Source organism: Lygodium microphyllum, chromosome 5, assembly GCF_053477565.2.
Source record: "Lygodium microphyllum isolate KBCC chromosome 5, Lygodium_microphyllum_v1.1.10, whole genome shotgun sequence".
NCBI classification, from domain to species: domain Eukaryota; kingdom Viridiplantae; phylum Streptophyta; class Polypodiopsida; order Schizaeales; family Lygodiaceae; genus Lygodium; species Lygodium microphyllum.
This window is the reverse complement of record NC_141139.1, coordinates 13,192,019-13,264,107: the sequence shown is the minus strand read 5'-3', so window position 1 is coordinate 13,264,107 and position 72,089 is coordinate 13,192,019. Positions and strand designations below refer to the sequence as shown.

Sequence of the window (72,089 nt, the reverse complement as noted above, 5' to 3'; positions counted from 1 at the left end):
GGGGATAGCTAGCGCCATCCTTCCTTAATTATTCCTTTAAGGAATCAATCACAGCTGAAGCACCCAGCTTACAAACAATAACTAAGGAAAACATCCCTTTCATTTCCAATCAAGAAAATATCATTTTCTACATCAAGAAATCACTTTGCTTATAAACCACTTGTCCTTAGTAGGATCTCCTCTTACCAAGGCAACCAGCCAAATTCACTTAGAAATATCCTTTTCAAGACAAACAAGCATAATCCTTGATCAACATTCCATTTGGAGTCAGGTTACTAGCCTAGCTTAAACTAGGAGGGTATCCACTTCCAATAATCCAAGACAAGATCATTAAGAACAACTCACAGCATCTCAAAGGTATTCTTAAGCTAACCTTTCAAGGCATCCATCTCATTATGAGTACTCCTAGCAATTAGTATATCATCCACATAGAGTACCAAAATCATAAGATTGCCATCATGGGCTCTGCTAGGCTATCCTTGTATGCAAAATGCAGGAGTGATAGAAGATTGGGGCAACGGTCTTATATTTTTAGGAAATAGATTGGAGATTCTAAGAGTCAAGATGGATACCAAGAAGACCACACTGGTCAACCTAGATGCTATCTCCATTACCTTGAAAGGAGACTCAAAGGTTAGGAATCCTTATGGGCCACTAACGAAGTATATCCCTTGCCATGAGGATGAGTAGGATTGGATGCATGTGCTAGCCACCATTGACTTGCCGTTCTTAGATGATGAAGAGGATTATAAGTAGGCTGCAAGGACAACCACCACTGAGTCCCATAAAGCCACAATGGCTCAGCTGTGAAAGGGTAATACCTCACCATTGGTACCATTTTTCATGATGCATACGAGCCCTAGTAGACAAAAGTGTTGTAATAGGTTACATGCCATGTGATTTAATGTATGGTCAGAAGCCCATTATTCCCATAGAGGAACTGGTAGCTACATAGAGTGTTTTTCCTTGGGAAGAGGGACCAAGTAGAGAAGAGTTGTTGGGGTTGCATGTCAGGCAATTAGAGAGAATGCTAGAGCACATTGAGGTAATAGTGGTAAAGTTGAGGGCAACAATGCTTAAGAATAAGAAAACTTTTGACAAGAGGCATAGACTCAAACCAAGAGCCATATACAAGGGAGATCGGGTGTTGATTTACAATAGAAGTTTGGAAAATTAGCATATTGCTTTTCAAAAGGTTTCAAAGTGTTGGTTTGGTTCCTTTATGGTAAGGCAAAAATGCTACCTATTCACTCAATGAATTGGATGGAACAACATTGAGATCCTATAGCCAAAAAGTGGATCAGACTCTTTAAGATATGGTAGTCTACTACATATGAGCTACGTGAGCTTGATACAAGTATTACATATGATAGTGTGGAAGAAGAGGAAGAAGAAGACATGTTGATGGATGGTGCATTTCTCTGAATTTGCAAATGATTGAGACTTTGGCATGTGCCAAATGATGTGCAAGTTTGGAATGTGAGGATGTGCAAGGATTTTTTGTCTATACCATGAAAGCATTTGCATGTGGGATAGTACTCATGGGAAAGTTGAAGTAAGAGAAAAACTCAATGGGAGTGGACCCAACAACATCTTGGCAGTTGATTAAAGCTTAGAATTTTTCTCTTAGATAGCTGACACTACTATATAAACAACAAACAACAAGGTGTCTACTACTACAAAGAATTCACAAGGAGATTCTAAGTCTTCCAGGGCATCTCCTTCGTGTATATGATGCTTTCTCATGCTGGATTATTCCTAGAATAAGAATACATAGTTTTTATAAAAATTAGGGGAGCAAAGGCTTGCATTTTCATTGTTTTAATAATAGTGACCAAGAAGGTATTTGTTATAAGAAAGGTTTGTTGGGTCTTCATAGGGTACCTTGGTCCTTCTGGGCTTGGATTTGACAACTGCATCAAGTGGTTGTATTTCAATAAAGTTAGGTTGAATCTCCTTTTTTTGCTAGAGGATATTACAATTAGCCATGTACATATTAGAAAATTCCAATATGATCTTGTCTAATTGCTTTGACTAATCACATCCTAAAACAATATATATGATACCCTTTTCTAGCACAATCAAGTCCACTAGCATTTCATAATTTTTAGCAAGAGATAGCTGAATTTGTCAACACATTTGAGCATTGAGTTCCTCATCTCCATTGGCTACTTTAATCTTTATTGGATGTTGTAATTCTATGGATAGACATTTCAATTGATCCATGGCTGATTTATTGATGACATTGTGGCCATTGCCACTATCCATTAGAATGAAGACATTCTTTCCATGGATAATCCCTTGTATTTCAAATGTACTTGGACTTCTAAAACCAATCCATGCATGAGAAAAGTAATATCACCAGCTAGATCAAATGGTACATGCCCACACACGAGTCAAAGGGAAAGCCATCAAATGGATCATAATGAATACCCTCTTGATAATCTTTAATCTTAGCATAATCCATAATGTTTGGATCCTCATCTTCATCTTCAAAATCCTCAATGGTAACCACTCTATCTAATAATACCTTGGGAATTTGAATTTATGGGCTGAAGTGGAACTCTTTCATTATTTCTTGGCTCAAGTTTTATCTTTATTCTCCCTATCCCTTGTTTGTAATTGCATCTATTGAGCTAATTGTGACGTGATTTGAGTGTTAGACTCCATAGGTTAATCAATAGAGGATTTTGTTTGGGCATTAGACTCTACAAGTTTGTCAATAGAAGATTTAGTTTGCCTATTGTATATCACCATCCATTCCATTTTTAATAGTAATTTGGCATGCTCATGAGAATGCTGTCTTTCATGTTTTCACATGCTGTTATGAAGGGAGCTAATCTCTCCTTCTATTTAAATATATTTAAGGGTTCATTGAGGTGTATTTTCCAACCTTAAGTATCTATTTTTCTATAACCATATATTCAAGAATTTGGAAATTTTCATAAAGTTTTGGAATTCCTAATATGATTAATATTTGGAGATATGGTCAAATATTATCGCCTTGAAGGTGAAATTTTCCCTAGATACTATTTAAGCAATCCACCCAAGTCCCGCTCTCAAATATGGAGTTAAGATTTAGCGACTTGGTCAAATCTTTACTCCTTATTTGAAACTGGAACTTGGGAGATTCCCAATTTCTCTAATATGGTATTCTATGCATACTCATCCTCTACATTAGTTTTGCCTTTATGCTATGTCATATTGGTGCAATCCTATAGTATACCCTATTAGTAAAATTGCTATAACTTGAGCTGGATGACTTTGATTTCAAAGAATTTTGGTTCAAATAGAAGCCCTCAATCCCTCTTCCAGATAAAATAATTCGTCACTATAGAAAATTGAAAATAAAAAACTCAATGAGAAAATCTCTTCACTTGAACTATTGAGTCATACACCTTGTCTATATCTATGAGTGCCCTAGTTTAAGATAAACAATCCCTATTACAACTATTCTAAGCTACCAAAGCCTATGGAGAGTGCAATAGGACCTATGGGTAATTTGCAGCACCTGTATATCATGTCCAATAGTGAATGATGTACCTATAATGCCATATAAAAACCTTACAATGCTACATAAATGCCGTGTTTCACCGAATTTGTCTTTAATAGACTTGAATCCTTGTGAAAGCTTGAATTTTCAATTTTCCATATGCAGTATCTATGTGAGGGATAAACCAGTGAGCAAGGGATCCCTACACAGGTCCTTCCAAGTCATCGTGAGGTATGTAAAATCCCCCCTCCCCCAGGGCAAGTTGTTGTACCCCTTTAGGTTCTTTCATAGTGATGGAGGGTCACCTCTATTTTGTCCCATTATCTCCCCCAACATTGATCTTTTTTCTTGATGAAAACTCTCAAATGGAAATGGCATGCTAGTGTAAGCAGCCAAGAATTTGAAATTTGATTAAAAAGGGAAAGATCAATTAAATAGAGAAAAGATAAGGGATGGAGAGTATCTCCTGGATCAATGACTCATTGTCCATTACAAAATACTTACTCTCTTTTATAAATATTCATCAAGAATGAATCAATCATTATTAGAAATAGTAAACCAAATTTTCAAAAGTGAACTCACTCCAAATTATGGCTTCCTAGTAAGATTCATACCAAATAGCAATGCAACAATGCAAACAAGAGGCTTATAATTCATTAATTTGATCAAGAGACCCATTCTAACAATGATTTGATGTAAAATTTGATGAAGATTCCAATTCTTTAATCTCCCATAGCAAATGGATTAAGCGTATCAAAGGGATTAATGAGAGAGACTAGGAATGGATGGAAAACATCTCTTACAAATGACTTGGAGAAGGCTTGATGAATACTCCTAAATCTTGAAAATGCTTCCTGGAATTACCAATGGTGCTTGAACTACCTTCAACTTTTCTCCTTAGAGGTTTTGGATTGATATTCAACCATTAAAGGTAAGAGATTTAAGCACTAGAAGATTCATCCCAAATATTCAATCCATAAAAGCTCCATTGGTTAAATCTTGCTCAATGTCTTCAATTTCTTCAAAGAAACTTGGAGTACATGAATCCATGGGAAAAAATAGATAATAATCTTCAACTAATTACTAAGAACTTGAAGCTTACAACCAAGCTTTCATGGCTACGATGCCTAAGGTTTGTAACAGTTGGGAGAAGAAGAAGAATGCCACAATGCTAATGATTTCTTGAAGATTCAGCTTGTCAATGATTAGGAGAAACACTATAGAGATTATTGATTGAGGGCTTGCTAAAGATGAGGGCTAGGATCAGCCCAAAAAGAAAGCTTGAAGAAAGGGAAAGAGAACCCCTAACTTTCAAAAGTAGTCACAACTTATAGCACCACTCCTAGTTAGATTTTTTCTCCAAAAGGCTTGTCAAAATGATTGGAAATCGATCCAGGTTGCTATTTCAGTCATGTGATGCCAAACTTGTCCAAGAATACTATTAGAGATTGAAAAATGGGTATTATTTCATGTAGATGACCCATAAGTACTTGCCATGTCTGATATACTTGTTGCTTGGATGTTGTAGAATAAAATAGGGAGAATGGATATGGAAAAATAGAAAAACCAAATGAATCCAATCCTAATCCCTAATATCACTTGTAAGGGAGGAGACTAAGAGGAGAGAGAAATTTTGATTAGTAGAGAGAATTTATGTTTAATGAGAGAGAAAGGCCACAAATAGAGAGAGGAAGAAAGAAAGATGAGAGAAAAAGAAGTGGAAGCCATGGAAGTTGAAAGCAAAAATGTTAGAGATGAAGAAAACTTGTATTACTAAATCAATAATGGAAAAATAGTCCTCTTAAATCTTATACTCATGCCATTGTGGCTAAAATATTCTTTTATATTCTCTATTTAGAAAATAAGTTTTTAATTTCCACTTGATTATGCAAGTCAAATATTGGCTTCTAAATCCTTATGTACTTTGTATTTTTTATAATACAATAGTGTCTATTATTGAATTATTCTCAATTCATCTTTTATATTTGCAATATTTGCATTTTACATTTTCTCATTTTTCTCATACATCCACTTGTATTTTTTCATATTTTGGTTTGATTCATATAAGTAATGATCAATATGTATGCAAAAAGGGGTAAGAAGAAACCAAGGAGCCATTGGTTGTAAAACTATGGCTCAAGCCATAGTTCTAAAACTATTGCATCTTTGGCCCTTTTTTCCTACAAATGCCAAGTTTATTAATGAGTTTATCATTGTTGTGAAAATTGCAAATAGATAGCTCTTAAATTCACATGTAAATGTAAAATCTTCACTTGAAATTTATTTAGATACATGTTATATTTACAATTGTTGCGTTCACAAAAAATACATTGACTTTGACATGGGTTTTCAAATGTGCTTTGAGGTACAATTATCACTTTCTATGGATCAATGCATTTTCTCAAGATTTCCTCAACATACTTAAAAAAATGTATCCTTAAGGACCAAGTTATTATCTATTGTTGTACTAAAGTAGATTGTGCTAAAGATAATACCATTTCTACATGCCCACACATAGTTTGGGTCTAAAGGCATAAGCACATCCACCCCCCTCATGGTCTCTTCATCAAAGGAGCCTAGAGCACACAAGAAGGGCTATCATAATAGATAGAAAATTCTTAGGATTTTCCTCTCCATAGAAACTTTCGTGTTGCATTCCAAATCAGCATTACCAACACAGAACCCCTAAAAGATGGGCTATAATTTCCTTCTTTCTATTGCAAATTGGGCTCATGGGTGAGATAGGTAGCTTGCTAGCCATTCTATTCCTAAAGGAAAACTTTATCCCCAAAACTCTCTGAAAAGTTAGGTGAATTTGAGGAGTTGGAGTTGATCTCCATACCCTATTGAGTCTCCTTTCGGATGTTCTCGAGGAACTCAAAATTCAATTTTTGCTAATAAATTGCATTATATAGCCATCTACAAGGCTAAACCTTTGTAGTTTCTAAAGAAGAGGAGGAGGAGGAGGATAAGATGAAGAAGAGGAGGAGAAGAAAAAAATAAGTAACTTACCTTCTTTTATGTGTTGAAGAAAAAAGGGCAAGAAATAAAGTGTGCATCCTTGATGATAGCTCTCAATTCTGATATCTCTCATATGGGAGCTCTTGGGTCTCATCTCATGTATTCTTTATCAGCCATTCCTTTAGTCAACATTTCTTTAGCCTTGTTTATCTAACAATAAGATTCAAAATGTGTAAAAAGCTGGGAATAAGGATTTAGTGTAAATAATATTGATATTATGCCATGTCACACTGACATTGGTATAAAAGGAGAGGACATGTAATTTTTCATATCTTTTTGACACATTAATACAATTACAGTCCTTCTCTCCCATCTTGCTCACAACTTCTATGGCTTCTCCCTCTTTCCTGTCTTTCTCTCTCCAAATCTAGTCTTTCTCTCTCCTCATCACTCTTCTTCTCTCTCTTCCTACAGTCTTTCTCTCTCTTCTACAGTCTTCTCTTTTCTCTTTCTCTCTCCCTAGTTTACTCTCTGACAAGTGGTATCAGAGCATTGGTCTTTGATCCATTTTCCCCTTCTATTTTCAGTCCTATTTTCCTCCATCAAAATCAGTTTCAGACAAAAATTGTACAAGACAATGACTAGTGGAGTACTGCAGATCATCTATAGTTAGTAAGAGACTACATCTAGAGATATCCAAGGTTAGATATGGCGGAGGATGGTTAAAGTGACAGGTCGTGATCAAATTTCATGCAAAATTGGAGACAATTAGGGTAAAGGAGAGTTAGCTGGGCTTAGTTTGGGAACAAACTGTGGTTACTTTGAAAAGAGAGAGTTCTCTTTCCCCTTTCTTGGAGTTTCCTGTAGGTTTTATGGAAGTTCATTAGGAAGATGTGCTCATATCTCTCAGACCTCTGATCTTCTTGGCCAAGCACCATCTAGAATAGCTTCCTTGCTTCAATACCTACAGGATGACTACTTACTTGCTTCAGATTGGCTCAGCAATGGAGCCAAGAACAGCCCCAAAAATTGCGACGCAATTTTTGGGCTAATTCTAGCATGTTTCTTGCATCTGATGCTTCATCTCCAGCCCTTGGCACTCTCCCTGATCTTTGGCAAGTGAAAACCATCAGTGAAATTGAAGGGATTGAACTCTATTCAAGATTTTTCAGCCCTCCTCTAAACCCTAGATGAACAGTCCATGGCAGCCATGAAAGCTTCAGCCCAAGCTCTCATTCTTCAACAATTTCTTGAAGATTCTTCATCTTTTCAGCCCGTGGGATCATTTTAGTAAGGATTCTTCAACAAATTGCAAGGATTAAGCACGAATAGTCAAAGATTGAAGCTCAAGAGCTTCCATGGAGCCAAATTTTGGGGAAAACGGGTTTAATGCTTCAATTTTAAGCATTTGAAGCTTCAAGATTGTTATTAAGCACTGAATGCACAAGTCTTGGGAATTATTTTGGCAATATTGGACCACCAAAGCCTTTATCAAGCATATGAAGATTGATCAAGTCATCATCAACCATGTCAAAGGTACTTCTTCAATTCTTAATCTCTCTCATTAATCCATTTGCTGAGCTTAATCCATTTGATTGAGAGATTAAAGAATTGAATAATATCCATGAAATTTCAGCCAACCTTTGCTTGAATCAATCCATTCATGTAATGCAATGCTTGCTCTATGCATACTAGTTCTAATCAATGAATTAGAGTCTTCAATCTGAAATTTACAGCATAACACTTGAATCCAATTGATTGAATCTATTGATTGATGGGTTTGTTCACTCTAATCCATTGATTGGCTGAATTCTTTTACCCAAGCTGAAATATTGTAAAAGGGTAAGTACTAGCAATCAGTGAGTCACTAAATTGCATTGGTAAGACCCTTTCCCTATCCAAACTTTCAAGATTCCATTCAATTGCACCTCATGAAAGGATAAATGAATATTTCAGAAATGCACCTCATGCTGATTAATTAGATTAGCAAGCTACTACCATGTTGATATACCCACCAAGGAAAAATTTGGGTGCCGGGGGAGATAGTGGGACAAAAGAGAGGTGACCCTCCCTCACTATCAAAGATCCTAAAGGGGTGCAACCAACCGACCCGAGGGGAACTTTGCCCACCTCCCGATGATTTGAAGCCCGTGTAGGGAGCCTGTCTTGCTGTTTTATCCCTCACATAGGTACAACGAGTGGATAATTGAATACTGAAGACTTTCCAAAGGCTCAAGTACCGACAGGTTCAAAACAGGGTAAAACAGGGAATTTACAAGGCACTACAGGGCATTTACAAGTGGTTACAAGTACACCCTTCATTACTGAAGTACAGGTGCAGGAACTATAGGGTACCCATAGGTCCTATCCAGCCTTCTAAAAGGTTTGGTAACCATTTTGGATTACTGTCTTGCCTTACAGGGTTAAAACAGGGCACTTACAAGTTTAGACAGGATGCAGGCCTGGACAGTTTATACTCAAAAATTGAGCTATATAATTTTCTATCCTAAATTTGTTATAGCCTGTTATAGCTCATCTTAAAGAGGGTGTTCTTGGCTTTGATTTGAACTTAAAAAATTTGAAATTGGAGCTCCCTAGAAAAAGTTATAGCCATTTTTCTGACAGGGGGTACTAGAGGACTGCACTATTATGGCAAGACATAAGGCTAAAAATAAGGTCCAGGAAGATTATGCTCAGCAAATCAGGGATTCCATGTTGGACAATACACCTCAATAGATCTTTGTAGAGCCTCAAAAATAAGGGGAAGTTAGTATACTCAATAATACCTTGTGCGTCCATGGAACAAAGACATAGGGAATGATATGAGACCATATTATCAAGAATGGAGCAAATGGTTTTGTCTACTGATCAAACGAAGTCTTCCATTGAGAAGTTGGTGGGTTCAATAACTCAAACAAAGGCTTCTATTGATAAGTTGGTGGAATCTAATGCTCAACTTATGGCACAATTTCCCCAATGGATGCAAATGCAAATGGGATCAAAAGAAGCTAAGGAGAAAGCTTATTCAAACAGTGAGCCTTCAGTCCCATTTGAGCCATCTAACCAAAATGGTAATGGACATGGGATTATTGGAAGAAGAGGCATCCCAAATAGCTAGTATGAAGTAGGAGAGACTTCACAATGGCATGATGACTATTTGGGCAGTTTGAATGGAGCTAATTCTCAAGCTTTTGGGATGAATACTCAAATTCCTAGGGGTTCTCTACCAACAGGAAGATTACATGGTGGTTCTCAGCCACCTGTTGGGAGATTTCTGTCTCAATTTGGGGGTTCCATACATGGTATTCATGATCAGCCTATTTTGGGACAGCAACCATTTCATGAAAGAGAGCTAAAGGACAAGATTTTTCTAGCTAAATTTAATGGTCAGTCATCTTCACCATCTGATTTAGAGGAGTGGACCTCTAAGATGGAATCCTACTTTGACATATTCCCTAAAACTAATGACATGAAGATTCATTTTTCTTACTTGGATTTGGAGGGATTTGCCCATACTTGGTGGAGGTATATAAAAAAAGAAAACATACTTGTAGAGAATTGGGAAGCTTTCAAGGCACTTACGGCCAAAGTATTTGTCTCCCCTCTTGAAAAAGAGAAATTAGCACACGGAGATGGTATGGTTTGGAACAAAGAGGCCTAAGTGTAAGAGAGTACACTAACCAATTCCTCAACCTAACCATGTATGTGGAAAGCATCAGCGATGAGGCTAAGCTCCACAAGTATATGTATGGTTTAGAGCCATCTTTATTAGCTGATGTCATGGCACAAAATCCTACTTCCCTCTTTAAGGCTATTGAGCTTGCGGAGTGCTATGGAAGAAAGTATAGAAGAGAATCTTCATTTCAGCCTGGTTTTGGACAACCAAGGACTGTTTTTAAGCAAGGGCAATTTGGTAACACTTATGGCAGCAATCATGTGCCAAATGGGAGCTTACGGGTACCAACTTATCCTCCATTCAATGCTTCTAGACCTCAAAGTAATTTCAGGATAGCAAACAGTCCAAGAGTTGACTTCAAACAAGGGGACACAAGCCTAAATCCATTTCAGCCAATACAAATCCCAAATCTATTCCTATGGATCTTTGTAAAGAATGAAAGGAGAAAGGCTTATGTTTCAAGTGTGGGGAAAAGTATACTCCTGATCATGCCTCAAAGTGTGTATACAAAAATGTCAAACCCAAGCTTCAGAGTTTGTTAGTTTTTGAGGATTTTGATAATGATATGGATGAAGCTAATGCAATTGCACTTAATGTTGAAAATGAAGATCTTAAGGAAGAAGTTGGGCAAGAGTATTTCTATGATCTAGCCGACTCTTTTCCTCTTGATCCAGGTGGAAGTGTTCCGTTTGATCCAGGTGGGACTTGTTATGAGCCGCTTGCTACCACTAATTGTTCTATTTCTATGGATGCTTGGACAGGATCTAAGAGCCCTAATACACTCCGTATGAAGGGAAGCAAAGTAATCCATAAACGAATATATCTCCCTACCCGCTAATTGATCCAAAATCTGGTCAATGAATGACAACGGGTAGTAATCCTTAACCGTCTGCTTATTCAGCTCTCTAAAACCCACACATAATCGGATTTGATTATATTTCTTCTTTCTGATCACAACTGGCGAACAACATTCCGTGTGTTGCACAGGAAAAATCAAACCCGCTTTCCGAAGCTTCTGTAACTCTTCAAACAGCCCGTCCCTCAGTTCAAAAGGCATACGCCTTACTTTTTGATGCACAGGACGATTGCCTTCTTTTACAGGAATAGTACAAACAGCCAAGCTGGGAGGAATGCCTCTCAGCTCATCATAACTCCAGGCAAAGATATCGTGGAATTCTTGAATTAGGGACACATAGTCCTCCCTTTCTGCCAAACTGAGCATAGAACCTAATTTGATTGGTCGCGACTCTTTAGGCGTACCAAGGTCTAGCTCGATAACATCTGCATCTCTTATACGATCTTGGGCCTCTATCAGCTCATTCAAAGTGATCTAATAGATGTCTTCCATGGTGGATCGCTCTTTGGACTCATCACTCGATGATGTCAAGATTGTCTCAAAAAACCGACATGTTCCCCTTCTTCCTATTGCTCATCATGCAACAGCCTCATTCTTTCCTAATTTCCAATTTTTCCTCCAATTCATTTCATTTCCCTCTCCCTCTAAAACTTGGAATGGATGTCTTTAAGGACTTCGACATCTAATGGTACAATCCCGCATTGTTGACCACCAAATCACATAGAGTCATTAGATTTATATATAGTTGTGAGTAGAGAAGGTGCGAGGTATCTGTAGAGGGTTCATGCATCAAACCCTTAAAAGAATAAGGGTGTGTCAAATGATCCTCACAATGAGCTCATAGAGTGTAACACTTTGGCTTGGTGGCATGGGCAAGGATACTTTGGATCAGATTTTATCCATAACACCACCTTTCTCCCGTACAAAGGCTTCCTTGTATCGACATCTCCTGCCGCCAGACTACAAAGACACGGCCTCCAAAAACAGCAACAACGAGCACTGCATCTGCATTAAATTAATGGAAAAAGTTGGTAACCATGTGCCAATTGTGTACAATTTTGCTAAAAGTTTTGCGATAGTAGGCATTGTTTCTAGGTGTTGTCATTTCTTCCCCACTTAAATGTGAAGTGTCCTGACAAGCACAACTTCATCACAAACATCCAACATCGCGAACACAACTACCACAAGCACTATGATGTAACCTCAAAAGAAAAATATACTCTCCCTCACTTAATTGTGAAGTGTCCTCATGAGCATAGCTACAAGAATTGTAAAACCACACATAGAAAACTAGTAGACACTGAAAACGATTTCATATTAAACAAATATTTTAGTTAAGTTATATAAAAACTTGTGCATACCAACATTTCCTTACTCACTCTCCCCACTTAAGTGCATAACATAGCTTCATCCAGGGCATAGAATATACCAACTGGGAAGCTTTCTAGAGCCACTAAACAACAATAATCTCTCTAGGCAAAAGAAATGCCACACTATTATCCTGCTTTTATGGAGAGAACCTTGTTATTCAGCTACCCCCACATATCGCTAGAAAAGTGACAAAAAGATAGGGAAAAACTCTAATGGATTCCCAATCAGACTTCCATATAATGAAATTCACTATGTCATGCACACACATCACCCCCGTTCAATCACTCTCTGGTGCTAAAGCCCCATCCCATGTGGGTGGACTCTCATATAGACTGAATTGGTTATATATGTCTTTCGGTGTATTTGTGTCTCAAAAATTGACGTTTGTGTTTCTTATATAGGTATTTAGGTTTGGAAAACTCTAAATGATTTCAATCAAGTTATATTGTTAACATTCCCTTATTTCAAACGAATATAAAGAGATCAATGAGATATGAAACAACCTGTTATGTATATGGATATTGCAATCCTAAGATAATTGCAAAGATAAGCATGTAATGGTTCACAAATTGCAACAATCATCAAACCTACACAAAACTCAACCACTAACTACTAAACCATTAATATGTTAGAGTAATAAAGACTGAAACTCCTTTAAAAATCAACCATCTAGTCAAACTTCCTTGTAATGAGCTCCTAGCACTAAAGGAGTATCCCAACCATGCGTGCAACTAATCACCTAACCATGTGAAGACTAACGAAACTAAAGTGTGCTAAAACCTAAAATGTAAAGGTATCAACCAAATCAAAAGTGTTTTTGTTTTACAAAGTATTATTTTTTAAATTGTATGTTTTTTCAAATATGTAGAATAAAATAAACCCTAAAATACTCAGAAAACAAAGTATCTAAACTAAAATCTTCAAACTCCCTAAGATCTTCTACTACAAACAATAGCCCAAATCCAAAATCATCCACACTATCAGTCAAGCCTATCAACGAAACCATACTCATAAATAGCCTCCAATGTGGACACATTAGAGGTCATAGACCAGCTATCAGGTGCATCGCTAAAAACCTCCATCACATCATGGAGAGGAGCCGCAGCTACATCATCATAATAGGGCATAGGTGCCACTGGTAAAAATCCTAAAGAATAGCCCTCGATCGCATCCATATACCAACATATATAATCCCAACATGGACAATTCACTTGATCATCGAGATATGATGGAGTAAAACAGTAAACAACAACTTGATATCGGGAAAATTATTGCTGCTCTCTACCCACCCTAGACTAAGCAACACCACGCTCAGCGAGAATACACTATCATAATTGTGGCGCTGATAAGTGTAGCCTATAGCATCCTACATGGCAATGATACCATAGTGTTGAAAATACGTGTGACACTACAAACACAAAAGCTGAGCATGCACCGAAAGATGCCTCTAACACTGTCTACAACCAAAAGGTGGATGGTATTGCAAAATAGGATCAGAACTATCAACATCAAGATGAAGGTAAAGTGCATCCATCTACAGAAAAGCCATACTTGCATCCCATTAAAACCCCCAAAAAAGAAAAGAAATCCAAAATATAGATTAGTTAAGGGGTCATTCTAACCACTTATCTAACTATACCTAACTAAACTAAGTCACAAAATGTTTAAGGTGGAGGCCATTAACTCTAAAAGTCTCATTTTCAGCGTTAATGTCTTGCACATCAAGAGAACCATTATCATAAACTTTAACAACCTTAAAAGGTCCTAACCAACGATTTTTTAGCTTCCTAGGAAATTTATAATAGAAACTATCATATAATAAAACTAAATCGTTTTCTTTAAACTCTCATATTTTGAAATTCTGATCATGCCAAGCTTTACGACGTTTCTACATTGCTTCTAAGCTTTGTAAAGCTAACAATCTTTCCTCATCTAACCTCACCAATTGTAAAATTATTTACTTCAATGATTTAGCCTCACCTAATCATAACGAGAGGACAATTCGTAGAGTAGGCAACTCTTGCTCAATTGGAAAAATAGCATTAGTTCCATAAACTAAGTTGAAAGGTGTATTTTGCATTGTAATCTTATAAGTGGTTCTATAGGCCCATAATGCCTCATACAGATGCTCATCCCAATCTCGCCTGTGAGAAGCAACTGTTTTAGTTAAAATCCCACAAATAATGAGATTGGTTAATTATGCTGGCCCGTTACCTTGGAGATAATAAGGCGTTGATTCGTGACGCTTAATTTTGTATATTTCCATTAACTCACTAATAAGACCATTCAAGAAATGGGAACCTCAGACACTTACTAATTCCAGTGGGCAACCAAAATGGGTAATGATATTCTCATACATAAACTTAGCCACATCAATGGCTTTATCTATCTTAAGCACGTTTACTTCTACCCAATTTGTAATATAGTCAGAACAAACCCATATATAATGATTAGATCTATATTTGGTAGGTGAATCAATTAGGCCCACAAAATCAATTCTCCACTTCTCAAAAGGCGCTAGTGCCAATATAATTGTCAAAGTTGTAACAAAACTCTTGGAAGGAAGACCATTTCTTTGACAGACATCACATTTTTTGCAGTAATAATAAGCAGCTTTAAATAGAGTAGGCCAACAATGACCAGCTAATAGAAATTTCCTTGCAGTTAATTCACTGGAAAAATGGCCACCACACAGCTCATCATGCAATGCCTTAAGAACCACTGGAACTTCATCTTCCCTTACACATTGTCGATAAATACCCTCACATGGAAAGAATTTATAAAGGTAACCCCTTAATAATCCATAGGAGCGTGCTTACATTGAAATTTGTCACTTTTGTCGTTTATTAGCACCAGGTGGATAACAAGCTGTACTAAGAAAATTTGCAATATTAGCATACCATGGAACTTATGTCTCCATAGTAAAAAGTGACGCATCCGATAAATCATCCTCCACTCCTTTTTCCTTATCAGATGTTAATAATCGTGAAAGATGATCTGCTAAAACATGAACTATTTGAAAATCAAACTCCTAAAATAACAACATCCAATGAATCACACGTCCTAAAAGTTCTACTTTATTAAGCAAATACTTTAACGCATCATGATCCACATAAACGGTAAATTTATTCCCTAATAAATAATGATGAAATTTATCCACTTCAAATACCATTGATAAGCATTCTTTCTCAGTGGTAGTATAATTTATTTCCACATCACTTAAATTATGGCTTGCATAATAAATTGGATGATCCACCTTATCATCATCTGCTTGGCATAAAACTGCTCCTACATTACAGATAGATGCATCAGCATGAATATGGAATTCTTTCGTCCAATCCGAGGGTGCCAATACTGGTCCTTCAATTAACTTTTGATTAAGAAATTCAAATGCTTCTTGACAAGCAGCAACCCAATTAAAAGGAGTATTCTTTCGTAGCAAATTTGTCAAAGGTGAGGCCACTTTTGCAAAATCAGAAATGAATCGTCGATAATAATTTAGATGCCCCAAAAATCCATGCAATTGCTTAAGGTTTGTTGGAGGTGGAAGTGCAAAAATCTTAGAAATTTTAGCCAGATCCATAGCAATGCCTTCTTTAGAAACAATATGCCCCAACAACGTTCCTTTTGGCACTCCAAAAATGCCGCATTTATCAGGGTTCAAGGAGATACCTACTTCGTCACTATGTTCAAAAACTTGCGCAATTGATCATGCATTTCTTTTGTCATCCCATAAACACAAAAATCATCTTAAAAAACTTCCATCCATTGTCAAAGAAAATCTTGATAGGCCGCAATCATAACTCTTTGAAATGTCACGTGTGCATTACATAAGCCAAAAGGCATTACTTTATAAGCTTATGTACCCCATTCAGTAGTAAAAGTAGTTTTGGATTGATCTCCAGGATGAATCAACACTTGATTGTAGCCACTAAACCCATCCATGAAAGAATATAGCTCATGGCCTGCAACTTTATCAAAAACCTGATCTGTAAATGGCAAATGAAAATTATATTTACGTGTTTTGCTATTCAGCTTTCTATAATCAACACAAATGCGAATCTTCTTATTGTTCTTCTTGGGTACTACTACAATAGGGAAAACCCATTCACTATATGCAACACGATAAATAAATCCCGCATCTAAAAGTTTAGTAATTTCAATTTTGACCAATTCTGCATACACAGGATTTGTTCGTCGTTGGCATTGACATACGGGTTTTGTACCTGGTTCTAGATCAATATAATTCTGACAAAGTTCAACTTTAATACCTTTAAGTTCAATATAATACCAAGCAAATTCCCCAACATGTGCTCGTAATACCTCCTTGAACCTTTCTCGATCTTGGGATTCCAATTGAATGCCTGGATTCAAATATTTCCCTTTTGCCATTTTTATTTTAACTACTTCCACTTCGGGCTCTTCAAGAAACAAAGAGGCTATTTTCCAAGGGTTGATCGTAGATACATCCTCAAATATCCCCATTGATACATTTTCAAGAAAACTATTCCTGGCACTTGATTATGGTTCATCTTTCCTTGCATTCACAGAATGTACCAAAGGTACAGTCATATAAGGAACAATACTGAGATCATTTTGAATACCCTCAGTCATTTCTATCATATGGACATCCAATAGATCTGAAAATAGCTTACTAATATGACTTCCTTGTCCTTTACTCCAACCATGCAAAATAGGACTCAAATTTCTATTATACTTTGTCGTGAACATGGTATTTATAGAACCTATCATCTGAAAAATCTACTCTTGATCACATGGATATTGATCATGTAACTTACGGCGGTATTAATGTAAGATCTTATTGTTCTTTTCTAAACATTTGTGATCATCTAAACTCCAAGACCATTAGTTACCCTTAAGCTTAAGAATTAATGAATGCATATCCTCATTTTCCTTACCTTGAATTTGACAATCCAGATAATGTATGAATTATTTAAGTTTTGCAAAATCCCTAGGTGTCGCAAGTTCAAACTGGCTAAGTTGTGGTTCCTTTCCATCCCCATAGATAGTAAAATCCATCACCCTTTCTTTGGGATGAGGTAATACATCTCTAGCATATTTTGCATATTGATCTTAGCGGATTTAAATTGGACTCATTTGTATACATCTAGTGGTCCCTTAGAACAATGATACATCTTCTGTGTAGTTCCATTGAAGTGCTTAAAGGGATGATACAACCAAGGAGCACTAGTAGGGTTTTTCCCTCAAATTTCTGGTTCAAAAAGACACTTAGACACATCTTTTTCCCAAAACTGATTAGTCTTTTCATATTCGTCCCAATAGTTCTTATCTATATATAAATCTTGTTCCATCTGTAACTCCCCACTACTAAATTTCAATCTCTGCTCCTCTAAACACAACTCTAGAAGTGAAATTTCATCTAGATATCGCCTTTCTCTAAATTGAAATTCTGCCTTTTCCTTTTGTAACTCAGTAATTTTCTTTCTCTTTTCAATATCAAATAAGTGAACTATAAGAGTGTGCAACAAAAGAGGGACTTAACTACCTACTTCCTTCATGGATTTTCTTTAGTTTTCTAATTAATCTAGCATAGTTTAGTTAGACATACAAAAATCAACTTCATTAATTAGTCATTTTAAACAATATTCATTTGCATAATTTAGGCGTAAACATGAATACAAAGAAAAAATATCCTTTTAAAAAGTAAATATTTAGTCAAATTTTGTTGGCCTTATTTCAATAATTGTTCTAGTCCATGTTCAGACCCCACATGAAGGCCAAAATAAACCACCAAGTCTACCCTCAACTAGCATTAGGGCTTTGGGGAGATCCATCCAAGCTCGCAAGGGATATGCTAGTCCTATCATGCCCAAGGAATTTTGGCAAAAGTCCCCCCTAGCTCCTTGGCACCTCCTAGCCTACAATGAGTCCCTACAAAGAGACTCTCGTGTATTGTGTAGGTCTTGGCAATCCATAGTGGTAAACTAGCTCCCTTGGTATAGAGCTAATATACCTATCCTTGGGGGAGGCCTAGTGTGCTCAACCATAAGTTCAACCTACATTTAAGTATTCTTTTTAGAAATCACAAGCAATTCAAATAGTCTTTTGATGCAACAAGCAGTATGACAAATACTTTTTTTGCATAACTGTCCATATAGGCCCTAAGTTCATAAGCATAGGCTTCCAAGTTTCAAGTCATGATTTTCAGGTTTCCTGTTGGCTAACTCACTTTAGGCAGTAGTGATGCATCTATTTAAGCATCAAGAGTTTATCCCTAGATGATCAATCCATATGTCTTAGCCTTACTGAAATACTTATTAACATCTACCCTGTTGAGCCTTAGTGATGCATCTATTTAAGCATCAAGGGCTTATCCCTAGATGATAAGTCCATATGTCTTAGCCTTGGTGAAATACTTGTTAATATTTGTCCTAGTGAAGTTGGACTAATATCTTCCTTAATTCCTTCTATGAGGTGGCTAAGTTATAGATTTGGATTTCTCACAATGAATTCTGTAAACCCCTAGTTCATCACTAATATGAAAACATTGGATTTATTTAAGGATTTCTATATGAGAACTAGGTGCCATCAAAGGAGGGTAAATATAATTGAATTTCCTCCTAAGCATTTGTAGTGTTTTCTCCTTCTACTCAACATCTCGAGTATCCATAAGGATCCTGGTCTATCTAGTAGTTCAATTTTATTGACATTACTTAAATGGATTTTTTTATATCATTCTTTTTAGCAACATCACTTTGAAATACAAAGAAACAACCTAGACTTGGGGTTGTGGGATGGGGGCATCACTTGCATATACTACCTCACATCTAGCTCCAATGTTTATCTGCTTTAGGGCCATCTTGTCAATACGCTCCTTCATTCCTTCTTCTTCAATCTTCTTTAGACTTGTAGCCTCAAACCGAGGTTCATGTTGAAGTAGAAGAACAAGTTTGAAGGAAATATAGGTGGGATTTGATGTAAGAATTTCAGCTTAAGAGAGTAGGCTTACTAGAATTGCAAGAAAATGAGGATATTTTGTTAGAATGGCAAGGTTGAAAGAGGGTTCTTACTTAGCAATGATGGATAGATGGTATACGTGGTAGTTGTGAAGAAGATAGATGTATGGATGTGTTCTAACCTTAGAGTAGGGGAATTTGAGTAGTGGCAAGGGAATTTGCTACAATGGAAACCTCCAAAACCGTGAGCATGAACCAAAAACACAACCCTTGAATGTGAACCAAATACATGACTCTTGATCTCTTACTTCCTTTATGCACACTTTCTCACTCTCTCTCACTATTCCCCTCTCTATCTATATCTTCTTCTTTCTCAATATCTTTCTTTTACATAAACTCTCTCTTTATCTCTTTCTAAGCGTAGGATTTTAAGCTAGATAAAGGGCCAAAAGCATGACAAATTTTGTCATTTTAAAGTGGAAATGTGGGCCCAGTGGAAGTGATAGAGGCAGATCCAGTCATTTTAAGTGTCTGTGAAAGACAGGTTTTAAATTCACATCTAAAGACCAAACCTGGGCACAATTTTAGATTTTTATGATTTTTTTGAGTGGTGGGATCAATAGTTTCTTGAATTTCATGGAAGAAAGGGGAAGGATCCTCAAAGGTTTCTAGAGAAGCTAGAATTTAGTTGTATCAACTAGAGACTTGTAGAACCAATTGTCAAGCTCCAAAATTTGAGATTTCAACTTTTGGATGAGGGTATAAAGTGGTTAGAAACCTATGAGATGCAATTGAGTCAAGAAAACCCTCCAATCTTGTTGGAGTATCAAGAAAGAAAGAAAGCTTTTTTAGATAATTTTTTAGAGTTTAAGATCCCACAAGACCTATGGAAAATGATAGAAGTGACAACACCTAGAAACAATGCCTACTATTGCAAATTTTTTAGCAAATTTGTACACATTTGGCACATTGTTACTAACGTTTTCCATTAATTTAATGCAGATGTGGTGCTCATTGTTGCTGTTTTTGGAGGCCATGTCGTTGTAGTCTGGCAAGAGATGTCAATACAAGGAAGCTTTTGTACGGGAGAAAGGTGGTGTTATGGATAAAATCTAATCCAAAGTATCCTTTCCCGGGCCACCAAGCCAAAGTGTTACACTCTACGAGCTCATTGTGAGGATCATTTGACACACCCTTATTCTTTTAAGGGTTTGATGCATGAACCCTCTATAAATACATCGCACCTAGTCTACTCACAACTACATATAGATCTAATGACTCTATGTGATTTGGTGGTCAACAATGTGGGATTGTACCATTAGATGTCAAAGTCCTTAAAGACGTCCATTCTAAGGTTTAGAGGGAGGGGGAAATGAAATGAATTGGAGGAAAATTTGGAAATTAGGAAAGAATGAGGCTGTTGCATGGTGAACAATAGGAAGAAGGGGAACATGTCATGGTTTTTAAGACAATCTTCTTTAAAGGAAATGTTTTCAAGCAATGATCTATCTGGATTATTTTGCTAAAGCTAATGCATGATTGTTACAATAGATTTGGAGTGGTGAGCTCATTGATCACATACCACATGGGCATGGAGTTGCTAACTACACAAATGGAGACACATTCGAAGATACATATGACATGGAAAAGAAGCAAGGGCATGGTGTCCACAAGTTTGCAAATGGGGCAATTTATGATGGACAATATAGTAGCAATTTTAAGAAAGGTCTTGGAGTTCAAAAATATCCTGACAATAGCTCATATGATGGATCTTGGAAAGCTGGTAAAAAAAGGCTATGGAATTTATACATATGCAAATGGTGATATGTATCAAGGTGATTGGTTTGATAATAAAAGACATGGTGTGGGTACATGTTATTTCAAAGAGAGCATGAGCCAATATTGTGGAACTTGGGCTCTTGGAAATTTTGATCATGGGGAATGGGTACTCAAGGATGAAAACTCTTATGAAGGCCAATTCATATCAAACAGGGAGCCGTTATATGGAAGAGAGAGAGGGAATAATTGCTAATTTTCATATTGCCATTTTCTTTCATCATCAACCTCTTCATGTTCCCTGTCATTTTTAAGGCAACCATTTGAGAGAGAGATCAGAAAATTAGTCAAGGTAGAAGATAGAGAGTCAATTGTAATTCATCACTCAACATTGTCATCAACACAAAACCATTCAATGCAAGAAGGGGGCACCATCTTCTTTGGGAGGAGTAGAACTTTAGATAATTTATTTTAAATAAGGTCATTTCAAAAATGAAGGAGAAATCATGATAGGGAGTTTGTTGAAGTAGGAGGAGTCATGATGAAGAAAGAGGGTGCCATCATAGTGGAAGAAGAAGAGAGGGAGAAGGGGAAAAGGTTAAGCTATTGATGGTGGAAGAGTAGGAAAGGGAGAGGAAGTCCAAAGGGAGGAATTGAAGAGGGACAGAGGGTGCCACTATGCTACAAGGAGGGTGAGAAAGAGAGAGAACGATCTAGATGAAGAACAGGGCGCCATTTTGGAATGCCATTATTGAAGAAGAAAAGAGGCTTTTGAGCCATACGAAAATCGGAAATGGACAAGGAAAAAAGGAAATTGTAGTTGGAGAGGGCAAGAGGAGAGAATTGAAGTTAAGGCCTCTCCCATAACCATCGCCATGACTTCTCCTCGTACTTCAAGTTTTGGAGCTTCAATATACCTGCCTAATCTGAAGTGATAAAGTAGGAGATTTCTTTGTTGCCTTCCAATCGCTCTACTTCTCTCCTGATTCCATGGAAAAATGATGGAGATATTGCATTACTCTCCTCCCCTCTCTTAGTCATCAACATAAAAACCATGGAGGCTAAGCTCTTAAGCTTGAAATTAATCAAGATTAAGTCTTAAAATAGTTACAAGTGGCTATTCTTATGGCAATAATGCAATTGGCCAATGGATATCTCGGGAGAGGAAAAATGATGATCTTTCTACTTGGAATGATTGGATAGACTCCCCTTGGCCAGACTGCAAAGGACATGGCTCCCAAAGACACAATTACAATTCTCGTACTTTACGTAAGCGTCTTAACTCGTTTAACAGAAATAAGTGATTTTACATAAATATTTCTTTGGTTTGGAATTTTTACAAAATGTACTTAAACCTCAATTTCAACTATGAATAGTTTTTAGAATTTATGTAGGTCTTATTTTATATTTTAAAAATAAAAAACTATTAAAAATGGCTTTAAATGGTATAAATAATTTTTATAAAATATTTAGCTAAACAATTATGAGATGTGATATTTTTGTAATGAGATATGTACTGTTGAAAATATTATGAAAATTTTCTAGATTTTTTGGAAGAGGTTTTACTATGTCTTAAAAATGAAAAATAGTTATTTTAGATGAAAATACTGTATTTTTTATAAAAATCATGTTGTTAATTCAAGAAAAATTAGGATCTTCTATAGAAAAACTAAGAATATATTTTTGGATATTTTATGAAATGTTCTTGGGGTTAGAGAAAAAGAAAATTTATTCGATGTTATTACTTTGAACATTATTAATATAAAATATGATCTGTCTAACTTTATGCAAATTAAAAAGTGTTGATAAGGTATTAAGTTCTACCAATATTGAACAAGGAAAATGTTTTTAAAAGAAAATTAGAGTTCATGGGTTTGAGGAATGTTAAGTTGATTTGATAATGAAGAGATAAAAATCCTAGTTTTAGTATTTTAGTATCCATTATAGAGATAGAGACAAAGTGCAAGATTAAGCAAACTTATTGAGTTCTCGATATTAGATTAGTTGGAATATTGCGAATGAGTGTCATAAATATTGAGGAAGGCTAGGATAAATCATAGAAATTAATTATCAATATCACCTATTCAGTGCAACAACTCCTAGGAGTTGGCTTGACAATCTAGTTCAAAGTGGCTTGGTCTTTGGCCAGTCATTTTTTGGTGTGTTTGCCGGGAGCCAAGTGCAGTCGAACGGGTGATCGATCTCCCTAGGATATCAAAATCCTAGGTATTGATGAGTGAATATGAGGTTTCTTTTCTAAGGGACTGTTTTTCGAATTTGCCCCAAAATTGCCAAAGGAGAATAATGGATTTGGCAAGAGACACAGACTTAGTAGAGGGGGGCAAATATTTTGGCCCGAAATTAACTATAGACATAGAACAGTTATTTTCTTGGAGTTGGGGTTATAATGATTGCGCACAAACCATAGTTTTGTTAGCATCGCACTTTGGTCTAATCAATGTATCGTACCACTTTGATTGGTATTATCGTAATGCTTATCAAACTTTTAGAAGAGTGGTATGGGATGATGTGTTACCTCAGATACGTATATCCAGAGGTTTAAAAGTTACTTTTGACACAAAAGATGTTAGAGAGATCGCTGAAACTTTAGGCCTAATTCCAGAGCAAGAAGAAAAGTTGCCTTATGGAGAAATAGACCCAGAGTTACCAACCATTCTAAACCTTCTAAGTGCGCATGTAGGAAAAAATTTAACTCGATAGCTTCAAACAAAACATGCAAAATTTTGGAATATGACAATAATAGCTATTTCATTAGTAGTGGATGAATTCAGAGGAGAGATGGAGACAGCAAAATGAAGCTCGAGATCAAGGAGCTAGAGAACGCGTAGCGCAACAGGAGGCTTGGCTATTAGAAAGGCTTGAGAGGGTGAATGCATTATTGAATCTAGGGATAGATGCTATGTCTACCTCAAACACAAAACCTTTTAGGCCTAGTATATCATTCGATAGAACATAGTCAATAGGAAGTGAAGTAGACTCATATCAATGGGATCGAGTTGCCTCAGGCACCAATAGTGTCATTGGGGAAAGGAGTAGACAAAGTAGCGAAAGGAGAGAGAGTGAAGCTAATGCTACAGTAGGGAGTACTAAACCACACTTTGATTGGGATTTAGAGTCAAATTTTGGATAATACCAACTATTTAAGGAGCCTAAGGAACCTGTGTGGTTGGATATTATCCAGGATTTAGGGTTAGAGATATTATTTAGAGAAACAATGACTCATAATCCAATCAGATTAGCTGACTTTACACAATTTGGGGGATTGTGGGACGAGGATCTAGATGCACATTTGCAAAGATTTAAGGTGACCTGTGTAACCAATGAGATAATAGACAATGACCAAAAGCTTCATATCTTCCCTACAACATTAAAAGATGAGGTAGCAAGGTGGTATGGTGTCGAAGGGGTTTTTGTCGAAAGGTCGTATCCACCAGGGATCAAAGGTAGAAGGAAGTAGAGATAGGAGATGGAAGAGAAAAAAAAAGAATAGACAAGAGGTAAATATGATAAAGATAAAGCACAATGAATTGAATCAATATGAATTGAAAGAACCTAGAGTCCTTGCACTACTCAGAAGCAATCTCCAGGCATTAGATCTCCTGGAGCTTCTTCGTAGAACAAAACGTGCATCAAAATAATAGCTCCTTCTCTACTACTTGGAACCCAAATCTGACGACTCTGTTGGCTTTGGAAGGGGGGTAAAATCCCAGGAAACTTACTCAGGGATCTCCTAGATCACTCCTTCCTCTTCCAGTTCAAAGTGCAGTTTTCAGCCCGTCAACAGCGATCGCGATGCACGCAAATTTTCCCTTTGACTTTTTTACAAAAAATCTCATAACTAACTGAAAAACCAACTTGCTTTTTGCATGCCATCCTAATCTAGAATATTTTCTAGATTTTTTGGATATTTTCAATAAATAATAGGCTAAAATTATCCAAAATTTTAGTAATTTTGGACCATCTATGCCGCGGACACTAGCACTAATGACTCAGATCACATTGACTCTCTACATCAATAAAGAAGTCGGATGATGATGCACTTCAGAGGTTTTTACATTGTGCCAGTGTAGTGGCATGACATCCACCCTCTCTAAACCTACACATCCTCCGGTATGTGCCAAAATCCTAGTTGTCACCAGATTCTAAGTCCTCCTCATCCTCTACAACTATATCCTTTCCTTCTTCATCTTCCATATCTTCCTGGCTAACCCCTATATCATGGCAACTGTTTTCTTCCGATTCTGGCAACTCATAGGCATTAGATTCCCTTCTCTTGAATAATTTTATTCTTTTTCTTGCTACTAGAAGTTTTATGGATGTCCCATCTAGTTCATTTAATGCATAAGTAGCATTATCAAACACCTATCTTACCACATAGGGTCCAAACTATCTTTTGGAAACTTTACGCATGGCACTATGCTGGTTGTCTAAACTGCTATCATAAACCAATACCCAATCTCGATCTTGTATGGTTCTTGGTCTTAGTCTATGCTTTTGTCAAACCATTTCTTGTTTTGTATCCTTGCTGCTCTTAATTTTCAACTACTACCTCTATGTCTTCTAACTTCCTTTCTAACTGTCTAATGCGCAAGGCCAACAACTTCTCTCAATTCAACTCCTCCTCCCAAGGTAGCACACTCCATGTGACTGTCATCTCTTCTATTAGCATGATAGGTTTTTGACCATACATCAATTCTGCAAGCATATATCCTATAATAGCACTATGAGTTGTTATGTCAGCCCACAAAGCATAAGGGAGCAATCGTGGCTACTCTTTTATCTTCTCTCTACATGCTTTTGCCAATTTTTTCACAATAGGTGGATGATCTCTTTCACTTTTGCCATTTCCTTCAGGGTTATAGGCTGAAGTTAATTATTTCCAACCGTGTAAAGAAATCATGAGCTTCATCTACATCTAGCTCACCCCTATCTGCTGTAATTTTTCCCACATAGCCATACCGACAAAACATCTCTTCTAAGGGAAAAATACACATGACATTTTTCGTCTTAGTACGTAGAGCTCTCCCTTCCACTTGATTAGTCAAGTCTTCACGGGCAAGCACAAGATACCTCATTTTCCAAATACCTATAGGCATTGTGACCAAATCCACCACCCACTTAAAATGAAGAGACAATGGATATGTGGGCTACAATCCATCCCGATGTTTCACATATGAATACATTTGACATGTCATACATGTTTCAACAAAGTGAGCAACATCCTTATACATACCCTACCACCAAAATCTTTGTTTGATCTTTGCAAAAGTACCCCAAACACCTCTATGACCAGCCCATAAGCTTTCATGAAATTCTTGCATAACATTTATTTGTGAAGCTCTATCATCCAAAACTCGAAATGGCGTACCTTGTTTCTTTTTAGCATATTTCTATAAGTATCCATCTTTTAAGAAAAACCCATAGGCTTTCCTCTTGATCTTTTTAAACTCCTCATCTGACCATTCATCTCTCTTTGTTAATGTACTGAGGTATTGACCAATTCTCAGCCACTCTCCTACATATTTGTCTTCCAAAAACACTTCGACACAAGATGCAAAACATCTAAAGTGTCTTCTCTTTGTTGTCCAAGATTCTTTTAATGCTGTAGCAACACCTTGCATTGCTAAATTCACTCTTACAACATCATTTTCAACGACAAGAAATTCATCTTCTTTCTCCTCATCCATCATCCCATCTTCATTCTCATAGCATGCTCAAGATAACATGTCTGCCACTGGGTTTATCTCTTCCTGCAATATGCTAAACTTCAGGGTTCAAAGATCTTATGTATGCAATCCACCGGAGCATAGCAATGTCTAGGGTAGCACAACTAGTAATCATACCCAATACCAGCAAACAGTCAGCCTCAATGACTACATGAGTACCCATAAAATACTCCTTATCACATTTAAGGGCTATCACAATTCCCCGTAATTCTCTTTTAACCTGCGGATACCTTCTCTGTTGTTCAGTCAATACTTTAGCACCAAAGCATATTGCATATCTTTGCCCTTTCTCATCATCTTGCCCAATCACCCATCCAATCCCGATTGGGCTTGTATCAACAGTAATAATGATAGGCTTTCCATGTGAATAGTCAGCCTTTCTCAATGTAGGAGCAGATTTTAAGATTTTCTTCAATTCCTTCATTGCTTTCTAATGCTTCCTTTCCCAATGAAATCTCTGACCTTTCCTCAGAAGTTGATATAGAGCATCGGCTACATATGCAAAGTGAGGAATCCACATCAAATAGAACACACATGCACCCAAGAATCTCTGCACCTCTGATACATTCGTGCATACATCTTGCATTCTATCAATCCCGTCTATTTTTGCTGGTGATGGTTTTCACCCATAGGGACCACACATATGTCCAACAATCAAAACCTCTTCAACTCCAATGATTGACTTTTGTCTAGAAAGAGTTGACTGCACCTCTTCTACACGCGTTAAAATCCTCTCACAATCCACAATATGGTCTGTAACAAACTGTCTGCATCCATGAGCATCCATCCCTTCATTCTTTTCATCCATTGTACACCCTTTTATTGGAATATCATCCAAAAAGGGCATTGTCAATTGTGGTATAAAATCCCTCAGTACCCTATTCATAGCATTTGTCATGTGTGCTACACTGAATTTGTTGCACCCTGCGGGAGAGTACACATTCGTACTAACCCCAAGGGAGACTTCATGGTTGTGATATCCTTGCTTTCAATTGCAAGCTAAAACTGATCATACCCCGAGTAAAGATCACCCAAAGAATAGATCGCTCTGCCTACAAAAGCCTCTGCAAATTCATCAACCACAAGACCTGCACCCACATTTCTTATGGTCACTTTATTGATTGTTGCATGTCTTGAATATATCTCAAAGCCCCATTCTTTTTTGGCACAGTAAACCAACGATTCGAGTATGGGGCTAAAGAAGGCTCCAAGATCTTCATGTGAATCTTTTCATTTAGCAAATCCATCAACTTTGGCAAGTAAGCTTTAGGCACTAGAATAGGCCTCAAGTTCCATGGTACATGTGGCACACTAAATATTACCATAGGAGAGACAACATTTGGATCCACACAACCTATTTCAGTTGGCTGAAATGCAAATGCCTTTCCATGCCTAGCCAACATCTGCATTAAACAATCTCTTTCAGCAAGCAAAAGAAACCCTTCTACACCAACTTTCAATTCCTGTAATGTTTCAAATGTAAAATGATGACCTATATCTTTAGGATCCCATAAGCTTGGATGCCTTGACACTTTTTCATATAAACCCTCACTCTCTGGTGGAAGTGGCAAAGCAATTGGTTTCACCTTTTTGTCAATTGTCTTATACTTTGTCTTCACAAGTGCTTCAACCCATTGTAATCCTTCCTATTGAGCAAACAATGCTATGACATCATACACGTCCAAAGAACATACTGACAACACTCTGTTTTCAGCCTCATTTCTTGCATGTATAGTTGCTGAATATTCAGCCATAGTGTCATTAATATTCAGCCCATAAAAGATGCTTGAAATGCCAACATTTTCAGCTAACAACCCCAATGCTCTCAGTTCCTTAGTAGTGTGTTTCATAGATATGCATTCAGCCTTGCACATAGCTTCCATAGGGTTAAACCAACATGAACTGTTTGCTGTAAATTGAGAATAACCAATAGTAAGTACATGCTTCATTTCATCAAGAGGCGAGTACATCCTCCAAACAACACTACTGTAGCCCCACATTACAACAGCGCTTAATGAAAATCTAGGTCTTTGAATTCCCTTGCATTTGGAAGCAAAGGAAACTCTTGAAGCGTATCACGATTTCTAGGATGATTAACACAAACAATAAGAAATTGGACTGCTTTCCTCCTATCCTTGCTTCTGACTCTTGCATAAGCAAAACCATCATCAAGCACCTTTGTTTGCATGCGCACGCATGTAATATAGGGTTGTCCCAAAATCATTGCATATGAGGAATTATCTTGCACAAAGAAGTATTGCTCTTCTTGTACATCACCAATCATCACTTTCACATTAGGACATGTAGCATAAAGTTCTCTCGAAGAATTATTTGCAGCCCTCATACGCCAACCATGATCAGTGTCTCCATGCCATGCACCATTTTCATGCAATCCACTCTCAATGACATTTATCTCAAACCCATGGTCAAGTAAAGCAACACAAGTTTCACGTTACCCTATTTTCATTACCGTTTCAGTGGTAGCCCTGGCCCAATGATTCCTTGTGTAATGACTTCGAGGAATAAATCCTAGAGTCTCTTCCCCATATTGTTGCATCTGCCTTACTCCACCATGCATCTCATTTCTTGTGCATGAAACTTGCCATCTTTCCAAAAGATGAGCTGTTGTGCCAAGGCCTCCTGATAGGCAGCACAATCCTTTCTCTCATGCTGCAAACTATCACACCATATACATCTTTTTCCTCGCTTAGGGGCTGCTGCCCATCCCCTTTCCTCTTGTCCTTTTTCATCCAATTTTGCAACCTTAAATTGAAGATCCCGCATTCCTTTGACCAATTCATATAAGACATCTTCCCTAACAGAGGGAACAATAGCAGGTATAGTCATAGGGTTAGCCACAAAAGTAGGTGGCTTACAAGATACATCAATTGTCTTGCCCGTAACAGTGGGCAAGCTAGAGACATGCAAACTTTCTCCTCTTCTATGCTGCTTCACAATGCAGTAGCAGCTTCCTTGACACGTCTCCACTCTTTTTTCAGACCTATCTCTGTAGTCTGATCCTCTAGCAAATCATCAAGCTTTTCTTGAAGCTCAGGACCAGCTGCCTATAGAAACAATTCAATTTTCTGACTTGCAAGAGCTTGTTGTTCTGCAAGATCCAACTGCTCAAATCGACTTTCAAATTCTCTTAACAATTCTATGGCCATAAGACCCTTATTGGGTTGTAAAACCCACTCCTAAAAAGTCTTGCGCGTAATCAAACTAGTATCTTCAATGTAAAATTCTTCCTTGAGTGTCTTCTTGAAAGCTACCCAATCAGCATCTTGCATGTATAATTCAGTGATTCGCACTTTCAATTCATGTACAGAAACACGTACAAAATACTGGCTCCATGTGAGTTGAGCCACTCCAAAGAATTCCACATTTTGGGCATAGGTATGTACATATGCAGATACATTCCTACCATTGAATAACTTCACCTCACGCTCATCTGCTTACAAAGAATTCATCACAACACTTTTTGTTTGAGCAAAAGCTTGCATCACCTGTTGTTGTTGTTGTACCTACATAAGCATATTCATATTTTGCACCAATTGTTGCAAAACATCATTGGAGATTGTGTTCGAAGGTTCTCCCATCTTTTCTTTCCTTCTTCTAATGACCTTTCACATTGGGTTCACTAATGTCGGAGGGGTTTTTGTTGAAAGGTCGTATCCACCAGGGATCAAAGGTAGAAGGAAGTAGAGATAGGAGATGGAAGAGAAGAAAAAGAATAAACAAGAGGTAAACACAACAAAGACAAAGCACAATGAATTGAATCAATATGTATTGAAAGAACCTAGAATCCTTGCACTACTCAGAAGCAATCTCCAAGCATTAGATCTCTTGGAGCTTCATCGTAGAACAAAACATGCATCAAAATAACAGCTTTTTCTCTGCTACTTGAAACCCAAATCTGATGGCTCCATTGGCTTCAGAAGGGGGTAAAACTGCAGGACACCTACTCAGGGATCTCCCAGATCACTCCTTCTTTCTCTTCCAATTCAAAGTGCAGTTTTCAGCTTGTCAATAGCAATCACGATGCGTGCGTTTTCGCCCATCTGACTTTTTTAGGAAAAATCTCATAACTGGCTAAAAAAAGCTACTTGCTTTTTGCATGCCATCCTGATCTAGAAGCTTTCCTAGCTTTTTTGGATATTTACAATAAATAATAAGCTAAAATTGTCCAAAAATCTAGTAATTTTGGACCATCTATGCCATGGACACTAGCACTAATGACTCAGCTCACATTGACTCTCTACATCAATAAAGAAGTCGAATGATGATGCACGTCAGAGGTTTTCACACTGTGCTCGTGTAGTGGCATGACAACGGGACAAGAACCTAGATGCCCAACATAAAGTGACTTATGTGGCCTTATCAAGTGCGTTCCTGGAAAAATTTCGACGTCAAGGTTTCCAAGATAGACTAACCCTTCAATTGGATTATTTGTCCCGAGGAACAACCAAAAGTGTTGAACATTACATTGAACGTATGGAGACAATTATTCGGAAGATGAATCCATCTCCTGATGAACCTATGCAAAAATGTACATTTATTGATGGGCTTAACCCTGAAGTTCATCAGCATGTTAGCCTACAACGGCCAACTATGTTGACAAATGCTAAAATACATGCTAGATGGTGGGAAGAAGTGCAACTCAGTCAACAACGACGGAGGCACTTATATAAAGAACCTTGAATGGAATATCCAAGCACTTCAAGAGGGATATTTAAGAACGTGTCTTATATGATCGTTCCTTTAAATCCATCGGTAATGGTAAATCCAAATATCTCAAGTGTACCTTTAAATCCGTACACTTCTATTCCAGTCTATATGATGCAAATAGGAATGCGTTCTATGCCACAATCTTAGTCTCCTCTTGATGAAGCAAAAGTAGCTGATATTATTGCAAAATCCCTAGGAAAGTTGAAGGAGGAGATTATGAGTACAGTGCAAGCACCTTTGAAAGAAATTTATTTGATAACAACACAGTCTTCTAGTGCACAACAATCCTCGAGTAGCTCAACTCCAAACCCACCTAGATCCAATATCTGGTGTGGTAAGTGTCATGGGTATGGCCATGTGGCTACAGAGTGTCCCGACGCCTTCAAGACTAATGCATGACCATCCATCGTTCTACACCTTTTGCCTTAAGACAGGGCATCTAGATACAAATTGTTGGCATAAGATCGGTCAAGAGCAACAACAAACTCGTTCGATGCAAATGAATTACAATTACATGGATTGTAATAATACGACTTATGCGATTGAACAACCTAATCAACCTTTTAGGCCAAGAGGATTGCCAACCAAAGGTAGACCCCCAGTACCCCAAAATAAGTACAATAATGATAGAAATAGAGGAAGAGATTCTCATTTTTGGCTGCATTAGAGCAAGTAACTTTGACCATTAACCTCGACAATTGCTAGAAATAATGCCTACATGTCAAAAGCAGCTTTATCATAAATTAGTTCGGCATCGAAGGAAGAGGATTGAAATTAATGTTCCTAGAGTAACCGTAAATTCTTCCAAAAGCAAGGCAATTAAGGAAGTGAAAATAGTAGATTTGTTTGTGGATCCAAGAGCTCCAGTTATAGATACTACTATTAATGGCCACTTGCTGAATGAAGTGTAGTTAGATGGTGGCTCAGCAGTCAATTTGATGACAAAATAAACGATGCAAGAATTAGGGTTGAAGAATCTAGAACCTACCAATATCGTTTTACATGTGGATAATCAAAGGAAAGTGATTTCTTTGGGGTTACTTTGTAATGTGAAATCTGTAATTGCTAGCCTAGAATTTCATGTGAATTACTTGGTAGTTCGCTCATTGTCAAATATCTCTTCATATTCTGTGTTGTTGGGTCGACCTTGGTTATACCAAGCAAAGTGCACTCAGGACTGGTATAAAGTTTCAATTGTAATTGGTCCTCGAAATGATCGAGTTAAAATACAAGTTATCTCGAAAGGATTTTTGAAAGAGTTAGGAGATGAGATGGTTAGTGAAAGGGATGAGAAATCCAACTGTGAGTTTTATGATTCAGAAATAGAGAGGACCGATAATGAAGGGAATTATGCCTGGTTATTTAGAGCACAATGCCTAGAAAAAGCAAAAAAAATGGAGGTAAATATAGTACATCAGTCTCATAAGGTAGAACATATGGGTATTGGTGAATACGCTGTAACATTTTCATCAGACAATGATTCGGATAGTGAGATTACTCACTGGTTGTCTACGATTGAAGAAACAACCCTAGATTGCTCGGATAGTGAGATTACTCACTTGTTGTCTATGATTGAAGAAACAACCCTAGATTGCTTAATGCTCTCTACAGGAAAAGTGGAATACTTTGATGATTCACTTGAAACATATTCTCGATTATCCATGGATTTGGAAGGAATTGATCAAGAAGATGTGTTTTTATGTATAGCAAGGTAGAAGCGGCTTCTATGGATGAATTAGAAGAGGAAGAGATGCATGAGTTAATGACATTTAATGTAGATGACATCTCAACAACCTCTTTGGGAAATATGGACGAATTTGACGTTACTGAGAATATTGGCATACCTGAGAGTAGGGTTTTTATTGTTTCCCCTTATGAGGAAAATGATTTTCCCTTTGGATTTGAACAATTGCCAGATATATCTAAAATAACTTATTGTCACCAGTTAGAAAGAAAGAAAAGACAAAGGAGGAGTAGGAATAGGTGGAAACCGTGACAAAGACCGATATTGCATGATGATGAGGATGACTCGGCTTTGGCCTTGCATAGGTTTGCACAAACATCTAGTGAACATCATGGTAATTATGTTAGGATTATTAGAGAATTAAATGAGGGATTCTGCTTGTAAAGGAAGCATTGAAACCAACTCTAGTTTGGCAAGAGGGGCAAGCTCATGCAATAAGAGCACAAATTCAAGTCAATGGTTAAAGAGAGTTTATTATTTTTCTATATATACCCCAAAAGTTTTTGCCTTAAAACCAAACTGTGGGAACACCTCACCAATACCATTATGTACCTTGGAACTCTCTTGCTAGGGGGTGGAACATCACCACTTATGACACAAACAACTCACATGGTTCTAGTTGTGTGATTAACAAAGAGAATCACATGTGGAAAATATTGATGTAGTACCATCAATTGCACGATGTCATCTCAATGATGGGTAAGGAAGAAATTCCCTATCCATGGCATAATAGATGCTAGTTGACATGCCACTCAACCAAATAGAATCTATGCAATAGGGGGAGGTTGGAGACTCAAGGTGAATGGAAGATTTTGTGTTCTTGTTGAAGAACTGGCATCAGACCACTTTCCTATCATGATGAGCACAAGGACTACATGCGCACCAATAGATCCAATAATGCGCCTCCTATTTTAAGTATAATGTGTCTTTCTTGCAAGACGCATCATTTGTAGCTAAAGAAAAAAGGCTATTGATGGTGGTAGTCTAGATTGTTTCTGACCTTGCCCCAAGGTGGAATATGTGCATGTAGGTAGTAATTGAGCTATCTAAGAAGCATGGTCAATCTTGGAGAAGATAAATTGTTGTAGTGAAAAGGTTTCAAAATTATATTCTTGAGAATCTTAATGTGGATCTTCAATTGATGCTATTCTCTTTTTGCTTCTTCAAAGTTTTCAGGATGCATTGAGTTAGGTTTGTTTTGATGCTTTGAAGGTCAAACATTAGAGTGAGACAATAGTTTAGGATGATCATGGCCTTAATGTCATAGTCTATTAGGGGATGGCTACAATTTCCCAAAAACATCTATTCTCCTTGGTGGTAGCATAACTAGAGCAATTTGTAGAATGGGATAAGAGCCTATGAGTTCTTAGATATTCAAGTGGAAATGGTAGAGGTTGAGGTGAGGCGATTATTAGACAAATCATGATTTGTAGATGAGATTCCCATTGTTATGAGGTTAATGAAAAAGGATAGATTACCAAGCCTTAATGGGTTTTAGATATAATTTGTTTTGGCCTTGCAAGGGCCTTGCAAGAGGTCTACTTAGGGGACTTATGTGATATTCTCAATCACATGTGAAGCGCAAGTTGATCCAAATGTGAATGTGTATTTTGGGTTGGTAAGCAAGCCTCTAAGGAAGAATTCTTCCCATTTGAAACAAATTCCTATGTTGGCAAAAAGGAATGTAGCTCTAGGCGGATATTTAGGATGCAAGGATGTTGTAGTTCATATATCTTGAGAGGATTTCAAGGGAATTTCAACTTAATGCTTAGGATACAAATTGCTTTTTAGCCTATTGGATAAGTTGAGGGATTATTGGCCCATCTCTATTGAGAGCAATGAGGAGAATCCACATCAATATTGGTCAAACCATAAATGGAAGCCACTTAGAAAGATTAAGCACAGTAGAGATTTTCAACCCATAAGGAGGAATGTATTCCCAAAGTGGTAGAACCATGGGAAGAAGTGCTTTCTACTAAAAGATACAATGATGGCATGGAAGAGAAGGATAATAAGGGTTTGGAGATCTACCCCATTAGCAAGACTTAATATGCTAGCATGGTGAATACTTACACAAATAAGCTTACACTTAAATTGAGGCTTAAGCACAAAGTGCTCTCACATATGTCAATCTTTTGCAGTTAGAGGGAAGAAGATCTCATGCACCCTTTTTTATCTTTCTTAGAAGTAAAAGGGGTTTTATGAGAGATATGCAATATGCTTCAAAAGGCCAATTTGGCACATGTGTTTAACTCTAAACAGGTTCTATTTGGTGTGATCAAGGTAGGTTTAATGATGTGGAAGTTTATTGGTAGATCATACGGGAGATTTGGAATCTAAATAATGATATGGTTTTTGGTAAATCCAGAGTCGAGTTAGGTGTTTTGGCATTTTCATCATCCAAATTGTTAAGAAAAGCAATGTAATTTTGGCTCTATGGTTTTGTTGACACTTTGGAACTTTCCTATGAAAGATATCACATTTGATATTTAATATAATCTTTGCATATTATTCACATTAAGGTTGATCACACACCAAATGGCAAATGCCCACTTTGCAAGTGTTAACCAATCAAAGAACATCTTTAGGGGTCGGGCATACGTAGTCCTTTCCACATTGGAGAGGACATGACTTATTGTTTACATGTTGAACAAGTGAAATCCCTATCCACTTTTAGATAGGGAGTCTCTTTTGCCCAGTTTGTAAAGTGACGGATAAGGGTGCACTTTTTACATTTGCAACCAATCAAAAAGATGATAAATATATATTTTTTTATTTTTTTTTGCAAAATGTGTTCTTTTTTATGTGAAAAGGCTTTGTGCCCATGTTCATGTTCAGTTTCAAAATTGCATGCCCACAACAGTGTTTGGGAAAAGGCGGGTTCACTTCAACCTAAGACCTATTCATTTTAAGAGAAAACTCATTCGATTCAATGTGAGGAGCAACTATCTACTTGTGAAAAATACGAGTGAAAAGAATTTGAGCTGGTTCACCTTTATCATAGAAGGAGAATATCCTTCTCATGATTAAAGTAGAAGGATAAGATCCTTCTAAATATATCTTGAAAAGGACTTTAAATAATATATATTAAATTTTAATTTTGAATTAACATTTTAACTTTTCAAGTTTAATCTTTAAACGTTTTGGCTTTAATTACAATTAAAGTTGACTTAGGAGTCACTTGACTCCTAGTAGCTACCAAGACTTAAGTTCCAACAACCTGGAGAGAGAGAGAGACAGAGAGAGACAAAGAGAGAGAGAGAGAGAGAGAGTGTGTGTGTGTGTGTGTGTGTGAAGTTTGAACTCTCGTTTTATCATGCAAGACTCAAGTTAACTCAAGTTTGAGACTTGCATCGCCCTACCTTTCTGATTGTGTGGCTTGTTACATTCTACCCCCCCTCCCCCAAGACTCTAGATTCTAGAGTTGGCCCAAGACACAAAATGATGAATCGATTCCTCTAAAGACTTACACTAGTGCTGATCGAGTCTATTGCACCACTATTTACACCTGGCAGCCTTACAACATGATGTAGTGCTGAGCATCAGCAGCCACACATATTGCACTAGCAAGTGACTAGTAGCACAACCTCATCCCGAGAAGTGGGTGAAATCTCCTCTAGTGGATGCTGGGAGGAATCCCTTGGCTTGTGGCCCTGTAGGTTGCTGCAAGGCACTTCTGGTCCCTGGAGCGTCGACTTGTGGATAGTGGACCCGCGAGCGACGACTTCTAGATAATGCCGATCCGTGACTTTCTGGAGTGTGGATCGGTGACTTTCTAGAGTGCTAATCGGTGATACTGCAATTATTGATAGGGAATCTGCCCTTTGGATCAATAATCTAGCACACACGCACACGCACGCACACGCACACACACACACACACACACACAGAGTCTTGAAGTCTTTGTTTCAAAGGGAATAGATGGACTCTAGACTCTAGAGTTTAAACATAGAGAGAGAGAGAGAGAGCGAGAGAGAGAGAGAGAGAGAGAGAGAGAGAGAGAGAGAGAGAGAGAGAGAGAGAGAGAGAGAGAGAGAGAGAGAGAGAGAGAGAGAGAGAGAGAGAGAGAGAGAGAGTTCATTTGGCATCACTTTGGGAACTCTCTTAGGGGTCAAAAAGCTTCCCCTAAATTGACCCAAAACAAACATCTCTATGGTATAACAGTTTAAGATTGCAACTAATATTCGCCTTTCTGTCTTTGTCATCATGCACTGTTGAACATCACTTCAACATACAAACTAGTTTTCCATTTCATAATCTCATTTTGCAATCCAGATACACTTTAAACCAAGACATGAAACATTGTATAAGACAAATTGAGACACACCAAGATTAATCTGTTCTGTAGATTCCACATCTTCTGCTTAGAAAACATTGATTAAAGAAATTCTTGTTCTCCTGACTCGAACAGACATGCAAAAATCCCATGACTCCTCCTAACTTCCCCAAAGAGACTCGTAATCTACTCATGACTTTTCACATCTGAACAATTACAAAGGCTCAAAACTACACTTAAAGACTACTTAATAGATCCCTAGGTTATGCCCTTACTCATGCCTTTAACAGTGGCACACCCGGTGGTTACTATTTTCCCAAAATAGTAGACATGAACCCACAAAATCCCTTGATTTCATTTCAATCATGAGAATTTCATTCCTACATTCCTAATTGTCAATTATGCTTTGCCTGAATATCAGTTAGAACTGATTAAATTGATTTCTCAATCTTTGCATCACTTTTGCTTTCTTCCTCTCCTCCTAAGTTTTAATTTGCCAGGATGCTTGCCCAATTTAGAGTTATACATCAAGACCAATTTTCCTTGTTTGAATTTCTTCTTCTTCAAGTACTGATTCAGCCATGTAGATCTTCTATTCTAAGTTACAGTAGCCACATAAGCACTGTGAAATCTATCTTCATCCAAAGACATCAACTGCTCCAATCTCTGTTTAAGTGAATCCTCTTGTGTTAGTCTATTTGAAACTGCCACCCTCAAAGATGGTACTATGAACTCCATTGGCACCACAGTTTCCATGCCATAGACCAATCTGAATGGTGTGAGTCCTATACTGACCTTAAAGGCTATTCTAAATCCCCACATTGCTAAATTCAATTTCAGATCCCAATCCTTCCTGTTTTTTGAAATAGCCCTTTTAAGAAATTTAACCAAAATCTTGTTACTGCTCTCAACTAATCCATTGGCTTGTGGATGATATACTAAGGACATTTTATAGCTAATCATATGAGTTTCAGTCTAAACTTTAATCACCTTGTTAAGAAAATGGACTCCTTGATCTGATATAAGTTCCACTGGGCAACCGAATCAGGTCATTATGTTATTATACAGGAAATAGACCACATTCCTTGCCTTATTATCCTTTAATGCAACAACTTCTACCCATTTGGTACAATAATCTATAGCAACCAAAATATATATGTTTCTTGAAAGTTATGTTGTTGGCTTGAATGGACCCATAAAATCCATTCCCCACTTCTCAAAAGGACCCAATGGCAAAACTGGATGCTGCCTCATTTTGTCCTGATTCCTTGGATATCCATCCCTTTGACATTTATCACAGGCCTTAGTGTGAATCTTTGATTACTGTTGGCCACCATAAAACACTCTGAACTTTTTTTCTACTGGTTATGTCACCTGAAAAGTGACCTCTAGAACTTCCTGTATGATCTTCAGTTAACACTCTTGCCTGCTGACTGTCAAGAACACATCTCCTGATAATCTGATCCACTCCTCTCTTATACAGATATCCTCCAGTTACTGAATAGGTTGCACTTCTTAATACCACCTTTCTCCTATGATCTTTGGTCATTCCCTCAGGAAATATACATTCAGTAAGGTAATTAAGCATCTATTCATACGAATCATCTGAGTTGGTTGCCTGAATCTAAAATAAATCTGCATCAGGTAAATCATCTAGTATCCCTTCAAGATGTTCTCCCAACTCCAATCTGCTTAGATAATCAGCCAATCAAGTGTTCTCTTCCAGGTCTATGCAGAATGGAATAATCAAATTCCTGTAATATCAAAATCCATCTAGCCAATCTTCTTGTTGGTTGTGGTTTGTTCACCAAATAGATCAATGTGTGATGATCCACATGAATTATGATTGAATTGCCCAACAAATAATGTCTGAACTTTTTCAATGCAAAGATAACTCCTAGGCACTCCCTTTCTGTAACATAATAATTTATTTCTGCTCTTGTCGTCACCTTGCTTGCATAATATACTGGTCTAAACCAGCCTTTCTATTTTTCCTGCATTAACGCAACTCCCACTGCAATATCAGAGGCATCTCCAAACACATGGAATGGTAAACTCCAATTAACAGGCTGCATTATTGGCGCTACTTGTAACATCTACTTCAATAATCTCAATGCTTTTTCCTGCTCTTCTGTCCAGACATACTTCACATCCTTCTTGATCAACTTGGTCAATGGAACACAGACATGAGAAAAATATTTTAGAAATCTGTTATGCCACTTGATATGTTCAACAAATCTTCTCAATTCCTTCAAGTTTGCTGGTGCCTTGGCCTTTTGAATAGCTGCCACTTTCCTAGGATCACCTGCATTCCTTCTTCTGAAATGATATGCCCAAGTAAAATCCCTCTTTTAACAGCAAAAGCACATTTGGCTGGATTAAGACTCAACCTAGCAATTCTACATCTTTCAAAGCATAATCTAAGTTGATTAAGGTGATCTCCACAGCCTTTCCAAACACCCTAAAATCATCTAGAAAGACTCTCATGAATGTTGTCAAGTATAGAGCAAACACTTCCTGTACCCATTTCTGAAATGTAGGTGGAGCATTTTTCAAGCCAAATGCCATTACATTATTGGCATATACTCCCCACTTTGTAACAAAAGAAATCTTCTCTCTATCGTCTTCTACCATCAATATCTGATTATTTCCACTAAATCCATCCAAGAAACTATACATCTTATGACCTACAACTGCATCCAACAAAGTATCCTAAAATGGTAATGGGAAAGGATCAGTTATAGTGGCTGTATTTAGTTTCCTGTAGTCAACACACATTCTTTGTTTTCCATTCTTCTTTGCACTACTACTATAGGTGATAACCATGTCACCTTCTCCAAAGGATAAATAAATCCCACTTTTAGAAGTTTATCCAACTCCTCCTTGACAGACTTTGCATAATTTGGATTCAGCCTGTATCTTTGTGAAATAACAAGAACTGCATCTTTTTTTAGGTTGATCCTGTGCATACAAAACCTAGGATCCACTCCTTTCAAATTAGTGTAAGTCCATGCAAAAATATCTTTAAATTCTTGTAATTTGAACTGGCCTTCCACATGAACACTGACTTTGACCATCTGAGGATCCTTTTCAGAACCTAAATTAAGATCCTCTAAATCATCTTCTTGGACTCTTGCTATTTTAGCCATCTACTCCTCAAAAACCTTTTCAACCTAAATAATTTGCTAAATATGCATCTTCTTGTCCTATTTAGACAACTTCTATTTATGTCTTCCTCTTCTAAATCGTCATGTTTACTTTCACTTTGTTGTTGTGAAGCTTCAGGTTTCTTCTGCCCCTTATAATGTTTCAAAATTATGACCACATCTAAATCAAAAATAGGTACAATTGATTCATTGACTTTAAGGAAAGCATCTTCATCATCATCATCAACTTCCTTCACCATGTTAATACCCTGTGCATACAAGGCTTTGGCTTCTCTGGGAAAAGTTGCATTTGGCACCATGTTCATGTGCACTTTCTTCTTTCCCTTTCTGATTGTAATTTTAGTAGCTCCCCAATCCTGTTTGACCTTTGCTTATTTGAACCAAGGCCTTCCCAACAAAATTGGATAAGGACTATCTCCTTCATCCATTTTCAAAACCACAAAATTCACTGGAAAGGTAAGTCTTGAAACACTAATCTGTTGATTTTTGAGAATTCCTAGAGGCTGAATCCTTCTCTTATGTGCCATCTTCAGTTGAAAAGGAGCTTCTTCTAGCTCAACTAGTTTTAATATGGTATACAGGAACTCAGGCAAAATATTCACACCTGAACCTCCATCGAGGAATGCTCCCTAAATCTCTTGTTCCTGAAAATTAACAGTGATTTTGGGTACTTTGTAATCCACATCTTCAGCTTCAATCTGACAGGCTTCATGTTCATCCACCTATTCTTCCTCCTCACTCAAATTTCTGAGTACCTATATTTTGAACTCAAGAACCAAACTTAAAATATGATCCATTGTAACAGTGGTACTCCTCAAAACTTCAGCTATCAACTATGCCTCCCTTATCTCTTGATGCTGGATATTTTCATGAATACTTAACTATATATCAGGTATTTGCTGCTGCAATTTCTGTTTACCATAGTCAGTTTTCTGACTCTTAAGAATTTCCTTTAAACATCCATGTCTCATCTATCTTTGATTCTCCCAATATTGAGGGTGTTTCATCTCCTTATGGGATATAACAGGATTAGCCACCTGATCTTTGTTGAGATGACAAGCTCAACACAAGCGGACATTAATGATGGACCGCCTGGTTAGATGGGTCCACACGTCTACACTTAGCACGTCGGTGGTTGTTATGACTCTCACATGGCCACTGACTCATTACTTATTATATTCAGGTTGTTACACCTATTTACAGCTGGCATAGTTATAGTGCTAGTCGACTAGTGTAGTCAGTTATACATTATTTGACTTAGTAGGTAACTTTCCTTTATGTTGTATCTTATCTATACTTTTTGTACATTGTAAAGTGTGTGGAAGAATAAGAAGAAACCAACAAGAAAACGTTTTGGCCTCCATCTCTCTTCTTGTCTCTTGAGTGAGCTTCTCCTTGTGTATTCTGTGTGTTCGTCGCAGCATCTTGAGCAAGTCCCCCCACCACGTGATTCGTGATATGGTATCAGAGCTACACCACTCATTGAGGCTGGTTTTGAAGGCTAAAGTGAAGGAGAGGAGCCAAGGATTCGAGCAAGCAAGCAACGGGTAAGAAGATCTTCCATTCTCTACTTCTTCTCTTGGGCAATGCCTATGGAGGCACCGGAAGCAGGGCAGAGCAAAAATCTCAAATCGCAGTGAGATTTGGTGTGTGCGAAGGGCTTTCCCGTTGCTATTTTGGCCCTTCGTGTAGTCATTTCAGGCCTCGTTTTAGACTCGCAAGGTTGCGGACAGTAGTTCGAGGTATCCTGCAATTTCAGCTGTGTCTGCCATATATAGGTGCACAGGTTACAGATTTTAGATCTGTAAGTTCAAAGGTGTTTACAGTGAATAAACACAAGGTTTATCTGCAAACTGGTTGCAGATTGCATGTATTGTTGAGTAGACAGTGAAAAAGGCTATCTGGTGTATTGCTGTGCACTACAGGTCAAGGGTTGTAGAAGATTTGCTTGTTGTTTGATATTAGTTTTGTGATAATGGCAGAGAACAGTGGAAACCCCATTATTGAGAAGCTCGACAAGAACAACTAGCCTTCATGGAAGTTCTATGTCATGAACTTCCTTATTGGAAAAGGCCTCTACGAGTTTGTTTCAGGTGAAGAAAAGGAGCCGGAGGTGAGTGATCCTCCAACTGTAGAAGAGACAAAGGCACGGAAGGAATGGAATGCAAAAGACAAAAAAGGTCATGTATTGGCTGTCTACAGTAATTGAAAATAATATGCTGGGACATATTAGAAATGCAGAGAATTCATATGCAGCTTGGACCATACTTGAAAGTATGTTTTCCGTAAATACAAAGGCACGAAAGATTCAACTCAAGCAAGAGTTGAATACATTGAAGAAAGGGAAGGTGTCTATCAATGAGTATGCACTGAAGGTAAGGAGCATTGCAGATGCCTTGGCAATGATTGATGCAATGCCCGATGATGATGATTTGGTGTCGTCTACCTTGGGTGGACTTAACAATGAAAAGGCTTGGAAGTCTTTTGTAACTTCCGTATATGTCAGAAAGCCATTTCCAGATTTCGATGAGTTGGTCTCCCTTATGATCACTGAAGAGATCAACATACAGAGTGAGACATCTGAAAAAAGTGGTGAACAGGTCCAAGCTTTCTACTCCAGTTCAAGAAGGGGACATGGTAGGTCCTCTTCAAGAGGCCGTGGTACAAGACGTGGTAGTGACAACTAGCAAAACAGATTGAATCAGCAATTCGACAATATGTAGGTTTCAGGAGGTCGTGGTAACTTTAGAGGCCGGGGGAGCTTTAGAGAAAGAGGTGGATGGCAAAACAGAGGTTCTAACAACTCTGGTATTATGTGTCACTACTGAGGCAAAACAGGTCATATTGCAGCCCAATGTTATGCTAAGAAAGATGATATTCGCAGTGGTAAGTTGCAGCAAGGAAACTATGCATTGTCTTCATGATAGAATGAAGACAAAATGAACGTCTATTTGTTATGCAACATATGCTGAATGTTGTTACAGGAAAGGGAACACATGATGATGTTTGGTATGTTGATTCAGGTGCATCCAATCATATGACCAGCCATGCAGAATGGTTTGGAGAGATGCAGGATTTGCAAAATACAGGTTATGTGCAGACGGGTGATGATTCATGCCACCCAATTTCACACATTGGAAAAGTTTCCTTGTCCTTGCATGATGGTAAGACAAAGAGTCTTTCATATGTATTACATGTGCCATCTATTACAAAGAACTTGGTGTCAGCCGGTCAGATGGTAGAGCAAGGGCTGCAAGTCACATTTAATGCAAAGGGTTGCTTTGTAGAAGACTTCAATGACAAGTGCAGGTTGGTTGCAAAAGGGAAGTAGAGTTGGACGTATGTTTACTCTGGATGTTGGAATTCCTACCATGAATGCTGCTATGTATGCTAAAGAAAAAGGTGTTGTTGCAAATATTGAAATTTGGCACAAACGCATTGGACATGCAAATGTACAAAGGTTGAAATTAATGCAATCCAAAGGGTTGGTTACAGGTTTGCCTACATTTAGAATTGCAGAATTTCATAAGGTATGCGAAGCATGTCAATTTGGTAAGCAGGTAAGACAACCCTTTTCACATGACATAGATGTAAGCAGAAATATCCTTGATGTTGTACAAATATTTAGGGGCCTACACAAAATGTATCTCTTGGAGGCAGTTCATACTTTGTCACATTCATTGATGATTGTTCTAGAAAGCTGTGGGTATATTTTATGAAGGAAAAGAGTGAAGCGTTTGAGCACTTTAAAACTTTCAAGGCTACAGTTGAAAGAGAAACAAGCTTGAAAGTAAAGTGCTTGAAGTCAGATGGAGGGGGAGAGTACCTCTCGATTTTTTGAGGTCTCATGGGATAAAGAAACAGTTCACATGCAGGTATATTCCAAAGCAAAATGGGGTTGCATAAAGGAAAAATAGGCATATCGGAAATGTTGCACGTGCCTTGATGGTGGCTGAAAAGAATATGCCTAAGCATTTTTAGTCTGAGGCTATTCATACTGCTATTTATATTATGAGCAGAACTCCCACAGCTGCAGTTCATGGTATGACCCCCGAAGAATGTTTTACATGTAAGAAGCCTGATGTCTCACACTTGAAAGTGTTTGGCTGTATTGCATATGTTCATGTGCCAGATGAGTTGCAGAAGAAACTGGATCCAATGGCTGAAAAGTGTGTCTTTGTTGGATACTCTTTAGAGCAAAAAGGGTATCGTTGTTATAACCCTGTCACATGTAAGTTCAGAGTGAGCAGGGATGTCATCTTTGATGAAATGAGCAGTTGGTATGTATCTAGTGGTGATGAATTGGATGATGATGATGATCATGACACTCATGTGCAGGCTGAAAAGCAAGAATCACAAACTCTTAGTGGCCCAGAGACATCATCTGGCAGTCCTTGGTCTGGGAGACTAAGGAGTATCTCTACATCTTTAGGTGCATCTAGTAGCACTACAGGTAAAGACAAAGGAAAGAATAAAGTGTCAGATGGCATTGATGCAGTTCTTGATGGAGACTCCAGTGGCTCAGAGAGCTTGGATGATGAGCTTGGCATTCCTTCAGTGAGGACTCCAGGTGTGTAGAGAGCACACGTCAATGCAAAGACTCCATTGAGTGATCCAGTGGTACGCAGGTCTAGCAGGGTGAGATACCCCGTTAACAAATTTGGTTTTGAAGGTTATGCAGCTCACCATTATGCTTATATGGTGAAAGTGATTGAGGATGTTGAGCCCACATGCTTTGAGGAGGTTGTTGGTCATGCTCATTGGGATGCAGCAATGGATGAGGAGATGGCTACATTAGAGGCCAATAAGACTTGGGATATAGTATCATTGCCGAAGGGCAAGAAAGCTATTGGATGTAAGTGGGTTTATAAGATTAAGCACAATGCAGATGGTTCTATTAGTAGGTACAAAGTTAGGCTGGTTGCAAAAGGCTATGCCCAGATATATGGCATAGATTATGAAGAAACCTTCAGTCCAATTGCTAGGATGGCAACTATCAGATGTGTGATTGCTTTGGCAGCAACAACAGCCAAAGGTTGGAGGTTGCAGCAAATGGATGTGAAGAATGCCTTCTTGCATGGTGATTTGCAGGAAGAAGTGTATATGGATCAGCCAGCAGGTTATGAAGATTTAGAACATCCCACGTATGTGTGCAGGTTGAAGAAGGCGCTCTATGGGCTCAAGCAAGCACCTAGAGCATGGCCTGACAATATCAGAGAGTATCTTGTCAATATTGGCTTTTATGTTTCTGACTGATCACTCACTTTATGTGAGAAAGGGAGATGCAAGTTTGGTCATCATAGTCATCTATGTGGATGACTTGATTATTACAGGTGATAGTGATAGTGGAATTGCTGAAGTCAAGGACTTTTTGAAGAAGAAGTTTGAGATGAAGGATTTAGGTGAGCTAAGGTGCTTCCTTGGCATTGAGGTGATCAGATGTGATGATGGTATATGGCTGTCCCAAAGACAATATGGCTTGGATATATTGTCCAAGTATGGTATGATAGCATGCAAACCACTTTCAGTCCCGTTGGAGCAGAATGTAAAGTTGAGTGATGATGTTGGGGATGAGATAGAAGACCCTACTATGTTCAGGAGGATAGTGGGGAGTTTGATCTACATGACCATTACAAGGCCAAACTTGAGCTACGTTATTGGTCTTGTGAGTCAGTTTATGCAAGTACCTAGAAAGCCACATTTGGATGCAGTCAGACACATATTGAGATATGTGAAGTCCACATTACATTATGGACATTTCTATGAGGCACGTATAGATGTACAGGTGTTTGGATACACATATGCAGATTGGGGTGGTAGTATGTCTAATAGAAGATCTACCAGCGGATACATGTTCTCTCTTGGTAGTGCAACAGTTACTTGGAGCAGCAAAAAGCAATCTACAGTTGCTTTGTCAAGTACAGAGGCTGAGTATAGAGGTTCTGCTATTGCAGCATGTGAGGTAGTATGGTTTGCAAAAGTTATTGGCTGATTTAGATGTGCAGGTGGAAGGTCCAGTTGTCATTTATTGTGACAACATGAGCAGTTGTATACAATTGACTAGGAACCCTGTGTTCCATGCCAGGACAAAACATATTGAGGTACACTACGACTTTGTGAGAGAGAAGGTACTAGTAGGTGAGATTGACTTGGTGTATGCCAGCACACATGATCAGATAGCTGACATCTTCATGAAGGCATTGGGTACAGAGAAGCTTCAAAAGTTTCGAAGCTTACTTGGAGTTGCAGAGATGTAGTTGAGCTTGAGGGGGAGTGTTGAGATGACAAGCTCAACACAAGCGAACATTAATGATGGACCGCCTGGTTAGATGGGTCCACACGTCTACACTTAGCACGTCGGTGGTCATTATGACTCTCACATGGCCACTGACTCATTACTTATTATATTCATGTTGTTACACCTATTTACAGCTGGCATAGTTATAGCGCCAGTCGACTAGTGTAGTCGGTTATGCATTGTTTGACTTAGTAGGCCACTTTCCTTTATGTTGTATCTTATCTATACTTTTTGTACATTGTAAAGTGTGTGGAAGAAGAAGAAGAAACCAACAAGAAAATTTTTTGGCCTCCATCTCTCTTCTTGTCTCTTGAGTGAGCTTCTCCTTGTGCATTCTGTGTGTGTTTGGTGCAGCATCTAGAGACAGTCCCCCCACCATGCGATTCGTGACAATCTTGTAACCACCAAAAGTGATGTTGATTTTTCATGAATCTCCTCCACCTGGATGCAATTTGAACAATCACACTGGACCTGCAACACATTGAGATAGTCCCCTTGTTGTTTCTGCAACATAGGTTCATTAGCTTGCCTGGCTTCCTCCACAATGACTACATTAGCCTATGGTGGCCTATTCTATTGTGCTTGTGCAGGTGGTCTCTGATTGTTATATTTGATAATAGGAATACATCTCTCCTATCTGTGTTTACACCACAATGAACAATTACGACCATGTGATTCATTTCTCCACATTATGTGCATGGGTCATCATTTAGATTACCATTTCCTTGAGGATTAGGTGGTCCCCAATTATTTCTCCCCTGAAATCTTCAAGGTGGACCTTCCATTGCTCTATCTCTGTCTGGTTCTACTACATTTGCAGCTAATGCATTTGCCCTTGGCACTTGCTATCTTGGGTTTGCCCTATTGTTAGGATTATACCAACAAGTAGCATCTGTGTGCCCATGCTTTTAAATATGGTTTGTCCTTCTTTAGAGATGTTGAAATTCCCATACTCTTCAGAGTTGCAGTAATTTGTTTATTTAGGTTCTGAGACTTACTCTTTGTCTTTCCCTTTCCATTTTTTTCCTTCTTTCCCCTAGCTTTACTTCTCTGCTTCTCTTTCCTTTTCTTATTCCTGCTTTTGGATTTCCTCTCCTCATCTTCTGAATCTGAACTTTCATCTTCTGAATATGGACATGAGTTAGATTCTGAATTTGAGTCTGAATCCAAATCTATATCTGAATCTGAATCAGTGCTATACTTCTTCTTCTTCTTCTGTTTGATGGTTCCCAACCTTTTCTCTACTCTCATGGCAGCTACTACCAAACTGATTAAATCCTCCTGCTCCTCTAGGAATATCTATTGTAGTTCTCAAGGATTTCCTCAACCCATTACAGAAATATCCCCCCAACATCTCATTGGTTGGCCTTTCATTGGGTGCAAGTCTTACATTCAAATCTAAAAATTGTTGTGCATAATCCTCCACAAGGAGCCTCTTCTATTTCACTATTTTAAGCTTCTTTAGAATATCAATGGGTGTTTTCCACCTTCTGAATCTTGCCAGAAATGTTGTTTGTAATGCTTGTGTATTAGCAAAATGGCATGTATCATAGTGTATAAATCAATTCATAGCCTTACCCTCTAATGTGGCAGCAAATTGCTGCTTTTTCACATCATCTCCATACAATACTCCTAGTCCACTTGCTTTCCATTTTGTGCTGAATTGAGCTACATGGGCATCACGATCTTCCTTTTTGGACTCACCCTTGAAGTTTACAAATTTGACTTTGAGATTTGCTGGATTAGGGGGTTGTGCCATTGATCCTGGCTATTGTGTTGTTGCAACCTTTCTTCTTCTAGTTTTTTAGGCAATGGTTGAAACCTTAGTTTTCTCCTTGCCTGTCTCTGAATTTGAGACCATGCTAGCAGTCCCACAAATCTATTTCTGTTTCTCTTCTCCTCACCTGGTGTAACCTATAATTGTTGATCAGTAATAACATCTTCTGCTGTATGACTAGGACCTACTTCTTCAATCTATACTTCTTGATCACTCAAATACCCTAAATCTAGGATATCCACTTGACTGCCACTCTTGGACCTCTGTTGTTTTTTCTTCTTCTATTTTTCTTCCTGTTCTAATTTTGCCTGTAGCCTGGTATAATAGGTTCCAAAACCTTTACCCCTATATTTTTCAATAGACATACACCATACACCTGTTTTGTGTTCATCAAATTATTCTACTGTTGAGACCCAGGTGCACAATGTTCACAGTGATGACCTGCACAACCACGCTGATTTTTCCGTCTTCCCTCGACCAATTTAGGTGTATAACTCGGCCCATAAGGTTGCCGAAATTGCCAAAGATCCTAATTATGCCAAATTTTCCTGAACACACTGTGTGTATTCTTCAAGCCAAAAGGAGCAACCTGTTTTGTCTGTTCATTCCACACTACCTCTCTGACCTTTCCAATAATGTCCAAAGGTAAATCAGGAAACTGCATGTTCAAAAATACCTGACTATATGCCTCCAACTCCTCCTGTTCTATTGTCCAATTCTAAAACTCCTATAACAGAGCCTGTGCAAAGGATTCCCATTCCTCCTCTTTAGTAGTCCAATACTGAAATTCCTCAAGCCATGAATCCATTTCTGACTGTATCCTTTAACTCATGAATCTTCTACACCTGTTCCATTTTGAACCATCCCGCTTGATGCCCAAAGACTAATTTGCAGGATCGCCAAGTGTTAGGGGTCAAAAAGCTTCCCCTAAATTAACCCAAAAAACAAACATCTCTCTGGTATAAAACAGTTTAAGATTGCAACTAATATTTGCCTTTCTGTCTTTGTCATCATGCACCATCGAACATCACTTCAACATACAAACCAGTTTTCCATTTCATAATCTCATTTCGCAATCCAGATACACTTTAAACCAAGACACGAAACATTGTAGAAGACAAATTGAGACACATTAAGATTAATATGTTTTGTATATTCCACATCTTCTGCTTAAAAAACATCGATTACAGAAATTCCTATTCACCTGACTCGAACAGACATGCAGAAATCCCATGACTCCTCCTTCTAACTTCCCCAAAGAGACTCATAATCTACTCATGACTTTTCACATGTGAACAATTACAAAGGCCCAAAACTACACTTAAAGACAACTTAATAGACCCCTAGGTTATGCCTTGAATCATGCCTTTAACAAACTCAAGCCTCAAGGAACTTGAAGGTTACATTGCTGCAACACAAATCTACAACACAACTTGCAAGGCTCAAGCACGCTGCTACACAAGGATATGAAGAATATTAGTCTCTCAGGTACATACATACATGCTTCTCTCTCTCTCTCTCTCTCTCTCTCTCTCTCTCTCTCTGAATGGAAAAATTATTAGTGATAGCTTAAGCCTTAAAGACAAAATATTAGTATTGAATTTTTTTTGCTATGTGATTGTTAATAGGTTAAATGTTCATGAGCCATTGCAATTTAAAGATAGAGTTTGGCTTTTAGAGGAGCTTGGATTTTCAAAGGGAACAAACTCATAACAAAAGGTAGCTAATTTCAACGATATTAAAAAACAAGGTAAGATCACAACCACTCTTTTTATCTTTGAGAAATGGCATCTAAATTAAAAGATAAGAAACAAGGAAACCTTCTTACATGGGTTGGGATTGAAAACATAACCAAGCATCCTTTTAAAAAGCTAAATGAAAATATGGATAATATTGGGGACTCAACCTCAATTGATATGTTATCTTTAAATAAATCATTCGATAACATGTCACTTGAAGAAAATGATGAATTTGAAAGGAAAAAAGAAGGGCGCTCACTTTTTCAAGAGGATTGGCTAGACCAATTCAAATGGCTTGTTTATGATAGAAATGAAGTAAAAATCTATTGAAAATTTTGTTTGAAATATCCTCATCCACATAGTACATATTCCAAAAGGGGCTCTATAAATTTTAAACTTAGCAACTTAAAATCCCATGTTCACACATCATGTCATAAGTTTGCTACACAACCTGTTTTTCTCAAAGGAAAATACTCCATTGAAAAGAGTGTTTTAAAAAAAGAGAAGCAAAAGATGAGGCATTACTTTCATTATTTAGAACTGCATATTTGATCGCAAAGCAAAATTTACAATTTTCTGTGTTTTCTGAAATGATAAGCTTATTGCAAGATTGCGATGCACCATATACTACTACTCTTTATAATGATAATAAAGCATGTGCTGAAATGATTTATTGCATGGCATCATATCTTATGAAAAGTACAATAGAAAAGGTTTCAGTTAGTCCATGATTTGGTATTAAATTGATGAGTCCAATGATATCTTCTCACATGGACATATGGTTATTTATTTATCATATTTTGAGGCTGATTATGTTTCTAAAACAAGGTTTTATGGTATCATACGTGTGCATATACGTGTGTATGATGGCACTACAAGATCTTTATTCGAGGCAATTATTAGTGAGCTAAAGAAATGTAAGCTAGATTTGTCTAGATTCAATGGATGTTCCACAAGGGTAAGAAAGGAGAATGGTATGCAAGCCTTATTGAAAAAACACATTAATCCATTTTTAACTTCAATTTATTGTGTTGCCCATCATAGTGCCCTTGCAATATCTAGTGTAGCAAAAGAGATGTCTTATTGCAAAAAGCTAGAAAAACTTATTAATGCTATAGCTTCACATTTTAATGTTAGACGAGGAGATTAGAAGGATTGCAAGCTATGCAATAAAATTTGGCATGTTCCATTTTTTGCCTTGAGTATACTTTTGATGTGAGATGGTTAAGTAGATATAGAGCTATTAGTAGAGTATGCAAGTCTTTAGACGCCAAACTTGAGATCACAAAAAGAGAAGCATTGCATATTTATGAAGAATTGGCCAATTTTGAGTGTGTTTATTGATTTCATTTCTTAGCTAGCATTTTGAGAGGTTTAACATCACTAAGCCAAATGTTTCAAAAAGACTTTGTAGATGTCACAACTATAGATAGTCTTATAAAGAATGAAATTGTATCCATAACACAATATTACATCGATTGTCATTCTCCTGATATGAATGCATTAATTGTTGGAATATATGGATATGACATCCTTCCAGACTATGGACTTGAAAAATGGTATTTATATACATTCAGAGGTGCTTTGCATGGGAATAAATTTTGTGAGCACGATTTAAAACATAAAATTAATGGAGAACACTTTAACAGAGCCTAAGAATTTCAAGTTTCTTTTGCCAAGTTAGTGGTAAGTAACTTGAATTCTTAATTTCAAGATAAATTTATACTTAATTGTTAAAAAATAATTGTGCTTGCACATCATCCAATACATGAGAAGGCCTTAAAAAACTATGGAACCCAATAGATAGATCAATTAACTTCATATTATGGTTTCCCTAAAAAGCTAAATATAGAAGAATTCCTTGCAATGGTAGAAGTTGATAAGTTTAAGAAAGATTTTAGAAATTTTAAGCATCAAGCCTCCAGAGATTGGATATGATTCACATTGTGAGAGGTAGCTTTAGCACTTGCTTGCAATAGTATGTGGAGGGCTACTTATTCGAATGTTCTTACTCTTTGTCAAGTAGCTCTTGTCTAATGTTCGAGTATTGCTATTTGTGAGATAAGTTTTAGTTCTTGAACTATGATAAAGAGTAAACTATGTAATCATTTGGAGATTAAGAGTTTAGATGCATTAATGAAAATCTTTATTGAAGGGCCTTCTAAGTTTTGTGATATGGAGTTCATTAAGAGTATGGACTTATGGGCTAAGAAAACACATTACCATTTATACATAGCACAAGGAATTTGCTCATTGGTTTTGCAATAAATTTACATATCCATAAGAGCAATTGATAATTTTTAAATGGCCTACTATGATGTTGAAGTCACTATCACTATATGTATTATTTGTACTTTTGTTGTCTCGATTATTTTACCTCTTTTCTATATTAAACTTATTTTTCTCTTGGTTGCTTCTATCTTTTGAGTAGAAACCTTTCACATTTGTTTTTAGATCATGCTTGCTTTTAATAAGATATGCTTAACTTTTTAAAATTTTTTTTGTTTATAATTTTGGTTATATATCATTTTGTTATCTTTCATGTTAGTTTTGTTTTTACATTTTTGTATCATGGTTGCTTTCAATAAAATGTGCTTGACTTTTTTAGAAATTTTTCGTTTTTAATTTTGCCTGTATTTTATAATGTTCTCTTTTAGGTTAGTTTTGTTTTTTTCTTTTTGTTTCCTCTATGCTTTAACTTATTCTCTTTTGGGTTTTTATTTTATACTTGTACTTTATCTTTGTGCTTATGATGTATATACTTCTATGAGGCCATAGACCCATTAATAGGCATAAAAACCACTTTTATACATTTGTTCTTTACTATTAAAATTTTAGATAAGTAATGTAGATCAAGTTGCTCAATAATAATAAGGGTTTTCATTTCTAAGGTGTAAGAGATAAGTAATTGAACGAATTCTAGAGAAAACTTTAAAATATAGATCCTTTTAAATAATGAAAAAAAGGTGATTATCTTTTCATTATAGATTTAAAAGGGAATTGCGCGAATTCAATTTGCAAGATCAAGAGAATTGGGCCATATCAATTTGGAATGTAAAAGTTTTGGATGGTTTAAATTTTATAGAACTGCCTTAGGCTAGGACAAGAAGGATCTATGTCAAGTTCACAATTGTTTTTTTCCTTGAACATTAGCCCACACTTCGGGTAGGGGTTGGGCGTATGTCATTTGGTGTGTAAGCAACCTAAAAAACTATACACTTGCTGAATAAATTGTCCACTTGCCAGACTCCAGTAATGTTCACTGTTCACAAAGATCGACATTTTGATGTTATTTTTGAAAAAGTACATGCCGGCGAAGGTAAATTTTTTGCATGCGCGCAAGGAATGTTGAATATCCAAGTTATTTAAGCGAGTATCACATGTGTACATTCTTGACTAGAATAACTTAAATCCGCCACTTTGGAAAAGCTTTTGCATGATTGTTGAAAAGTTTGAAAGGAAACCACGCGCAGCAAACAGAATATGTGAAAGTGAAAGTGAAAGTATACAGGGAAAAGTAGAAATATATAGAGAGAGAGAGAGAAGCTGTAAATATTATATTGCCATGAGAAAAGTAGAATTATATTAAAAAAATTCAAAAAAAGTGAATAACTGGGTTCCAGAGAAAAAGCGCACAGATCCACAGAATGAAAGGAAAAAGAAAAAAGAAATGCACTGGCATGCAAACACACACACACACACACACACACACACACAAATAAAAGAACCATTTGGTGTCAGAGGCATCTCTCTCTCTCTCTCTCTCTCTCTCCCCCTTGAGGCCTCCCCTCCCCCAAACATTCATTCATTGTCTGTCTCCCTACAGCCCTGCCCGTTTCCCCCGAACCCCCACCCGTTTCCCCTCCTTTCCTTATTCCAGCCATGAAGAAGCACAGCCATACAAGCAACAGCCGGCGCAGTCTTTCTTCTTCTTTCTTCCCAATTTTCCTCTAGGATCCGCCTGATTTTCTTCCGCCATGGCTCTCTGTCTCGAGATCCCGATCGGATTCAAAATGGCCAAACAAGTAATGCATCCTACGCACTACCAAGCGATCCTCCACAGGCACTGCGGCTCCTCTGCTCCGGATCGTTAACGAGAGCTCGATCATTGTGTCGATATCAAAATCTCCGTAGTTGACAACAATTTTCCTCAAAGAAGAAGAAGAAACAGAAGAAGAAGTAGAAGAAGAAGCAGGAGAAACGAATAAGGAGAAGGAAAAGAAGCAGTTTTGATCGCTTCCTCCTAACGACTGACATTCTTGTGGACAGGACGGATTTTCCTGTCTCGAGGTATTAAACTAGGGCATGGCTTGGCATGATTCTACGCTTGTCTCTGCGGCAGTGCCTGCTGCAGACCAGCAAGTTGATCTGAACATGGACCAAGAACCTCGGCTCAAACTTCCTCCGCAAAGCAAAGGTCAAAGGCTGCTATGTCTTGTGTTTAGTCTTTCTGTGTGAAGACTCTTGTTTGCTTTGTTTAACTCGTGCTCTTTGACCTTTAATTTGATTTTACTGTAATCAGTTGGTAGATTGGGCAGATTCAGCTGGATATGCTTTTCCAGAGTTTTGATCTGGGAAGCAGAGAATGATTTCGTACCTCTAGTTTCATAAACAGTAAATGAGTTTGGATCACTCGATGGTAATATCTGTAGAAAAAACACTTGCAGTTTATCTCACTCCATCACTGAACGATAGTATCTTTAGAGAAAAGACGATGCATGCTGGCCTTACTTTCAATCTTTAGGCATCTGCTTCGGATCAGTATTAGGTGCAATAGAACTGAAGATGTCTGAGAATCTCTTTGTTGCTCTGGCAGGTCGAGTTATCAAATTGAAAGGCATCAAACGGCCATACAATGCCATGACTGTTGATGGAGATGATGAAGAAGAGGATTCAAACCATGTAGCGGAGGAAGAAGAGGAAGAGGACACATCAGCACATCCAACAGGAGCTGGGGTAAAAAGAAGAGTGAGGAAAGGCAGGCTGAGCGCTGAGCAGTTGAACTTTCTGGAGATGAGCTTTGAGGAGGAGAACAAGCTCGAGCCACACAGGAAAGCACTCATAGCTAAGCATCTCGGTCTTGTGCCCAGGCAAGTGGCCATTTGGTTTCAAAACAGAAGGGCAAGATGGAAGAACAAGCAGCTGGAGCAAGCCTATCTTGACTTGAGCGCCAGACATGATTCTGCCTTAAAGGATAAGGAGGACTTGATAAAAAGGAATAATGAAGTTCTGCAGGAGAACAAGAGGCTTCAAGAAGAGGTAAGCTCTTTCCTTCTTTCCGAATTCCGATGACTTTGGCAATAAGTATTGTCGTAGTGCATTTTTCTCCTTGATATTCAATGATTCTGGACAATGACATTTAGATGTAGATTTGGAATGAATAGCATGAGACATTTAAGCCCTGCGAAACCTACCCTTTAGAAGTTTAGTCTATGGTCTACCATTGCAATGTTACTAGTAGCAGAAAGGATACACCCCCTTTTTATCTGGTTCTTGTGGTTCACGTACATTGGATTGTTTTGGTTACGTGTGAATTTTTTTTATTAACAATAAGCCAGCTGCACAGGTCCGGCAGTAAGGGGTTATTGTATTATGCACACGCTGGCTGTGAATGTACCAACTTAGGACCGAATTCCATATCATGGCAAAATAAATATGCACATAGAGCTTCTTTAAAATGAACACGTGGCTGTCTAACTAGGTAAAATAGAATTTGATGACATGCATTTTGCAAGAATACCTTGTCGACTCAATTATTTTTGCTAGAATTTGATGACACGCATTTTGCAAGAATACCTTGTCGACTAAATTCTTTTCGCTATAGAGGGTAATTTCCTGGTAACAAGGCCTAGGCATTCAGAAGTCTCTGGTTTTGGCTCCATTATTTGGCTTTCAAGTCATTGTTACTTTGCAAAACCAATTTTTTGTTGAAGAGGTGGAGGTGGTTTAGATCGATTAAGTCACTCATGATAGGCAAAATCCACATATGTTCAATTCATGAATAAAAATTACCCCATGGTCACACACCAAAACGATTCAAGAAGACATGCCTTTCCATGATCATAGCCGAAGTTGAAAGCAAAGGGCATAAGTCGACCAACTAGGTCATGCACAGTACAAAACGGCCACCTGTTTGCTATCTTGTAGTTCACACCATTTATTTGGTTTCTCTTATCTGATATTCTAGGGGGGACTGGTTTCTACCCATTGAATACCCTTGTGACTGGACCTGGCCTAGGATGGCTATTTCTATTCGTAGAAATGACTGAATCATCCAACCCTTCAAGCTTGGAGTAACCAGTCCGTCTTATATGCCAGGTTACAACTCCAAAAAGCCATCCAGATGGTTGCAATATTCTTAAGCTAAATACAAAAGAACTTGGGAATTAGCTCACAATGTCCATAATCCCTAGCTATATAATCCCAAAATTAGACATTTCCCAAACCCAACTGTGTGACAGGTTTAGCCCTAGGTCTCAAAAGATTATGGCTCAATGCATGCTTGATGGAAGAGCAGCTCTTCTGGGCCGAGTTTCAGGTTGGAGATCGCCCTGATACTAAATCAATCTGAGTTTAATGCTTTGTCTTGTGCAGCCTGATTCCATGCGAACTTTGTATATTGACTTGGCAGAATAGGCTGTGTAGTAAGATACATATGAGTATATTTTTTAAAAGCTTGCATGCTTCAGCGAAGATTCATATCACAATAATTTGAGCCCTGTTACATCTTGGGCCTAGGTCTTGTGCATATTTTAAAACGTCAGTACAATTCTGCAGGTTGCCCGCTTACTGGCCATGATCCAGGCTGCAAAGCATTCCTCAGAAGTTTCTGAAGGAGCAGCAGCAGTTAATAACGGTAATACTGGTGATTTGGTTCAATGTTCAGATTCCTCTTCAGAGAATAGCGTGGGCACTTGTGATCAGGTGATGTTTCAAGATACAACAGATAAAGAGGAGCAACAGGAGGTCACTATCGGGTCTCAATCCTGTAGATCTGGACTGCCTGAAAGTTCTTGCGATGACCCTGGCTCTGACCAGGGTTGCATTTGTTCAGAAGTTTCTTTTTTTGACCTATCAGATCCATCTCAACCTCTTAAAGAAATTGAGGACTTCAAGACTTTCTATGGAGAGGAGGTGGTCAATGGGAACTTACTCAGTTACCACTCCTTGTTTCAGCTGCAAGCTGGAGTTTCTCTTGAAGATGCTTACACTGTTCTTGTGGACCCCTCTGTGGGTTTGTTATGGTATGACTAAGCTTGTATGTGCAAGCGATCTAGCCTTTCTTCAATAAATTTGAATATGTCAGGATTGTACATGTGATGTATTTGAAGAAGTGCATCCCTACTCACATGACAGTTGTTGATAGACTGTATATGTAAACAGGGAGTGTTAAGAATGATGTCTAATAAAACTAGCTCCCGACAACTGTTGGAAGGCTCATTTTCTTGTGACATAATAGAAATCTATAGCATGAGAAAATCTTTTCTACTGGTATGAGAGAAATCTCTCTATTGACTTGTCTGTGTATCTATTTTTCCAAGTGTCTACACTCGTGGTAGAGGTATATGGATATGGCAACGTTGTGTTGCTTAGCATTGCCGTATTTTGTCTTTATGAAACCTGACTGCATTATGTGTTTAATTAGCTTTGTTTTGTATGCTTTTAACTGGTGCAGTACTGACTGTGTGACTTACCCGTGTGTTCTTTTGAATGGCAAAAAGGCTCCCATCTCAATAGATAGCAAGTCTGTTTACATGGATTGCAGTTTGGATGGAAATCCTTTGCCACAGCTGAGGGCCAAAATATATGCAATATTAGTCAGGTGCAGGTATTGGAGTACATTGAGTTAGGAATGATTTATGGGACCATTGTTCTCCATTCTTTTGGAGTTGTCAAAGTTATTTATGTAGAGTCCAACCTGCTGAACTAGTTGTTCACATGCAGGAAGCAAATACTTTCTAGCAAGTGTGGTAGAAAGTGCTGATTATTGGCACATCAGAAGTTTCCTGGCTCTCGCAGAGGCAACAACTTCAATGTAAAAAATATCTTAAGTAGATACAATCATTTTGGAAGTTAGGAATGTGAAGACAAAAGGTAAGACTTGGCAGGTACAACATGATACTAAAGATTTTTAGTATGCAACTATCACTTCAAGCACGGGAAATGTGTCTGTACCAATAGTTTGGGGAAATTTACTATAGTGTCTTTAAGTAGTTATGCACTTTCATATGTTGAATGGATACCATGTTTAAAGTGGAATCCATAATATGACCCTAACCTAGTCTACATTGAATGGACACGTTGTGTCATCTATATGGATGACTTGATAATTATGGTTGAAAGTGGCATTAGGATTGCTAACATTAAGGATCTTTTGAAATGAAAATTTGAGATGAAGAAATCGGGTGAGCCAAGGGATCTTCTTGGTATTGAGATGATTAGATGTATTAATGGTAGATGGCTATTCCAAAGACATTATAGCTTGGATATATTTTTAAGTATGGTATGATGGCATATAAGTCTTTTATTTTTATTGGAGCAAAATGTAAAGTTGAGTATTAATGTTGGAGATGAGAAATAAGACCCTACTATGTTTAGGAGGATAGTAGGGATTTTGATTTATATACTATCACAAGGTTAAACTTGAGCTATGGTGTTGGCCTTGTAAGTCAATTTATGTAAGTACTTAGAAAACTTCATTTGGATGTACTTAGATGTATATTAAGGTATGTGAAGTTCACATTGCATTACGGATTGTTTTAATAAGGTTGGTAAGAATCTATATGTATCTTAGTAAAATATAGATTGGATTGTTAGCATGTTTGTGAGACATAAGAACTTTCCATGGATTCATAATTTCTCTTGGTAGTAGTAGTTATGTATAATATAAAAAAGCAACTTACGGTTACTCTATTAAGTACAGAGGGAGAGGATAGAGGTGTTGCTATGGTAGTATGTGAGGTGATATGGTTGCAAAAGTCATTGGGGGTGACTTGGATGTGTAAGGAGATGATTTAGTATTTTATGTGACAATATAAGGAGTATACAATTAGCTAGGAACCTTCTATTTCATATTAGAACCAAACATAGTGAGGTGCATTATCGTTTTGTGAGAGAGAAAGCGTTTGTAAGTGAGATTGATTGGGTGTATATATAAGCACAGAAGAGTACATAGTTGATATTTTTATGAAGACACTGGGTGTAGAGAAGCTTCGAAGGTCTTGAAGTTTATTTGGAGTTGCAAGATGCAATTGTGCTTGAGTGAAAGTATTGAGACGACAAACTCAATATGTACAGACATTAATGATAAACCGCCTAGTTAGATAGGTATACATGTCTATGCTTAGCTTGTCAGTTGATCATTGCAATCTTCACATGGCCTATCAATTTATGATATTTGGCTAGTTACATCTATCAACAATTTGCATAGTTATAGCATTAGTCAATTGGTATAATCAATTATATACAGTTTGATTTAGTAGGCCATGTTTCTTTATATTGTATTTTATCTATACTTTACATAAATTGTATTTTGCAAGAAGGAAGAAACAAATATTAACTTGAAAATTGGTTTCCATCTCTCTTGTATCCTTGAGTGAACTTCTTCTTACATATACTGTGTAAGAGATAGAACCTTTAACTAAGATGAAGACATAGCTACAAGTGGAACTTCCTACTATTTGCATGTTGTGCATAATCTGAGCCACTGTAACCCACAACTTCAATATCTTAGCTGCCATAGCAAAGACACAAGTGCACAATGCTCTTAAGGTATCTCATGATACTCTTTATGATGTTTCAATGTCACTAGCAAGGTGTCATTATAGAATGAGCCACAACTCCCACCGCAAATGCTATGCCATGTTTAGTGGCTATCATAGCATACATCAAGCTGCCCACTATGGATGTATATGAAATCTTGGCCATCTTGACCTTCTCATCTGTCAATTGGGGGAAAATTTGCCTGACTTACCTTCGCATGCGAAGGTAAAGGAATGTTAATGGGCTTACTACCCTGCATATGAAACCACTTAAGTATCATGTAAATATCTTGCTTCTACGAGACAAGTAGAGAAGTCCCTTACAATGATTGCACGTAATACACATACCAAGTATATATATAAGAAGCATGCTCCATGTTCTTCATCTCAAAGCTCTTCTTGAGTTGAGTCTTTAAAGCATCCAACTCATCATGAGCACTCTCAGCAATCAATATATCATCAAAATAGTATAAGGCTACCATCATGGGCCTTTTTCATGTAGAGACATGGATCTGCAGCATTGTGAGAACAAGACAGTGAATGCATTAAGACATTAAACTTATGATAAAATGCCCTAGGTGCTTACTCAAGTCCATAGAGACTTTTCCTCAACTTGTACACTAGGTGTTTCAAACCCTTTTTCACAAAGCCCTTAGATTGCTATATATAAATGTTCTCATGTAGGTCCCCATGTAGAAAAGTTGTTTTAACATCCATCTGATACAATTCTAGATTTAGTAGTGTAATTAATGCCAAAACCAAGCAAAATGTAGTTATTTTAACCATCACCTAGAAGATTTTACCAAAGTAAGCATATTTTTCTTGTTTAAAGCCATTTGCAACCAAATAAGTCTTATATGTTAGCTTAAGCTGATTAGGGTGCTCTTCAACGTATAAATGTGCAACCATGACATCATTCATAGAGGGCTCATAATGATTAGGAAGACACAAGGCTCTAGTAGAGTATCCCAAAAGTGGTTGTGGAGTTGATACATCGTGTCCTCTATTTCCATTATAAATATGATCTTGCACAACATCCCAATCTTGCGCCATGGAAGCATAAACAACAATTATAAGCTATCGAAGAGGAATGTACAATGATAGGAGGTTCCTCCTAATAGGTTACCCTACACACCTCAATCACTTACGTAGGCTTCTTATGCATCTGATCCTCATGGAATACAATATCATGGTTGCAGATAACTTTCCTAGCCTCTAGATCCCAAAGACAATAGCCCATCTCACCTACATCACCATATTCAAAAAAGATGCATTTGACAGGCTTCAGTCCAACTTATTGCACTAATCTATTGGAATATGGCAGAATGTCTCATATTCAAAGACTATCAAGTGTGTATATGAAGGAGGTTTACTAGACCATACCTTCTTTACAACTCTACCACCAAGAGCAATGTATGGGGAGTTACTAATCAAATGAATTGCAATAGTAATTGTCTCATGCCAAAACGCATAAGGTAGCCTTGCATACTACAAACCCTCTTTAAAATGGTCCCATTCATGTGCTCACAACACCATTTTGGGGTGGGGTAGAAGGCATACTTAATGCCTTGATCATCATAGAATTGCTCAAAAGAACATGGTATATACTCACCCCATTATTTGATCTAGCCTTTTCAACTTATGCCCATATTGGTTCTCAACCAAAGCAACAAAGCGCTGAAAAGTAGCTAGAATATTTGATTTCTACTTTATAGGATAGGACTAGACTTTATATTAAAAATCATCAATGGATGTAACAAAATATTTAGGAAAACCCAAAGACTAATAGAACATGGAACCTCATTAAGTTCCTTCCAAGTGTCAAGATCAAGATCTTCTGGCTTTATGCCTTTGCATTTCAATGGCTTAACCTGGTTCTTTTGGACCAAGTCTTGCCAAAACCATGCTTTCTAGTAGTTAAAGTTGTTGTCATCCAACTTGTCAATGTTAAAGGTAGCACCATCCCCAAAGCACTAGAAGCACTGGCCATAATGATTGCAAAATAAAGAGAGTATGGGTGGTTGCAATTTTAGTAAAATAGTCCTAAAACTAAGCCAAGAGTGTATGCAAAAGGAGAAGTACAAAGCAATGTATTGTTGCCCACAAAATAGTACTAAAGTACCTGGAAAAAGTGCCCGCTCTCAATAAAATAGCTCAAAGATGAAGTACAATAGTGAAACTGCAGTAAATGAGAACTAAACTGTATGCAAATGTCCAAAAGAAAGTGCTCCCACTTCTAGGAAAGTCTGAATAACAGTTAGACTTACAATGTGACTACTAGTGAGACCGATAAAGAGTATACAACTTCAAGTATCAAATACTATTAGATAACTCAAATTGTGTAAGATACCTAAATGTATCTCAAACCAAGGGGGTAATCGAGTATATGAAGTAACTGTGCATAAGAGATCTCCAAGCAATAGAGAGACCTATCAAGTTTGAACCAATTCATTGCTCATGAACAGTGAAGCTTAGTACTTAACAAAGCATGTATCCATGATTGATAACTTGTTTGATAGGAGGAAATACCATGTAACCAAAAAATCAAATGCAAATTAGGCCACAGTTATAAATACTTGTAAAGACAATGTTTGCACAAACCAATGAGCATATATATGAGACTCTCATAGTCTCTCAAAGCCAAACCCTGCAATAAAATTTGAAAGCACTACTAGAAGCAAACCACAATATCCAAGAGTAAAGCAAGCTCAATACATCTATGTTATAATATCTAGAATCCCAAAGATACCAAAGAATACAGTCAAGAATCTTGTAAATAAGATATCATTGAACTACACAACCTCTAGAAATATGGATGTAAGAGAGCTTATCAAAGATGAAGGCTCAAAGAAGAGCATATCCATATATGATAAGCAATGCCAAGCATACATATTATCAAAGAACATTCCTGAATAGCATGTAAATATATAATTTATTGACATTCAAAGCATATGTTTGTTGTTCATTGTAGTAAAGATTCTTTCAATGGCTGAGAAAAATAAATCTTAACAAGTTCATAGAGCATTCCTAAGTATTAATTAATACATCATCCTAGCATTAAAATCTCGTTGAATAAGCATTAGTGGCATATAAATATTCAATTTCTTGTAGTCTCAAACTCTAAACAACATGTCTATCCACAAATGAGAGTCAATGGGCTTATGATATTTTCCTTGAATGATGCCTAAGATGAAGCCAAAAGTGCCATGAGAAGTGTTCAACAATTGAGTAAGGACCAAGAGGAGTGTTGGAGCCAAATGCCTAATGCCAATTCATCAAAGAATCTCCCCTAAAAATGTGCAAAAACTACATACTACTTCTTGGGCGATTGGCCTATTGCTCTTAATCCTTCGGAGTCACTTGAAATTGACCAAAGGTGATCATAAAGTTGAGAAATGAGTTGGGGAAGGTGGGAAGATGATATTTACCTTAGATGATTGAAGGCGTGGCCACCATGGAAGCTAGGACTTAAGCTCTCTTTTTCAGGTTGTAGTGGAATGAATGAAGCTCATTGAATACCCATTGTGATACCAATTGAAAGGGCGAGTAGGCGTGAGAGAGAGAAGAGCACAAGTGGAAGCAAGAATAAGAGCTGTGGAGGTTTGAACTCAAGAGAGCAAGATTGGTGTGTGGAAACTTTAACAGTCACAATGTGTGACCTACCTTCCTTTTATTATTCTATCAGAGTAAAGAATAAATAATAAAAATGACATTGATGGATGGTTGTCCTCTACAATGTACAGGTGCGCAGACACTAGGTATAAGAGGTAAATACAAGTGGCTAGGCACAAATGGCCTTTAACTCCCAACAACTACTTGTAAGGATAGAAGCAATCTCTTTTTCACTAGTACTTTGTGAGATTTGAGGCGGCTTTAAAGACTTCTTTCAATTGGCAATTTTGGTTTTCTAATTTGGATCCAACCTTGTGAGAGCTTCCTTGTGCATTTAAGCCTGTTACAAAAGAGAGAAAATGAGTTTAGGAACTTTGAAAGTGTTACTCATATTTCTCTAGGGCCAAATAAAGCAAAGAAAATAAGCTCTCTAACAAATAGTTGATAGACCATTTGCTTCTCCCAAAAGAATTTTCTTTCAGTTAACTTTCGAGGGATGGAATTAATTTGATGATATTATGTGAAATCATCTACATTACCTCTATGATAGGCAAGCCAGTCTTTTAATTTATGTTTTAAACCTAGCACATAGTCCATTACCAAATCCTCGTTTAGCGACCCTTTCCCAAGTCCACATTGCTTTACGTAGAATTATCCACAAGAGCGCTCAGTGTTTAGCCTAAATTATTGCCATTGATATTAATCTTTATTATAGTTTAAATGTCACCTTTCATTTAAATTTCTTGCCATGTTAATAATGGAGGAAAGGCCTTTTCCCAACTAAAGGCTTTTTTAGTTATAGGGGGAGCGGGGTCAACTGGTTGTAAAGTTTGATTTTGCCAAAATTTATATTGTCTCTCCATCCTTAGACTAATTTTTTTAAAAATTTGGATTGGGAAAAACAATTTTGTTTCTTGAAAGTCCCAAAGGTCTTCCCACATCCTAATCCCATTCTTAACTAGTTTGTGGACATTATTGAGAGTAGGGGTGAAAGAACAAGAGCCTTGCCATGCCCCATGTAGGATCATGAGCTTGATGATATGGCTATGAAGGAATGTATTGTAGTGCTCATGATTGTGTGTGAGAGAGAATGCATGTGTGGAGAGAAAAGAGAGAGCAAGATTGTGTGTGAGAGAATGATTGTGTGTGAGAGAGAATGCATGTGTGGAGAGAAAAGAAAGAGCAGGATAGACAAGCTAGAAACAAAGTAAAATTATATTCATGATAAATTGATCAAAGAGTTGTTTGTTAAAATGAGAATGAATCTCTTATATAGGCTAAGGCAAGTGGGTTGCTCACATGATCTAAGTGATGTCATGATCACATGGGTCCAACTACTTTTCTTAAAGATTCTAAATATATTGCCCCTTTTTTCCACCATCTGGCTAGGTGGTACTCTTTTCTAGATAAAGAAAGGAATACATATGGTATATTGTCCAAGATTACTCAATGTGAATACATGTGGTACAATGTCTAGGATTACACAACATGAATAGATCTAGTACATTATCCAGGATTGCTTAATGTGAATACATCTAGTACAATGTCTAGGATTACATAAGAACATGAATACCTATAGTATAATATCTAGGATTACTCAATGTGAATAGTGCTGGTACACTATCTAAGATTACAAGATATGGAGAAGTTACCAAATAAACTCTAGCCACTTAAAAGATCAATCAATGGTTTATTGTTGAAGAACTTCGTGGTTGGACACCTTCATTGAAGACTTTGATGATGCATAAACCTCTGCTACATTGTTGAACTTGATAGAGTAGTCCAAAATAGGCATCTTTGATAGCCCTCCCTTGCTTGGAGCATATGACCATGTTCTTATCTGGATTTCGTGCATTTGAAGTAGAAGCTTTTTCTCCATGATGTCTTGCATTCTCGATAGTTGGCTTCTTAAAATGTGATTCTTAAGTCTCCAAGATCAAAATAAGTCTTAAAGAGCTTTATAAAAATGATAATGCCCTTACATTTGCATGTGTAAAGAGTATATGAACTAGGGGCTAAAGAGCTTAATGTGAATGGGAGCCAAATGCTATTAAGATTACTGTAGTAGAAAGTCCACCTCTAGGTATGTTCTGAAGACAAAAAGCACATTGAGGTGCACTATCACTTCATCAAGGAGGTGGTAGAGGATAATTTTGTTGAGCTTCAAGATCTTGATTGACAAGAATGCTGTAGATTTGCTCACTAAAAGTCTCTCATCGGAACATTTTTTCTTCCTTAGGAAGATGATGGCTGTAGGATGAGATGCATCTCTTCCTCGCCCTATTATACTTTATGTACATCTGTACTTTGTTACCTTTTTCTTGTTCTCTCCTCAATGGAGGTATATTCACCTTTAAGTGGCAAGTTGTTGGGGTAAAGGCGCTAGTGTATATGCCACCTTATGTTTATTACACACACCATGGTCACACACTTGTACATTGCAGGTACTGGGTGCCTATCATTGTCACTTTACTCTTTATTCTTTTAGTGACTATTGAATAAGGAAATGTCAATCACACATTGTGACTATTTTGATTTCCCACATACGGTGTCTCTCTCTCTTTTACTCTCTTGCTCCATACGCCATAGCTCTTGCTTTGCTCTTGCTTTTGCTTGTGTGCTTCCACTCATGCTCTACCTTTCAATTGGACCTAGATCACCCTCTCTTGAATACACTTCTCATCTAGCAAGGGTTAGATCATGTGAAGAAAACTTACTAGCTCTTATTGCCTTCTTCAAGGATGATTTTGATAAGACTTACAATGGGCTAAAATGGGATTCTATTATTAAATCTGTGCATAATGTTGGGTCTTGGCAAAAAGATAACAGACATATGTCTTTTTTTCTTTGCAATGTGATTAAAAAGGTGGCTACGAATGATCCTTCATTATTTTTTATTTAGGATCAAATTGAGAAAGCTAACATGAAAGAAAGTAGTCCCCTACATAAAAAATGCTTAAAATCTTAGTGATGAGACCATTGTTATTGTATGTAAGTTCAAACACAAAAAAAATGTGGCATCAAATCATTGATTAAGGCTGCTTAGAAGTGGTTGTTTGACAATGAATGTTATAGAGAGTATTTAAATTCTTGACCATCCTTGTGGAGTTTGGTCTTATGCTCAATCAAAGGTGGCAATGAGTCATGAGTAGAGTAAAGAATAAAGCTTGATTAGTAAATTGATTCACAAATGGTATGATGGTAAGGTTTCTAGTTGTGAAACATAGCATTATCTATTCTTCCATCTAGGGACCTTCCAACTCTAGCTTTTCTAACTTGATGCTTTGCTATTAGCATTTGATCACTTGAACAGTATTACTTCGTTAGCTCTAAGATAAAATTTAAAAAATTTCAAGTTTTTTGGATCCTTATTGTGATTTTTTTTTGTCCTTTTCTATGGACTTTTATAAAAACTATTAATTGTCCAATTACTACATGACTATTTATCAATTTAGACTTGTACTAGAGAGGTCATATCATTATTCACTTTCTTCTTTATTCAATGATGATAGTTGGAAAACATTTGTTAGCATGTTACTTCACATTTTTGAAAAAAAAAGAAAGAAGGATCAATACTCTTATTCACATATTTATAGTTCCCTTTGTAAAATGTGTCAAGACCACATCCAATATTTAGTACTTATTTGGATAAGCTAGAGATTTTGGGTAGTAGACAATATTTGGATAGTAGGTGATATTTCATATATTTTGCTAGGTTAATTCTTATTATTGCAAAAATATTTGATTATAGAGCTCTACCAAAATGGATCTCTCATTTTCTCATTGCATCACATCAGCATATCTATGTAGTGTTGCATAAAGTTTGTGTGTGCATGTTGATGTGCACCCTTTTGTTTCTCTCCACACAATTAGTTGCCCGCAATCAGTAACATCATCAACTATAGTCCATGAAACCATTGGCAATAGACTCAAGTTAGCATCAAAAGCGCACTCAATAATCAAGAACCTTTCTAAAAAACCTATTGAGAGAGAGAGAGAGAGAGAGAGAGAGAGAGAGAGAGAGAGAGAGAGAGAGAGAGAGAGAGAGAGAGAGAGAGAGAGAGAGAGAGAGAGAGAGAGAGAGAGAGAGAGAGAGAGAGAGAGAGAGAGAGAGAGAGAGAGAGAGAGAGAGAGAGAGAGAGAGAGATGACTCACATGACTTGGTCTATGTATGAAAAGATGAAGATATGTTCTTAAAAAACTTACAATGTGGCTTAGGGTTGTGACTGCCATTGCATAACTTGACAACATGAGAATGACTTACCTGAGAGGTGAGATATTTATAAGAGTAATCTACCACTTGACTAAGGCAATTGGGGCATAGAGAATTTTCTTATTTGTTGTATGACATGAAGATTGTTTTCCCTTGAGCCTTTAGTACTTATATAAAGTCTATCAAAGCTAGCACTTGGTCACTCTATCCTACTAACAATTCTTAGTGTCCCTCAACTGTGTGTGCTTCCATGGATTTTCCCTAGCAGCAGCCGAGCGCATGTCATCCATTCTAGTGACCCCACTTGAGGAGTGTTAATATCGAATTTAGTGCCTTTGACTAGACTAAACTCAATTGATAAGATGGAAAACTTGTTTCTTGAATTTCATGGAAGAAAGGGGGGGGATCTTTAAAGGTTTCTAAAGAAGCTAGAATTGGGTTCCATCGTTTAGAGACTTGTAGAACCAAGTATCAAGCTCCAAATTTTGAAATTTCGACTTTTAGATGAGGGTATAAAGTGGTTAGAAACCTATGAGAGGAAATTGAGTCAAGGAAACCCTCCAATCTCATTGGAGTATCAAGAAACAAAGCAAGCTTTTCTAGATCATTTCAAGAGGTTAAGACCCCACAGGAACTATGGAAAAGGATAGAAGTGTGCCATAGGAAACCAAGACTAAACCATGGAGTCATTTGGACTAAATTTTTGTAGACTATGGGACCATTGGAATAGTGCCTTGCATGATGGAGAGAGAGCATCGACAATGCTCAAAAGCAAAGAATTTGTGGGACAAACTACAAGGGGATGTAAGGAAAAAAATCAAAGTCAAGGAACCACACACTTTTGAAGAGGTAGTAAGGATAGTAGTCAATAAGGAAAGGAAATTGGAGAAGTATAAAAAGAGAGATAAGTTTGAGAGGCCTAAAGAAGAAAGAGCTAGAGTAGAACCTAGGGAACGTGCCCTAGAAGTTAATAGCCAGAAGTGCCAAGTAATCACTAGACAGGGGAGATTAACTAGCGCCTGAAGTTGAAGATCACTTATAGCAGAACAAATGCAGAATATGAGGCTAGATGCTTTGAGGGATAGGAAATGTGCAAGAGGAGCTACCACACCTTCCAGTCAAGGACTACAAGGAGAACTACCAAGGGGAAATGTCGAAAGGTTTCCAAGAAGACTTCCTACATGTTTTAACTGTAGTGAGTATGGTCACATACACATTAGGGCCAAAAACGCTTCAAAAATGGCACTTGTAAGAAAGTGATTAAGTTGCTAATTAGTAGAGGTTTAGGAAGAATAAAACCTCTAAATTTGGTTGTCCAGATGTGATTAATGAGAGAATATTTGGTTCATTGAAGAGGTCGGCCATTAATTGCCCTCATCTTTTAATCCAGGTCAGGGGTCACCTTTTCGGCCGTTTTTGTCTTGGAACTCAAGAGATTTTGTATTTTCGAGATTTTCATACGAACTTTGCATTTGTTTGCTCTCGCGTTTTCTTTCTACACACTATTCTCTTTTACCATTCTTTTTGTTGCACTTGCTTCCTATCACTGTGAGATTCTTGCTCGGTTCATTTGCTAGAATGTCTAGCAATACTACTTCAAATAACACAGGCGCAAGCACACGTAAATACAAGCTAACTATTCAGCTAGATCCGATTTACACATCTTGGAGAAGTATACATCATCGAGTATTGATAGATGAGATTGAAGCCAATAGGTTGCGAACACAAGGAATGAAGCATATAGATTTGTGGGTGGATAGAAATATTTATCCCAGGGATCCTTCTACAGGTAAACCACCTCCTTTTTTCAATGTCCATGACTATATAAGATATGTTGGAGAAGGTTACAATGGAATGCTTGGCTACTGTATGAGGTTATACTCTGCATCTTACACATATATAGCTCAAATGCACGAAATGAAAAAAGCACTAGAAACTACACAAACAAATATTTTAGAGTTGACAAGTCAAATTGATATTTTGAAAAATGTTAACAAGTCATTGCAGGATAAGCTAACACGCTTGAGAGAAACTCCAGTAGGATTTAGAGAGAGGAAGAGACCATTAAAAAATATAACCAGCTTGTGTGAGAGAGCAAAGAAAAGGAGACTAAATCTTACAAAGAAATATGTCTCTAACATATTAGGCATAAATATCCGAGAGAATGAGGAAAGAATCAAACTTTTGAAGGAAACCATGAATAAGAAAGATATTTTGAGGATTCTTAAGTCACCCGAAAATGTGGATTTGAGAGGTCCAACTCTCAAAGAGTTAGTGAAGGATTTAAAAGGCACGGTGAAAGCAAATGAAATTGTAGAGACATGTGATACTGTGGGTATAAGTCGAAAAGGTTATCGTGCTATCTCTGGATTATGGTTTAAAAATCTTAAACGCAATAGGGTAACTATATTTGGATTGCCCCGAGCCCTTGCAGTTTCGACTGCAAGAATTGCCATGAATCGCAAGATTCCACATGTTTTTGGAGATTACATTCACATCGAAAGGTCTATGTCCTATGAAAAACAAAAAAAAAAAGGAAAATTTTTATTACAATGCGTTTAACAATATATGGGTTGATCTAAAAAAGGTTCAAATTGCAATGATTCACATGTATAAAATCACAGTAAAAGAAAGTTATGGTGTTCTAAAGTTTGCCTTGAAGTTGGATGAAGCACAGATTCAAAAGGGACAGAAGATGGAAAGAATTAGCATTTGCCTCATGAACATGGCATTGGACCATAGCAATGGTGAGGGCCAAGCTCCATTGCATAAGATCCAATCCGAGATGGAGATTTGGTGGATTGGTGCAGCCCAAGTACCAATTGAAAATCATCAAACGTTGAAATGGTTGTTCAACCATACAGGTATTCCAAATATCATTAAGTCTCAAAGTGAAGGCGAAATGTTGGTAGTTGATGGGGTTGGTAAATTTAATGTGGAATGGCATATGAGTGCTGATTTGAAAACTATCAAATGTATGCTTGGAATATGTAATGGTGCAAATGCAAAATATCCTTGCATTTATTGCATGGAAAGTATTGGATCCAAAGATTGGAGTAGTTTGCGACCAGTAAGAAGAGACCCAAATAGAGACTCTATAGATTTGAGTAAATTTAAAAACATAGAAGACATCTGGGATCCCATTCTTTCAATCTCTCTTAAGAATGTTCATATTTGTACTTTGCATGCATAGATTAGAATAATCGATAAGCTTCTCAGGTTGCATCTTGACTACGCATATTCCATTAAGCAATTATCTTTATCAGATGAGTGTATTGATAAATGCGAGGCATTACTATCGAAAATGGGATTTCATGGGGGCCAAGTTCACTTGAGAAAGGATCCAATACTTTCAGGAAAAACAAGAGATATCTTGGCCGATGTCTCTATGGGAGGCTCAAAAGCTAGTCGATTCTTAGGAAACCATTCAGGAAAGCAGGTGAATGCGGCTTGGGAGTGTTGGAGAGAGCTATGTGAGATCACAACAAATGTTGCAAGCACGCCGAGGCTTGCATTTCTTAGAATGGAGGTCTGGATACACCTTGATGTTTTTCTGAAACTCCTCAGGCAACATAAGACAACATATACATATGCGAAAGAGTTCAAAAGATCAATCACAAAGCTTGTTCAGGCGATAAAAGAGGCATGGAGAGAAAAAGATATCACTTTTTATCTGGTAAAGTAATAATTATTTAATATGGGCTTATTTTGACATGTTTTTCAATTGGTATAAAATTAGTGTTACTTTGTATTGCAGCATATTCTTCATATTCATGGACCTTACTTTGTGGAGGAGCATGGCCCCTTAGCAACTTATAGTAACCAAGGCATGGAAAAATCCCACTATCAAGCACGCACAAGTTATTTTCGAAGCACAAGGCATGGGGGAGGAGTTACAAAAAGCAATGCTTTGGAGGAGCTATTCAATTGGTTTTTTCGACGACAACTTCAAAGAA

At 37.4% G+C, this 72,089-nt stretch overlaps 1 protein-coding gene across 3 annotated transcripts; it reads left to right on the top strand.

Moving 5' to 3' along the window:
- Nucleotides 1–54,307: 54,307 nt before the first annotated feature.
- LOC148035516 (uncharacterized) lies at nt 54,308–58,048 on the top strand. Of its 3 annotated transcripts, XM_087677472.1 has the most exons (4): nt 54,308–54,964; nt 55,070–55,186; nt 55,364–55,806; nt 57,325–58,048. In XM_087677472.1, exons 3-4 carry the CDS (start codon nt 55,408–55,410, stop codon nt 57,799–57,801), a joined length of 876 nt encoding a protein of 291 aa, XP_087533598.1. In that variant the 5' UTR covers nt 54,308–54,964; nt 55,070–55,186; nt 55,364–55,407; the 3' UTR covers nt 57,802–58,048. The 3 variants fall into 3 exon arrangements, with proteins under 3 accessions (XP_087533598.1, XP_087533596.1, XP_087533597.1); XM_087677470.1 differs by lacking the exon at nt 55,070–55,186; XM_087677471.1 differs by having other exon boundaries at nt 55,070–55,806.
- The last annotated feature ends 14,041 nt before the right edge of the window (nt 58,049–72,089 follow it).

Excerpts from the sequence above, each read along its gene's own strand:
- LOC148035516 (XM_087677470.1), top strand. The coding sequence starts at position 54,853 with ATGGCTTGGCATGATTCTACGCTTGTCTCTGCGGCAGTGCCTGCTGCA. Across the intron at positions 54,965-55,363 it reads ACTTCCTCCGCAAAGCAAAG|GTCGAGTTATCAAATTGAAA; the intron begins GTCAAAGGCTGC and ends TTGCTCTGGCAG. Across the intron at positions 55,807-57,324 it reads ACAAGAGGCTTCAAGAAGAG|GTTGCCCGCTTACTGGCCAT; the intron begins GTAAGCTCTTTC and ends ACAATTCTGCAG.